At 50.4% G+C, this 70,818-nt stretch overlaps 2 protein-coding genes across 2 annotated transcripts in view; one reads left to right on the forward strand and one right to left on the reverse strand.

Annotated features, from left to right (window-relative positions):
* The first annotated feature begins 5,303 nt into the window (after window positions 1-5,303).
* On the forward strand, window positions 5,304-48,498 carry WSCD2 (WSC domain containing 2). The gene is made up of 8 exons (XM_057746426.1): window positions 5,304-5,682; window positions 15,544-15,658; window positions 18,853-19,037; window positions 31,913-32,034; window positions 35,198-35,372; window positions 39,906-40,070; window positions 41,679-41,879; window positions 47,769-48,498. The coding sequence occupies exons 1-8, from the start codon at window positions 5,304-5,306 to the stop codon at window positions 48,119-48,121; spliced, it is 1,695 nt and encodes a 564-aa protein (XP_057602409.1). The 3' UTR covers window positions 48,122-48,498.
* A 21,897-nt stretch (window positions 48,499-70,395) lies between these two features.
* CMKLR1 (chemerin chemokine-like receptor 1) overlaps window positions 70,396-70,818 on the reverse strand; it is a 1,703-nt gene continuing 1,280 nt past the window's right edge. The window contains exon 1 of the mRNA XM_057745836.1: window positions 70,396-70,818. This exon is cut by the window's right edge and continues 1,280 nt beyond it. The gene's annotated coding sequence lies outside the window, so the exon portion shown is untranslated.

The following is a 70,818-nucleotide window of genomic DNA, read 5'->3' on the forward strand; positions in this document are numbered from 1 at the left end:
CGAACCGTCACAAACCTGGTTTCTCAGCAGCTATTTCTTGGCACGTTTGGTTGGTCAGGATGTCATCTGGTGCCTGGGCTTGTGCCCTCAAGTCAAGTTCCGGGAGTTGTGAAAGGAGAGCCGGCCCCTGCCCAGCTCCGTGGGCTTCTAGCCAGACCTACCTGCTCCCCCAGAATCTACGGCCTCTCCCAGGGTGGGGGCTGCGGGGCAGGCTGCACCTCCTGTTTTCCCCTCCCGCGGGGCAGCTCTGCCCTGAGCATCGTTTTCTTGGCAGCTCAGCAGCCAAGGTTCATTCTGGTGCTAAAAATAGGCTGTGTTTAGACACTCTGGGGCTCCGGCTGGAAACACGAACTGCAGTAACCAAATACTGTCACGCCCTCCGAGGGGACCTCTCAGCCTCACCCTTGTGACAGCTCATGCCAGCCCTGGGAGGGAGGGAGGGGCGGGGGCGTCCTCCGCTTTCAACAGATGAGGAAACTGAAGCTCAGAGGGGGTCTCGTGAAACACAGAGAGAGTGAGTGATGATAGCCAGCTCTCAGCGACCGCCAACTCCACCCCATGGGTTCTGTCATCAAGTCCTCCCCGAGACCACGGGAGGGAGATTCTCTGGGCCACCCACTTGGCAGAGAGAAAACGGCAGCTCAGAGAGGTGACGACACCTGCCCAACGTGCACACCCACGAGTGATGGGAGAGGATGTTAATGTGATTCTGGCCCCCGGCACGTAATGAACAAACAGGAACTGAGAGCTGAAGGGGCCGGCTGCAGGCCAAGCCATCCCCCTGCCCCGGGGTTGGACACACGCAAGCTGTGGAGGATGGGGAACCGTCACACTTACCTTGCCGCTTGCCAGGAGGGAGGAGCTTGTGAGAGGATGTTTGTAAAACCTTTAGACACAGTGTTCCGCCTGTGGTAGGTGTTCAACCTATGGCAATTAGCTTCATTCTCCAGTTCTGTCTGGAGAGACAGAGGCAGAGAGATCAAGAGAGACTTGGAGGTGGGGTGCGGGGGGTGAAAGGAGAAACAGAGAAGTTTCCCTGGGGGAAGCGGGACTGTGGCTCAGTGGGGGCCCCTGTACCCCAGGTCCACCCAGAGTTTTCTCCACAGATCCCTGAATTTATGGCTCCCTTAGGCTGGCATGTGGAGCGTTTGGCACGTGGCACGGACCCCTGGGGAGGTTTAAGCCCCAAGGGCACGTCAGTCCTCTGATTCTTCTCACTCATATTCTGCACCAGTGTTTCTTGGGGACCTACTGTGCGCCCAGAGGCTGGGGCTATGCTGTGAGAGCACAGATAGGGTCCCACTTACATGGGGCTCCGGTTCCAGGGTGTTCTCCGTCCAGGTGACCCCCCCCCACCTCCCAGCACTGGCAGGATGGTGTGGGTGACTCAAGTCAGCACCCCCCTTCCCCAGGAGGCACCCCCTTCCTCACAGCCCCTTCACCCCTCTCGCTCCCCCACCACTGCTGCCTCAGTCTCTTTCTGCTCCCTGCCAGCTTCTAACGAGCTCATTATCCTTTTAAAACCCATTTGGCACCCACTTAGAGGAAAGACGTGTTGGAATATAAAAGAACGAGAAGGGAACAACAAAAAAGAACGAGACCCAGAAATATCCTCAGAGAGACAGAAAGCCACGGGGAACACAACAGCTGAAATCTTTGCTGTGTTCGTTGGCGCAGCACATGTGCTGCTATGGCAAGTGGCTTTGAAGGCAGCTCACATGAGCACCTACTATGTGCCAGGCACTCTTCCAATAGTTTTTAATGCGACCCTGCCAGCAATATTTGGTGGGGTGGGGTATCAAGCTTCTTACGTCCACTCGGCAGGTAAGGAGCCTCAGTCAGTGGGAAGAGGTGTCTTGCCTAGTCACACAGGTGGAGGATAGAAGAGGCAGGATTTGAACCCAGGTCGGTCTGCCTCCGGAGTCCCTGCTCTTTGCTTGCATGTCTCTGGAAGGGTTGGTGTCCTGCCCATTCCCATGAGGGCTGCTGGCCTTTTTTCATCCTGGCCCAACTGCAGAAATCTCTGCCTTGTGGGATCTACATGGAATACTATGGGGCACCACCCCCTGCCCGGAGGTTTTCAAGCTGATAAGAGAGTGGTCTTTCCAAAGTGTCGGTGTGACCATGAAACTTCAGTTAGAGCACAGTCCAGACTTCTGAGCTTGGCATTCAAGGCTCCCCATGGTCTGACCCCACCCACCACCTCACTGCATTCGCACCATGCCCTAAGCTCCTCGGCTGCCACCACCCCAGTGCCCTGCCCTTGGTGTCTGCTGTTCCTTCTCCCTAAGATGTCCTTCTGCTGTCCCTTCACCCAGAAAACTGACTCCTCTTGCAAGACCTGCCAGGGTAAAGACCCCTCCTGCGGGAAGCCCTCTCTGACTCCCCTCAGGGCAGCTACAGACCCTCACTTCTTTGGGCTCTCACATTCCAGGGCTTCTTACCCCAGTGTCCAGAAACGCCTTGACAGTGTAAGCCAAAATCTAGGAAGTTACGTGCAAGGTTCTGCCTTGAACCACAGTTAAACTCCCGTGCTGCTGTCTGGATTGGTAGGGGAAGTTTCTGGGCGTATGTTTGTAGTTTTTGCCACATTTTCAGAGGGATGCAAGACCAGAATAGATGCGTGGTTAGGAATACAAACTGTGAAGCCAGATGGGCCTGGGTTCAGAATCCAGCTGCCACTTATCATCTGTGTGGCCCTGGACAAGGTACTGCATCACTCTGAGCCTCATTTCTCTCCTCTGTCAAACAGATAACAGGTCTCCCTCACTGAATTGTTATGAGGATTAAATCAGAGTATGTGTTTAGAGCAGTATCTGGCATGTAATAAGTCCTCGATAAACATTAGCTATTAATGTCAATTGCTGTTCTATATCTTACATATACCTCTACGACGGGATTTATCACTGTCTATCTAGTATAGTGATTTCGTATCGTGATGGTTTGAATTTCTGTCTCCCTCAGTAAACTCTGAATTCTCTGAAAGCAGCAACTCTGAATTATTTATTTCTGCATTCCAAGCACACACACAGTAGGCAAACAACACATGTTCATTGCAAGGAAGAATGGGTGGATGAATGGATGGGTGGGGACTTGGATGGATGAATGGGCTGCTGCAGTTCAGATGGATGGACGGATGGATGGATGGATGGATGATGGATGGAGGGGTGGATGGATTAATGAGTAGATTAATGATGAATGGATGGAGGTATAGGTGAATTGATAGATTAAAGAATGGATGATGGATGGGTGAATAGATTGTGACTTAATAGATGGGTGCGTAGGTGGACTGCTGGATGGATTAAAGGATGACGGATGGATGGATGGATGAATATGGTTAGTTTGACCCCACAAGAGCATGGGTTTGGGGCTGTTTTGTTCGTTTAATTATTCCAAGCGCCTACAGCAATAGCTGGTGCATGTAGGTGCTCAGTACTTAGTTCCTGAATGAATAGGATGGCATATGGAGAGACACTGGACTCTACCTTGAACCACAGTTAAACTTCCATGCTGCTTTCTGGATTGGTAGGGGCTGTTACCATTCAAATCGCCCATTGGCTGGCAATTGAATTCTTTGCATTGGCCAAGATTGTCATGAGGCCCCCTGCTGGTGATAATATGAAACAACATAGGCCAAGCGGAGTCTTCTGTTTTCTAATTTACATCCTATTTTCCTCCCGGCTGATGATCCTGAATCTTTACTCATAAAGCCGTGGTTCTCAAACCATCACCTGAGGGCACCTTGTTACACTTGTAGGTTTCCTCCTTAACCGGAGATTCTGGTTGGAGGGGTCAGGGATCTTCATGTTTAACCAGGCTCCCAAGTGATTCTGAATCAGATGCTCTTCAGACCACATTCTGAGGGACCCCCAAAGGATGAGCCACTGCTGGTCACTGGGAGGCAGTGGAGATGGGCTGCTGCTCCAGGGCCTGTCTCTGAATTCCCAAGTGATGCCCAGACCAAGTGGGAGAAAGACAGAGTCAAAAAGGCCGGGGTTCAAGGCTGTGGTTTTGTGTTTGGACCATCCTGAGTTCAAATCCCACCTCCACCACTCACCAGCTGTGTGTCCTCAGTTTCCTCACCTGTAAATGGGAAGTAGTCACTTCCCATAGGAACATGGGCAAGAGTAATTAATACACCTAGAAGGCTTGGCACAAAGCAGGGCATACCATAGACACTCAGTAAATACTGAGTGAATGCGTATGTTGCTGAAAAATTCTCCCTTTCCTTCCTTCCTTCTCCTTTTCTTCCTTGGACAGAAGAGAGGGGCTATGGATTTGATCTCTCCCATTACAATGTGAGCCCTCTGAGGGACCGGACTGTGTCTCTCTGGTTTACAGCTTTATTTGCAGCACCTAGGACAGTGCTTGCTACACAGTAGGCGCTCACTAAACATTCGTTGGGAAAAAAAAATGAATGAATTTGATCTGGTTCAGTACCAGCCAGGTCCAGCAGACAGGTCAGCGAGGACCCAGGAAGTACTTTTTGGACTTAAGTAACCCACGAATCAGTGTGTATTTGTTAAATACACAGATGCATGGGGCATAAGAAGCTGTGCTTGTCCAAGATAAAGCTTGTCCTCAAACCAGGACCCAGTAGAATCGCTTCTACCCAGCACTGCTGGGTGCTTTGGGCCTTTGTCTTCCTCCCCTCCTTGAGAATGTTCAAGAATGCTTCGAGTTCTGGCCTCTGTGAAGAGGTTTCTTATGCCTGAACCTGTGCTGTTTTGCAGGTGGCAGCCCTGAGCCCGAATGCTTAACCGGATGAAAGCCCACGCCAGCTTCTGTTTCTGCCAGGTGGACAAGCCGAGCTTGGTCCCCAGCTGGGGAAGAGGCCAGAAAAGGCCCTCAGTGAAGTAATCCAGCCCCTATAGGCCTGAGCAACTGAGAAAAGGCAAGAAGCGAACTCCAGCTGCTGGGGAACCCTCACAAAATCCTCCTCCGACTGCTATTTTCAAAGTTCTTTGGGAACTCTGAGGCAAAGAACAAGATGTAGGAAAATGGAACCATCTCCTGGGTGTCCCGAGCCTCAAAACCCCTTTCCTGGCCCAAAGAAGCTCACCTTGACCTCAGGAGGGCTGGTGAACTCTGTCCTCTATTCTCTTGGCTTTAGCCAAGCATCAGACTTGCCCTCCTGCTCTGATCTTGGCAGTTACCTTCGCAGAGGGATTAAGACCAAAGACCCCCAGGGGCTCCATCGCTAAGGGAAACTTGAAAAACAGAGGCTCCCTCCATTCCCTCCCTGGACCACACCCCCCAACCCCCAGCTGAGCCCCAGTGATCCAGTCCGGAATGATCCCGCTATGGCCAAGCTCTGGTTCAAATTCCAGCGGTACTTCCGCAGGAAACCTGTACGTTTCTTTACCTTCCTGGTGCTCTACCTGACGGCTGGGAGCCTCGTCTTCCTTCACTCTGGTTTTGTGGGTCAGCCTGCTGTCTCCCAGAACCAGGCCAACCCCGCTGTGGGGGCCCCAGCAGAGGGTGCCGAGCTGCCCTTTTGGGGTGACTTAAATCTGGGCAGAGGCTTCCGGGACACGGGTGAGGCCTCGAGCATCGCCCGCAGGTACGGACCCTGGTTCAAGAGCAAGGACGGAAATGAGAGAGCCAAGCCGGGGGACTACGGGGGAGCCTGGAGCCGGGCCCTCAAGGGGCGGGTCGTCCGGGAGAAGGAGGAGGAACGAGGTAAGAGGGGTGGGCGTCTGGGCTTGGAAGATGGCTGAGGAGAAGGGAAGGGGGGTGATGATGATAGTATAATAACAGCTGCCAGTGTTCAGTGTTTAACAGGAACCCGCCATCACACATGCAAGAGGTGTCACAGAGGAGAAAGTTGAAGCTCAGAGACATTAAGTAGCTCGCCCAAGGTCACACAGCTTGTAAACAGCCAAGCTTAGATTTGAACCCTGAATCTGTCAGAGTTCAAGGTCTGACCCTCCCCTGCTGCCTTTTTTAACCCTTGTTACATACACCCCAAACTCAAAACACCTAGCAGCTATTGAGCGCTTACCAAGGGCCTGGTAGTTTTCTAAGCACTTGACATGCATTGAATTATCACCACAACTCTGTGTGGAAGGTGCTATTATTCCCATTTTAAAGATGAGGAAACTGAGGCACCGAGAGCCCAAGTTTCCACAGCTAGCTAGTGGCAGGGCTTCTGCTCCACTGCACTGCCTCTCAGTTCACTTTGCTGGATCTCGTAGTGATGGCGCTTGGGGGACCTCATTGCCCTGGGCATATTGTGTCGTATTTTCTTAGCCTGTCACAGTCAAAAAGGGCTTTTCTTCACAAGTGCATTACCTCATTTGATTTTCACTACACTCCATGGATTTAAACAAGGAACGTGGTCCTATGCCCCGTTAACAGATGTGGAAACAGGCTTGAAAAAGTAAAGACACTTCCCTAAGGCCACATAGCTGGTGAGTGGTAAGTTCAGATCAGACCCATCTGGCCTGGATGCTGGCTCTATGACAACCTCCCAGAGTCAGCTGGTGACCGCCCATTTGATGAGCATTCTGAGGAGGAGCCCACAACCCTTGCAATTCATGAGATTAACATAAATGGATGTTTCCAAAATCTGGGACAGATGGTTTGGGAGGATCTACCACCAATCAGGACAGAAGGAAAACCTCCCTCGCCCTGTGTTCCCTGCCACGTGTCACACTTCTGCTGTGATCCAACTTGTGAAAAACCCCTTCTCCCACCGTGGAAGAAAGCAGGACTAATGGAGGGAACTCCTCCTGGGGAGCACGTTTCCCTGTTTCAGTCCCACCCTGCACCTCACTCAGGAGCATCCAGAAGACCCTGCCATCTCACCCTCAGGAATTTCCTAGAATTCTGCCTCTTCAAAAGCTTCACAGGGAGGTGAAGGGGAATGTGGGAGGTGGCAGAATGGATTGGAGGACTTGGATTCATAGTCCTGCTCCATTTCAACCAGCCATGTGGTCCAGGCAAGTGGCTTTACCTTCTCATGCCTCAGTTTTGTCATCTATAAAATGGGAATAATGACCCCCTCCCCACCAGGCTTCTCTTGAGAGTTCAATGAGGCATGGTTATGGAAACACCTAGCACAATGCCTGCACACAGTAGGTTCTTAGGGGGTGATCAGGAAATTCTCATGAATCTACCTGGGTAAGGGACCCCATCTTGTAGGCACAGCTGCGGTGTGAGGTGCTACACTGATGGAAAAATCATGACGTGGCATCCCTCTCCACCTTCTCCAATCACCAAGCTTCATCTCAACCCAGGCACTCCAAAATCCTTCTGCTACTTTGCAAGCCCCAAAGTTTGTCACAAGCCTGCACCTTAGGATACACACGCATTACACTTAGGATAAATTCCAGAATCCCCACCATGGCCCACCAATCCAGCCTCATGTTGTAACACGCCCCGCCCCGCCATTATATACCCCTCCCCATTGTCCTTCTTGCTCTCCGTTGAACACACCAAGTCTTATCCTACCTCGGGATCTTTGCATAGATAGTCCCTTCCATCTGGGATGCTCTTCCCCGTATCTTTGCATGGCCCTCTTCCTCCCTTCCTTCAGGACCCCAGTCAAACTTTGCCGTGGTCTTCACGGACCATCCTCAAGTAGCCCCACTTTGTGCCTGATCAGGACTAGATTACCCAGTTCTATTTTTGTCATAGCACTTATCACCATCTGAAAGTGTCTCTTTTTATTTGCTTTCTTGTTTATTGTCTGTCTCTACTACTAGACTGTCAGCTCCAGGAAGGCAGGGATCGTGCCCGTCCCGGTTGCCTCATTCTCTCAGCACCTGGGATAGCACCAGGAACAAAGAGAGCGCTCAGTACCTGCTGGTTGAATGAACAAGTGATTGAATGAACGAGTGATTGGATGGACAAATGAATGAATGACCAGCCCTCTGCCTGGAGTGTCTCTACAGGGTTAGCTCTACTCTTGCTCCAGGTCTCAGCTCAGCTCCTCTCCAGGAAATTATCCCTGAACCCCGCTCTCCCTCCAGGCTTGATCAAATGTTCCTCCTCTGTACTCCCTGTCCTGGCCCTTATGGGAATGGTAATTGTCTGTGTTTGTCAAGGTCCTTTGGTGGAATACGATTCCCTAGTGGCACAGTTGACTCATCCAACAACAATAACAACACCCCCCCCCATTTGTTATGAGAATGAAATACCACGGCCACTATTATGAGTAATTATTACCATTTCTTGAGGATCTACTTCATGCCAGCTGCTGTCCCATTTGCTTTTCATATGTTATTTGAGTGGAATGATATATGTAAAATGCTTGTCACATCTCCTGGTTTGTAATAATAGGTCACTTAATAGTTGCTGCTGTTAGTAGTGGTAGAGATAATAGCTAAGTATCTATTGAATGGTCATTATTGGCTAGACCATGGTATAAGTGCTTCATTGCCTTATGTTAATTACCACAACAACTCAAAAAGTTAGAGACTATTATCCTGTTTTACAAATGGGAAAATTTGAAACTCAGAGAGAAGTCCCGTATCCCAGGTTACACAGGTAGTGAGTGGAGGAACTGAGGTTTGAAACAAGGTCCATTTAATTCCAAAGCTTGTGAACCTTCTTCTCTACCACGCTATCCACCCTGCCTCTGAACATTTTACATATTTTATAAAATATATAGAGAGAGAAGGAAGAGAAAAATAAGAAAAAAGCCTGGAGCCCAGAGCTCTCAGCAAGCAGCTTTGGAGTCAGGTGTTCTTATTAAGAAAACACAAATTCAGACTGTCCTTGATTAACTTATTCAGAGTTCAGCAAGGAAAGACAACATATTAGATTAACGCTAATAAAAATGAGATGCTTCTTTGACCTGATGCTAAGCACATTTGGTTTTTCTCTGAAGCTGGCAAGGGCTCTGTCTGATGCAGTGATGCAAGACTTAAGCTGTAAAGGATTCGGAGCCCATCACGGGGCAGGAGGTGAGGGTGGAGCTGCCCCCAGCCTGGGCAGGAAGTCTGACTTCCTAGGTGGAGCTGGCACCTGCTATGTGCCAGTCGCCATGCTAGGCTTGTGAGATCCTGTGCTCTGAGCAGCCGCATGAGGGTTCAAATCCCAGTTCTGCAGCTTGCTGGCTGTGCAGCTTTGGGCAGGTCACTTTACCTCTCTGAGCCTCGGTTTCCTGGGAGATAAAAAGTACTTAACATCAGATGGCTAGTGGCATGATTATATAAGATAAATCGCTAGCATGCTCTCTAAATGCCAGGCACTGTTCCAAACACTTTGCAGCTATTACATCGCATAATCTTCTTAGCAACCCCATTAAGACGCTGTTATCAATTCCCCATTACAGGGAGGAAGCTGAGGCACAGAGAGGTTAGGTAATCTGCCCAAGGTTATCCAGTTGGAGGAGGCAGTAAACCAATATTCACCCAGGTGGTTTGAATCTTACACCTGCACCTTAACCACTACACCGTCTCACTTCTCAATGCACAGAGTGCTCAGCAGAGTCTGGCACAGAGTAAGCGCTTGGTACGTGCCAGCTATTATTATTAATATTATAATTCTGTAGGAGAAAACAGAGGTGATGTGACTTGCCTTAGGTGACCCAGTTGTTGGGAGCAGAGCCAGGAGCCAAATCCAGTTTGATTTCAAAGTCTGTGCTGTTTTTGTTTCCCCCAGATTACAGAGGGTGTGGGCTGGGAGTGAAGAAGGACACGGGGAGATGTAGTCAGCATTTTTGGAAGGGACAGCAGGGCCCCCACTCCCCATCTCCTCCAGCTGAAGGTGCAATCTCTGCAGGTAACGGAGGGTCTGCTCTGTGTCAGAGGCCGTGTGCTCGTACTCAGCCTCACATCAGGTAGGAAGTAGTAAGTTCTTTTCATAGATTAAGAAACAGAGGCTCAGAGAGGGTAAGTCACTTGCCTCATGCCACACAGCTTCTAAGAGGCAGAGCAGACGCCAACCCAATTCTGTCTGAATCCAAAGCTCTTATTCTTAACCACGGAGCTATAGAATCCCCAACTCCATTCATTCATTCATTCATTCATTCATTTCACGTTTATTGCATGTCTGTACGTCTCACTCTGTGCTGGGAGGTGGAGACACACGAATGATTCAAGCATAGTTTTTTTTTCCTCTGAGGGATAGTCCCACCCCCCTGGGGAAAGACAGGCAAGTAAAAAGATGAATTATATTTTTTTTAAATAACTTTTTTTCTTGATTATCAAAGTCACACATGCTTATTGTAGAAAAATTAGAATACTTAGCAAAAAAGAGATAAAAATAAAAATAGCCCACAGTCCCACCATCCAGCAACAGTCCCAGTTAACACTGTTGGCGTATCACCTTTACCTTCCTGTCTTTTTCCTTTATGTGTATATTTCTAAAGAACAAAACACTGTATACATAGCATCGTATCCTGCTTTGCCCCACTATAGGACTTCTTCATTTTGGTAAAAAAATTCTTCCACAACAGGCCTAAATTTTTTCTAATTTGAAAAATTAATGGACAGTACTTGGAAAATGGTTCAGAGAAGTGTTAAGGTGGGATATGCCAGGGGACTCTGGGATCCCAAAGGAAGGATCCTGTTTGGTCATGGGGCTGTATCATGGCTGCCTTCCTGGGGGAGGTGATAGTTGAGCTGAGCCTATAGCATCCACGGGCCTTGACCAAAGTGGAAGATGCATCCCTCTACCCCAGGGAAGCCTGGATATGAGCAGGAAATTCCATTCCCTGCACAGAGAAACCCAGACAGCACTGGAGTGATCCTCTTGAAGGACAACTTTCCAAGATGGCAGAGAATCCCCAGCAGGGAAATAACAGTTTCTCTTCTCCATGAAGAGATCACTCTTACAGTCAATCTTAAAATTACCCCTGCATTAGTGTCCAAGGGCTGCTATAGCAAAGTACTATGAACTGGGTGTCTTGAAACAACAGAAATGTATTATCTTGCAGTTCTGGAGGCCAGAAGTTCAAACTCAAGATAGGCTCTCAAAGGCTGTAAGAGGGAATCTACTCCAAGCCTTTCTCCCAGCTTCTGGCATCAGCAGGAACCCCTGGCCTTCCTTGCACCTGTTGCCTCTGTTTTCACATGGCCTTCTCCTTGTGTCTGTGGGTCTTCAGAGAGCCACTTCCTTATAGGGACACCAGTCACGTTGGATTGGGGCCCCCCCTACTCCAGTGTCACCTTGTAACTAATCACATCAACAAACAATGACCTTACTTCCAAATAAGGCCACATTCTGAGGCACTGGGCTTAGGGCTTCAACCTATCCTTTTTTTAACAAGGGGCACAGTTCAACTCCTAAGTATTCCCACTTTTCAGGCAGGAGCTGGAGTAATACTGCAAGGCTACTTCAGGGTCAGGATTAGAACCCAGACTGGGTAGCCTCCAAAACTGTTCTTGTAGGAACTGTAACGCCTCCCATCTGCGGATCTACTCACAGACAATAAATAAGAGGAATACAAGTTAGCGTATGCTTAGCTATTCTTTTAACAAATTACTTTCATTGAAGACAGCAAAATTTTTTGAAAAGGAATATTAATTGAAGCAAAAAAAAAAAAAAAGGAAAAGAAAAGAAAGGGGAAAAACACAGTCGGGAAAGCTCTTTTCCATATGCCTGTGCTCTCTTGGGCTCACCCCTCGCTGGTTTTTGTGCTTGAGATAAATAGCCAGGCAGGGACAGGACTTTGCCATTTCAGCAATATTTAGATGGCTGCAGAGACAAGCTGATAGATTATGTGAACTCAGCCATTAATTCTCCCTCGAATGGCCCGTGATTTTCATCCCTGTTTTATATACCCAAATGCCCCCTCCTCTCGGGGAGACTCTGCCACCACAGCAGGACTGGAGGCGGGGCCTTTGGGAAACAGCGGAAGTGGGTTGGACAGTGGCCCCACTGATGAGCTGATTGCTAGCGGGGTGCTAGAACTCCAGGGACAGGGTCACGGGTTGTGTTGGCCACAGCCTGCAGTGAAGGGTCAGTGGGCAGAGTCACCAGCCCTTGCCCAGAACAAGGAGGAAACAGACTCAACATCCTCTTCCTGACCCAAAAACCTCAGCCCTTCCATCAAGTCACAGTATGTAACATGCCCATGTTTCTCCAGAGCATCAGTGAAGGGACCACGTGTCTTTTTTCCCCTCCTGTTGACAGGTAACGAAACGGAAGGTCATCTGTTCACCCAACAAGTCTTTGTGCGTCTGTTGCCTGGCCTGTGGGAGAGTTAGGGAAAGGGTGGTACAGCATTTAAAAGCCCAGGCTTTGGGGCAGATCGACCTATGGTCAAACCTCAACTCTTCTTCCAAAAGACCCTCCCTCTCCCATCATCCCTCCAGGAAGGCCTCTCTGGGAGGATGGAGAATCCCTTCTCCCGGGCCAAGACTGAGTGTGATACATGGGAAAGAGCAGCCTAGATATGGATGTAATCTAGACTCTCCCAGCTGGGTGGACTCAAGCTTAGCTTGACAATCAGCATATTAGTCAGTGCTCCTTTGGCGGCAAGGGACAAAAACCCGTCTTGAATCAGCTTAGGCTGACGAAGAAAACATATTTCATCTTGTCACCAAACTACCAAAGGGGCTAGATTTTCAGTGAATGATTTGTGCCCTTCTCTTCCTAACTCATCTCTGCTTGCCTCTGACTCATCTTGGTTCTTCTCCTACACAGACTGACTTTGGTACCAGGGATTGTGGCTGTTGGTAGCTCTGGGCTGAGAGAATGCCAGTGTCATAACCCAAGGGAAACACATTCCTTTCTCCCAGCTGTAATCTGTAAGAATCCAAAGAATGGGTCCTGTGCTCTTCCCTGGAGCCGTCAGTCACCGGCGGGTGACAGGTGCAATATGACTGGCTCTTGCAAGGTCAGTGTCTCTTCATGGTCAGGGCAGGTAAGGTCTGTTAACAGAAAAATGGGAAGAGGGGGTGCTTTGAAGGCGTAGAGAGTACCATTACAGTCCACCCCTTCACCCCACAGTGCACATGTGTGTGTACAAATACTCCACTCCTATTAATTTGATTATAAAAATCTCACCTAACACAAGCCACCATCCCACATATAGCCAAATGCACCTACCCTCACCCTGAAGGGAGACCACTCACAGTCATAGTACATCCAGCTCCAAGCCCAGCATTTCTGGGTCACCAGCGAGCGTTCCTCTCCATCAGGACTCAGTCTGGCGCCTTGTGGTCCTGAAGTCTGTGGGGAAAATGGAAGTGAAGGCTCCCCAAATGTAAAATGGTTGGAGGATAGATCCGGGGTTAATTTTAAGTGAGATGCTTCCAAGCTGTAGGAACATAGGCAGATTACATAGTGTCAGATTCTACTCAAAGCAAGCAACGTGGAGTAATATGAATGGTTACTAGTCAGAACATACACCACATGCCAAAACAGAGATTCATGTCTAAGACAGAGAGATATCACAGTCACTAAGATCAGTCTCCTCGTTTGGAAAATGGGTTAATAAGAAGGGTGTGAGGATTGAATTTTTTTTGAGATGTGGCACATAGTAAAGTAGATCGCACACAGTAGGTACTCAACACATATTCCCTTCTGGCTCTCTCTCACACACAACACACACACACACATACAGCTTTTGATCTGATGACAGTGACCTCAAGCTACCAAAGTAAAACAACTGTTTCCTCCTTCCTCTCTCCCTCCCTCTCCTCCCTCCTTTTTTTTTCTCCTCCTGCCCATCCTTGGACACTCTGTCCTCTAGTGAACTACTGAGCTAAAGTTGGTCTGAAGCCCTCCCCACTATGGCACAAGGAAGTTCTCCCTCCCAGCCCAGATGTAAACAGCACCCATGCCCCAGGGCCGTGGTTCCTTCTTTGACACAGGAGGGACACACATTGTTGAACAAGCACAGTGACAAGATATAGGCTTTTCCAGAGCTGTCACCGTCTGATGTGCCCGCTCCAGGGAGGCAATGTTTCTTTTAAAGATGGACTGTTCTTAGTCGACCAAATCACCTCTGTCTTATGAAAGAAATTCAAGGTGATCAGGGTTGAGACACATCTCCAGCGAGGCTGACAAATTCTGCACTTACCAGGGCGGCGTCGAGAGACACAATTGCTCCATAATGAGCCTGCATCCTCTGCTAGACCCTGCTCTGCACCGCGAGTGAGGGGGGTGAGAAGCCCACAGTTTAAATAGACAGCAGCTCAGCCATGAACGAGATCAAGTGGCATGTAGTATTTTCCTCAGTCATTCCCTCTGAGGGCCGTTTAATTCCAAGAGCTGGCTGGGTCCTCAGTCTAACCTCCAGTTATTTCCAAGTGTAAGAGTGGAAAGAGCACGGGTTTGGGGGCCCAAAGACCTAGATTTACATCTTTGTTCTGCCATCAATTAGTTCCAGGTCTTAGTTCACTTCACCTTTCTGGGCCTCTGTTCAGTCATCTAAGAAAAGAGTTTAAACATGCCAAAGGTCATTGCACCTGGGCCATTGCAAAGATCCCTGGATTCAAAGAGAAATAAGCAGTAGTTAAGAACATGAGCTCTGCAGCCAGATTGCCTGGGTCCAAACCTAGCTCCACAGGTATAAGCTGTGTTTCCTTGGGCAGGTGACTTAGCCTCTCTGGGCCTCAGTTTCCTCTTCTACATTGAGTGGGAATATTAATACCTACCTCATAGGGTCATTCTAAGGATTCACTGAGACAGTATGTATGAAGCACTTAGCAAAGTGCATGTCCAAATTAATAATAATGATTGTAAGAACATATGGGAAAAGACTTTATAAACTGTAAAGTACCATCTTCGTGTACTATTTACCATTGAAGTAGAGGAACACGTGTACTACTTTAAGAAAACTGAGTGGTTTATAATTGGATAGTTGTTTTATGTAATTTAACATTTTCCTTTTGCTTGAAAGGATTCACCCTGGCCCACAAGGTGGGAAAACTGTAAAGTACTTATGCAACACTGCGAATGGCTGGTTTCTTATTCCACTCACCTTAACTTTGTGCCTATTATATGCAACACACTGTGGTAGAAACGTTTATACAGATAAGTCCATTTTAACCTCATCGGGCTGATATTTTCATCCCCACAATGAAGAAAACTGGGCCTCAGAGAGGTTAACTGGCCTAAATGCACTAGGTCAGCACTAGAATGTAACCAGAGTGAGATGAAGACCTAGATCTTGAGATATCCACGCCCAGTGTTCCTTCCAAGGAAAAATAACACCTTAAGGCATCTTGTTGAAATGATAACAGGCTGTCAACTTATCAAGCTCTTCAGAGCTGTCTTAATATAGGTCTCATCTGCTTGGTGCTTAGGGAATGATGTTGGCCTTGGGTTGCTGAGTGCCCAGTTGTCACCAGTAGAACCCAGGGGTGTGACCTTAACCCTGGCCATGGAAAGGTCCTTCCTCCTCTCTGTTGAGCTCCAGGGCCCACAGCCTTAGCCATGGGACTCCACTGCCCCTTGTAGATCGGATTCTGCTTATGTGTATGAGTTTCAGTCTCTCTTGTTTCTACTTTACTGCTCGGAGGAAGGAATTGGCACCAAAAGGTCAACAAGGCCACATAGCCAGAGGCAGACTGGTTACCCCTGAAACCTTTTGAGCTTTGTCCCCCGCTGCCAAATCTGACTTTTCTCATCTCCCCAAAGCTAAGTACATCGGCTGCTACCTGGATGACACCCAGAGCCGGGCCCTTCGAGGCGTGTCCTTTTTCGACTACAAAAAGATGACTGTCTTCCGTTGCCAGGACAACTGTGCAGAACGGTAGGGCCCCACTGTTCCAGGCTCCATGCATTCAGACCCCTTCCTTCTCAGAGTCCTGCCTGTGGTGATCTTTCTTTTTCCGTGGGAGGGCATGATGGAGGATAAACATGTGACTACAAGGAAAGGGTGGTGCAGGGGCGCACATGTGTGTGTGTGTGTGTGTGTGTGTGTGTGTGTGTAGGCATACGTGCTTGCAAATGAGCAGGGAGTTGGTCTGTAGGAATTTGTGATTGTGCAATTGTGTGAGAGTTTGCCTAGGAGTACGTTTGCAGTGTGCAGTCTGCAGGGTCATATGTTTGTGAGCTTAACGCCAATACCTAATTGTCTGTAAGTAATAGTGGCTGTGAGTGCAGGAGTCTCTGTGGTTATGTTTGGAAGGGTCCAGAATTGTGAGGAAAGCACAAGTGGGTGTTTACATGTAGGCAGGTGTGAGTCTGTGAGCTTGAGGCTTGTGAGATGCCCATGGGACGGGTGAGGTGGGCGCCTGGGATCAGGGATGTTTAATGGTCTCCCAGCCAAGAAGCTATTTGTTTTTCTCCCAGGGAGAAATACTCACCTGCCCAGACTGTGTTTTCCAGTCTAAGAAGAAAATGGTGTTCTTGATTAGAATATGCACTGGGGGGAGGGAGCTGACTTTCCAAGAGTGGACGAGGCCCCAGAGGACTGGCAAGTTGGGACCCTCTGTCCGTGCCTGAGAACCGGCATTGCACCGTGGAGTGAGCTGACCTTCTCCTCCCCCATGCCCTGGGTCCCTTGACCTTGGTGGCTTGTGAGAGGCCTGTAACCTGCTCATCTGCAGACCCTAGCCAGCCACCTCCGGAGGTCACAAGCTCTGAAGGAGCTCGGCTGCGTGGCTGGAATGGAAATGGGCAAGTGGGTGGCCAAGGGACTCTTCCCTCTGTCCCTGATTAGGAAACACTGACCCCTTTATAATCAGCTTCCAGAACAGTCCACCATTGAAGTCCTGAGCCCAGGACCATCTCCAGCTTGGGAAAGACTCCAAGCTTTTGAAGGTATTGATTCATCAATTTATTTATTGAACTGTGGGGAGACAGAGGGAATTTCAGAGTCCACGCCCTCAGAGGGGTCTTGTGGGAGTTGAAGAGTTAATATTTGCAAAGCAAATACTCGAGAACAGTGCCTGGCAGAGAGCACGCGTAAGCTATTGCTATTCTGTGGCCCAAGCCCCGTTCATGCGTCTGTCTCCCCAGCTAGCTGGGGCGCCCCTTGGGGGCAGGGCTGCAGCTGACTCAGCTCTGCACCTGTCTGGAACCACAGGTGGGCAGCCCCCAAATGTGTGCCCACCCGAACTGAGGTACACATGTTGATCTCACATCTTCGGAAGCTCAACCGTGGCTGTCACCTCCTCTGAGAAGCCTCTCCTGACACCCCAGGCAGGTTGGGGGCCTCCTCTGCATTTCCACAATCTGAGATTTATTCCATCTCAACCCTCATCTCACTCTGCCACCTCTTCTGGTTGCGTGCTTGTCTCTGCATCTAGGCCGTGAGCTCCAGGACCTGCACGTCAGCATCACCTGGAATCTTTCAAAACAGATGGCTGGGCCCCACCCCCAGTTTTCGATGTGGTGGGTATGCGGTGGGGCCTGAGAATTTGCATTTTTAACAAGTTCCCAGATGATACTGGATGCTGCTGGTCCTGGCACTATGGTTAGAACATCACTGCTCTGATCTTCACACCCAGCTGGGAAACTTTGAAAACTCCTGCTGTCCAGGGTTCCTTCTATCAGTGGGTCCTATTAAATGAGATGGGCCCCAGGGGAGCCTGAGAACCAAAGCTTGAGAGAGATGGAGACAGACAGGTGGAAGAAAGAATCTGGCCCAGCTCCAAGATGCCTAGATAGTTCAAGCTGCTCTTACTGCATCTGCCCAGGTGACCATGTGATCACACGCCACCCCAAGCAGTAGGGGTGTTTGGAGACATGAGTCTGGGTGGATGTGTCTCTCCAGCCAGCCCCCAGAAGTCCCGAGGGACGGCGTGAGCGGACACCTCCCGTAGGTCCAGCCTTGCATGACCAGTGTTTTACAGGCTGCTCCCCCCAGGAGCCTTCAGGATTCTGGAAAATGCCTCAGAGGACACAGTGGGCAAGAGGGCTGAGCAGGGGTTGTCCTACTCCCCTCCCCCACCCCCTCACTGCTTCGTACCCTCCCCTCGAGCCAGACCAAGCAATTCCCCTTTCATCTGTTTACAGAGCAGGTCCTCACTAAGAGTCCTTTTTAGGAGAGGATTCCGTAGCTATGAAAAAAATTGAAAATCTTGCAGTGCCTGGATACTTTTTTTATTTTAAGGAAAGGAATTCTTTACTTGGCTGGATATGTGACTGTGGTTTTGCCGTCTTCCAGAGATGTACAAGAGTCCTGCCCCTCCCCTGGGCCTAGCTCCTCTCAGGGGACACAGAGGCATCATTCCTGGGGGATGTTTCCTGGAATAAAGGGGCTGGACTCTGCAGATGTAATTGGCTTGTGGCTCTAGACAGGGAAGAGCAAGAGAGTGGGTGGAGCAGAGGGACCACAGGACCAGAGGGGTGTGTGTGTTGTGTGCTGTGTGTGGAGGGTGTATGTAGGTGGGTGTGAATATGATGTGGTGTGTCTGTGTGGGTAGGTGTGTGGGGATGTGAGACATCAGGCAGAGATGGAAGCAGGTGGTCCCTGGGGTCTTGTCCCCTCCCTGAGTCTCCCTGTCCCCCAGAGACCTCCCTGTAATCCTCCTTGGCTTCCTGCCCATCCCACCTTCAAGACTTTCTAACCCCTCAGCCTCCCTGGGCCTCTTAGGGTCTCCTTATTCTCAGCCCAGATCCCCCTGTCCCTTGGAACATCCCTGTCCCTCAGATCTGCTTGGGTCTCCCTGACCTCCAAGGTCTTCCCTGTTTCCCCTCTTCCAGGGAAATAGGAAGACCTCCACCCCAGTCTCTTCATCTCCCTGAGTTCTCCCTGTCTTCTGGAAGCCTCTGTCTACCAGCTCTCCACTCTGGATGTGTCACCTGCCCCTGAGGTCTCCTCTGTCCCCTGGGGTCTCTCTGTTACCCCCACCTTCCATCATCTTTCTCTCCATTTCCCTTGGAACCTCCTGGTCCCGAGAGCCCTCCCATCCCCCAAGCCTCCTCCCTGGGTGAGTCTCCCTATCCCGGGGATCTCTGTGGTGGCAGCCGCCCTGGCCTGACAGCAGCCTCCCCCAGGGGCTACCTGTACGCTGGGCTGGAGTTCGGCGCCGAGTGCTACTGCGGCCACAAGATCCAGGCGACAAACGTGAGCGAGGCGGAGTGTGACATGGACTGCAAGGGAGAGCGGGGCAGCGTGTGCGGTGGCGCCAACCGCCTCTCCGTCTACCGGCTGCAGCTGGCCCAGGAGTCAGCCCGCAGGTGTACGTGAGTCGTCCCCTCCCCTCTCTGCCCCTCGCCCACCTGCACCTCCTAAGCCCTTGGGGCCCCTCCAAGGCTGCCACCATCCTGCCACAGCCTCACCTCCAGCCGCACCTCTCTTCCCCCTTACAAACAGCTGGAGCCTGAGCTGGCCTATCCTCCGTCATTTTCTGGAAGCAGATTGTCTCTCATGATGGTGGCAGTGACCGTGACAGCAGCAAACACGTCATGGTTTTCTCAGTGCCTTCTGTGGAAGGGCACATCTAATCCTCACGATGACCCTTGAAATCGCACTGTTATTCACCCACTCCCATTTTACAGACGAAGAGACTGAGGCTCAGTGTCACACAAGCAGCAAAGGATTTACACCAACTCCAGAGCGTATGTCTTTAATGCTCCCATAGAGAGAATTTATCCCTTGCCTGCCAGTGCTTCAGTCTCGTTGGAAAAACTCTCCAGTGTCCAAACTGAGGGAGGGAAGGGGCTGAATATGCAAGGACAGGAGCCACCCCCTCTTCTGTGGGTATTGTCCCGTTGTCCCCTCTCTGGGTGTTTCCTAGCATTTAATGTCTATTTATCAAGCACCCGCCGCGTGCCAGACACCGTGCTGAGCCCACTGCAAGCCTGATTTTGTTTCCCTTCCCTACAGACTTTTCAGGCATTACCATGGTTAATTACCTCCATTTTTCAGTGAAGAAACTGAGGCTTGATGAATTTAAGTAAGCCTGCCCAAGGTCACACAGTCTTGTGACCTCAAAGGTGACCTTCAGACCTCTAAGAAGAGCTAATGGCCTTGACGAAAGACAGAGGGCTGGGGTTTGTCCTGGTTACTCTTCTGATGCGGTCCCGAGGTAGGAACAGGAATCCAGAACTCTAAGTCCCACATTTGAATGCGCCAATGAATCCTAGGGAGCTCTTGTTAAAATGTAGATTCTGATTCAGCAGGTGAGATTCTGCATTCCTGAGGAGTTCCTAGGTGACATCAGGGTGCTGGTCCGTGGGCCACACTTGAAATAATAAGGCCCCAGGCCTCAGTGGAGCTGACAAGGTCCCCACAGAACGTAGACCTGCCCACCCAGGTGGATTTGGCAGAACCTTAACGCCTGTGGGCTTGCAGAGAAAGGCCTCTTCCGTGTGAATGTCATTGTTTATAAAAATTAATTGCTGGTTTGCACAGTAGTGTGTTCCGTTTTCCAAACCCCATGATTTTGAAGCCCTGTTCAAGCTGTGCTCTGCAGCAGGGTCAAGCGTGCTGCCAATTTGCAAAGCGGCCGATTTCTAGAAAGAGGGGCACCATCTACCTACCTCCCCACTGTGGCCTCAGTTCCTCCAGGTCTGAAGGTCCGGCTGGCAGAGGGTGGGGAAGGTGTGTGAAATCCAGGCTGGATAATGTCCATACAGCGATTTTCTGATTTGGCCATTAGTGTAATGAGGTTCTAATTTAATACCCGATTTATCATCCCCAATACTGATTTCTTTACGCCAACGTTTACATTATTTCGATGGTGACTTTGACCATATGAAAAGATGGCCTTAAAGTCGTGTGTATTTAGAGGGGAAGCTGCTGCCATTAGAACATTCTAGTGGACGATCTGAGCTAGATAAACAAGAACTGGGCTGTGTGTGTCATCAGCGGCTATTAGCCAGACATCCTTTTGGTTACTGTTCAGATTGGCTGGGTAATATGAACATTCTGTTGTCTGTCTGTCTCTGTCTCTCTCTCACACACACACACACTATTGAGATCACCTGGTATAATAACCCTCTCATGGACCATCAAAGATTTTTCAATCAGCTGAAACATATACGCCTCGATACACAGAGACCACTAGATTGTGTTACAGTCGGGTATGTTCTCCCCTGGTAGCAGTGGGAGGGCTGGCTGGGTGGTTGCTGGTGAGAAACCCCTGCGGCTGGTGGGAATGCTGCCATACCCTCCAGCTTGCCCACCTCTGCAGTGGTATTTTGTCCCATCTGAGAAAGGAATCTTTGTGTTTATGTCCAAGACAGAGAACCCATTCGTTTCTACTGAGAGGGGAGTCCTGGATTCTCTAAGTCCACCCCAGTTGTTCTGAATCGTCACTGTATGAGGTTGGAAGCTTGGGCATCTTCAGCTGGAGACTCCAGAAGGAAATCTGGGCCCTACTAACCTTGAGGCTACTGTGGCTGAGATGAGAATGGAGGTGACTTGGATAAGGAGAGAGATGGTTGGTCAAATTGGGACCCTGGTGGGCTCCCACTTGGAGACATGGTATTTGGAGAGAGCACTGGGACTGTTCATTGAACGGAAACATTTGATGAGCTCCCTTGTGGATTAGGCATGGGGAGGACAATGGGGAGTAACGCACAGTCCCTGCCCTCAGGGAGATCACTGTCTAGTGGAGAGACAGACCCAAGACCAGTGGAATCTGCTTAAGCATGGAGGTGTATATAGGAGCCAAAGGAGCAACATTTGAGCTGCATCTCATTCTGAGGAGACTTCCAGGTGAAAGGCAAAGTCATGTATTCAGCCGTGAGCAAAAGAGTCAGCAAAGGTTATGTTTTGAATGACCCGTTGGAAGCACTTTCCTTGCCGATGCTTCATTTTACAGCGTTAGAAACTGAGGCTCAGAGAGCACAAGCGAACAGCCCTGGGGGAGGCTCCACAGAAGAGGGCTGACTGATCAGAGCCTTGAAAGATGCATAGGATTCTGCCTGGTGTGAAAGAGGAGGATATCCAGACTCAAGAAATTGCCAAAGGGTGGGGGAGATGTCTAGGCAGAGGGGATAGAGTGTGCAAGAGCCGAGAGGTAATTTCTAGAGATGATGGGTGAGCATGATTTTTCCAAGGCCCCAGTGCTTCTTAGGGACTGAACATAGGCTGCAACCAAGGTCTCTGACTCCGAGTTTGGGTGCTGACTCAATGCAGTGCTATAGACACCTTGACCTCTTGTATTGGATTCTGGATCTCATTGCCTCTCTTTTGGGAGCGTTCCTTGGATTTAACTTACCTCCTTTTCTTCCCTGACCCCTGATCTCTCCTTCTGCCCTGCGTCCTGACTCTACGCAATACAGAATATCCAGTGCCTTTGCTCTGACTCAGTGGCGCCCTTGGCCTCCCATTCCCAAGATCTGATTTATACACAAATAAATCAGAAAGGGAGGCTTTCCACCGGCACACGGCACTAGCATGTACTACATGAGGGAGAGCAATGAGAAAACACTCCAGGAAACAGGTTAAGGTGGAAACCAGATTCCATCTGTAGAGCCACTAGTTTGTATTAACACTGTGTCCTAATTGTGTTTCCCTGAGCGGTGGCACGGAAGTCTTAATGATTGTGAGGACCCAAGGGAGGTTTATTATTACCCAAACACCACTCCGGTGGGGCGTTCGCTTTGTGTAGGGAGCCAGCCTACGTGTTTCTGAGGTGATGGAATGCTCCTGCAGTAGCGAGAGCATTAAAAGGTTGGCAGCGCAAATGTCTGCAAGGCACCCTGCTATTCTTTCTTGACACAGACTCCCGGGCACATGGACTCTTTGCCCTTGTTACAGAAGAACCGAGCAATGGACGTCCTTCTTGGTTGGATTGCATTTTTCACAGCAGTTTGCTAAATGTGTCAGCAAGTGTAGCTTCTCCTCCCAGGGGCAGAGACCTGCTGGTGAGTTGAGAATCTTATGGCTTTATAGGAGGCTGCAAGAAATTTCCCTTACCTGAAAGATTCTTGCAAGATTTGTGTTGCAGGGTTGGTCAGAATCACACACAATATGTGGGTCCCGTGGGTGGCTGTCCATGGTGCTGACCATCCTTTCACGCTGCCTAAAAACCCCATGCCTGCAGACCAGCCTCTCCCAGGACTCAGCACTTTTCCCTCTTGTTTTTTTTTTTCTTTTCTTTTCTATCTTGGTGAAAGTATTATGAAGCTTACGTTATCACTAAAAAAAAAAAAAAAAATAGACCTTGACTTACGATTCACAAGTTACATAGTGAATCTTGTGTACTGTTGTTAGTTCTGGCAATTTTTTGTCTTTGAAGTTTCGAAGGGGAATTTTGTGCAGCGCTTGTACCTTATGCTCACGGACACTCCATTTTAACCAGTTCTATTGAGGGGAGCCTCAGATGATCATGGAAAGTCATACTGGATAGATGGACTATGTCTACTTCCTTCTTTGCCAGGCCTAGAGGCCTCTCCTTTCCCTTGATATATGCCTGGGATGCCTGAATTTTATAATTCATATGGGTCTTCTGCTGTGTGGAGCCAAGGAGAGGATAGCTAGAAAATTTTTCTCCTTCTGCATCATAGTGGGGAAGAAGTAGTTTGCTTTTCTCCCTGAACCAAAATCCAGGAAGGCTGTGGGAGCAATGGATGTAGGTTTTGAAATCAGGCAGACATTGTTTCCATCCCAGTTTTTTTACTTACTTGCTGTGTTGATTTTGGTCTGAGCCTCAAGTGCCTCATCTGTAAAATGGGGACAATCCCTCCATTGAAAGATTGCTACCACCACCAAGTGAGATAAAACTGAGAAAGCACAGTGCCTGTTATGGAGTAGTGGTGATGCACCCTCCTTCCTGAAATGAAAAATTCCTCAGCTCACTCAGAGCAGCACCCAACTCAAGCTATTTGAATTTCCAACAGCTCACAAGAGCCTTTGGTGATGCCTAAAAATAGCTGGTTTGAATTCTCCTCGGACAGTTAGGCTCTTTGTGTAATTCAATCTTTCTCTGATTATAGGTAGCCATTAACAGCTCCCAGCTCACTGCCTTTCCTCCTCACCAGCATCTTTAATGCAGTAGAGCTTGGCCTAATTACCCAGGGGGTGATGGCCTCTTTCAAACCAAGGAGAACTCTTTCACACCTGCCTTTACGCTGATGCCTGGTGGCATTTATCTCATTTTTGTGAAGCCCCAGAACAAAGAGATGATGGACTTCAGAGATACTTGCAGCTGGTTCCGGGCTGTTCTTCATCTGCCCCCAGTAAAGAGAGTTGATGAACAGTTGCTCTGCTTGTCTCTTGCTAGTAAAAACCCCAAACTGCCGAGGTCATGCACCATCCCCGCTGGCCTGGCAATGGAGAGCTGACATTTTCAGAATGTGGGGCACGGGCTTTTGTGATCCTTGGACCCCTACTGTGGGGCCTGAGAGGGTTTCTGGGAAATTCAGGTGGCTGGCATGGGGGTCTCTGGAACCCAACCATTGGAATTAGGCAGGCCTCCTGCAGAATAGCAAAGAGGCGGGAACCTAGGATGTGATGTCAGATAAGATTGCGGTCAAATCCCAACTCTGCTCCCCACTAGCTGTGTGAACTGGGAAAGTGATCAAATCTTGTCACGCCTCAGGGTGGCCACCTGCAAAACAGGAGAATAACATGGTCTACCTCTTAAGTTGCTGTGAGGGTTAACTGAGGTGCGGTATGTGAAACACACTTAGCACTAACAACATACAGTAAACAGCTGTTATTACCTTTGCTTCTATTCTTCAGCAAGGGTTGGTCATTAGGAAGACACTGCTCAGGGTTGCTGCTATTATCCACCAACTGCATATTGCACAACTCCAGGGGGCGCCATTCTCATAGGCTACCTGTGAAGAGCAGAGGCTCTGAACTCCATGCAGGATTTCCCTTGTGAATTAAGAATGCTCAAGGATCCAAGATATTGTCAGTTGGGTTCCCCCAGAGACAAGGATGTGAGCTTTGGTTTACTTGAATGATGACCCCAGGATGTACCTCCAAGGGAGTGGAGACGTGGGGAAGGGAAAGGAAGGGAAGGAGCCAGTACAAGCCCTTTACAAAGCAGGTCACTACTGAGGACAGCTGAGGCTTAATCCCACTGGGGAACTGTGGGAAGTGGTGGAGAGTGTGCTTCAGAGATGTCCCATCGAGGAGGCAGGAAGCTACAGTATTTCTCCCCCAGCGTTCACCCATTATTGGCTGAGTGTGGCTCCCCAGGAGATAAACTCCCTAGCGAGTGCCGTCTGTCCCTCACACGCCCTAGGTGTTTACAGTAGGTCACTGGCAGCCTGTACTGGGATGGTGAGTGCTGGGAGTGTATTAATGGGGCACTGATAGTGTCTCCTACCTAGGATCTAGCCTCCCTTCACCTCTCATGAAACAAGCAATGGAGAAGGAGCAGGAAAAAACACTGACTGAATCCTGGTAGGTCTCAGGCACTGTAAATGCCACTGCATCAACTTCCATCGCAACCGTGCACGGTAGAGATAATGATCCCCATGTACAGATGAGGAAACCAAGGCTCAGGAAGTGAAGACACCCGCCCAAGGACACACAGCTAAGTAAGTTGCTGACCCAGGCCTGTCTGAATTTAAACCGGTGCCCTTTCTGCTGGGCGTGAGAGCTTTTTGCAAACTGGAAGGCATCTACCTACTGCTGTGGAAGTCCGAAATTCTTTGTATCACAGGAGATTGTTAGGAAGGTCAGGGGACCCAGGCTGGCCATTTCTCTTTTGTTTTCAGACATAAGAGACAGGAGAGCCTCTCGCCACTGGTGGGGAGAACCAGTGACCCATTTTACAGGCGGAGGAAATGAGGGTAGCGGGAGGATTCAATGTCTTCGCCACCGTGTATATTCTGTGTTCCAATCACCAAGCCATTGTGGAGAGCAACCTGCAGAGAGAGGTGGCCTCCAACGTGTTCCCCAGATCCCTGGGAGTCCAGCCTTCCCTCTGGACATCAAAAAGCTCTCTGAATCCAAGTGGTTTCCTTCCAAAAGCAGAATGGGCAAGACTGTAGGAAGACCCCACATCCAGCAGCTTAACTGCTCCTAGAACCTAGAACTAACTAATTTCCCAAATCTCATCCCCCTCCCCCCGCCAGCCCCGTGACCAAAGAGAGCCTCAGAGCAGCAGCTTCTGATCCCTCTCTGGCCCTTTAAGGCCTCTGAAAACCTCACCTTACTTAATATTCCAGGCATTCAGCTCAGCTCTGCTTTCTAAGCTGGGAGGGTCAGGGACTCATTAGCAGATGCTTAAATGTCAAAGGGATACCTGTCTCAGCAGAGCTGGACTTACAGAGTCTTCCTTCCCCTTCCCACCCTGCAGTCTGGCTTCCTGGCATCCAGGAAGGCAGGAGAAAATCACCTGGGAAGATGCCAGGGTAGGGATGCCACTTCCTCTAAGGAGACAGATTCACAGACCTTTGCCTGCCCCTGCCACTGCTCACGAGTCTCGCTCGTGTCCATCTCTGAATGATCCACCCAGTGTTTGTGACTCCACTTTAGACACGAGAATACTGAGCCTCCAAAAGGAGAGGAAAGGTGCCAGGGTCAGCGAGGAAGGGTGAAGCTGCCCGTGTGCACTGTGTGGAGGAGAGCTGCCCACTTGGCAGGTGAAGACACCGCCTTTCAGGGAGGAGAAGCGAAGTCAGGATTAGAACTCGTGTCTCTGAGCCACTGGTCTTCTGCTCCTTGACCAGGGCAGCACGTCCAGAGCCTGTTGGTCCCGGGAAGTGCCATGACCTTCTGGTGTGGTGCCAGGCTGAGTGGCCTCTTCTGGAGCCCCTGGCTCAGAGTTGGGTCCCTTGAGGCCATCTGGAGATGCTTGTGATGTGCCCCAAGAGACAGGCATCCAGCTAGGGGTGATAGGAGAGCAGAGCCTTTGGCCAGAGGCCTAGATGAAGAGCCTATGGGCTCACAGGACCCCGAGTGATGTCCCAGTGCCCTCAGTTACTCAAGGTCATGTCTGCAAGAGGATCCAAGGGTGACCCCCTAATAGGAGGTGACTCTAAAGACCACCATGGGTGCACTCCAGACACACACACTCCTGTACAGAGACCCATACGCAAGGTTTTCTGTGATACGCAGGACCTAGACCAATACCAGCAGTGCACCTGGCTGTGAGCTCCAGGTGTGAGGGTCTCCATGCTCTAGGCATCCTGGGGAGAAACGCAATCTGGGCTGGACTCCAGCAGAGGGGCCTGTCCCTCCTGTTCTGCAGTCCCGTATGGCTCAAGCATGAACTGGCCTTGCACTGGGAAAACGTTTTTTTTTTTTTTTTTTAATCTGGATGCTGGCTGTTCAGGAGATTGTTGGGAAATGCCCAACCCCTGGTAGCATTAGGCCAGTCCAGCAGGAGGTTGGCTGAGACTCAGCCTGGCCTTCTGATAGAAGAAGGGGAGCCCTTCTCTCTGGTACACGGTTGCCAGGCAACCCAGAGAGAGCACCCAAGATTATATCTCCTCTTGGTAAGACTCATCCCATACAGGTCCGATGCACCAGCGTACAGTCACATACAGATGCCCCCTGTCAGGAGACCAGACAGGCAGGTGGACACACCTGCTCACGCAGGGTCCTAGATTCCCACATGGACAGACCCAAATGCGCTTGGACGAACCAGGTCCACAGGGCCAGATTTGTAGTCTCAGAACTCATCATCCACACACCGGAACAGGTAGATCTGTGCTCATGCCTTCCCAAACCCAGTCACACCCACACCAGATGCACACGCTGCCTCTGTCATACATATTACGTATGCACACGTGTCCCACCTCCCAAACACCCTCGCTACAACCGGGCCCAAGCTACCCTCACGGTCTGCCCCTCCTGCCCCATTGGCGCACTCACACCCACACGTGTCCCCAAACCCCCAACCCCTTCTGATACAACTCTGTCTTCCCCTGCACAGACCAGGGTTGGGAAGGGTCTCAGGCCCCCCAGGGTGGTGGGTGGGGCTCCAGGAAGGAACCGCCGTAGGAGATGAAAGGTGGTTGGCTTCGCACCCCTGCAGTGTACCCAGGACCACCCCAGTCCTGACGAGGGCTCCCTTGGCCTCAACCCCAAAACCACTGCCCATGGTGACGCTCCGGGCCCAGCTGGAACCCAGGAGGATTATAGGATTGTCCCTTGAATAGGCTCCTGGTGGGGAAGGGGCAGGTTAACAACTTGAATATGGTTCTGGAGACTCAGGGTCAAGGTCTAGGCATTTTTAGATGCTTAAAGGGAATCCGACTCCAGTGTCGAGAGACCTCAGAGTGACAGCCTTGACTTTGTGAATAATTAGTGGTCAAAGAGGAGTGAATATATGTCACAGTGTTTTGCAAATGCTCAAACAGGGCCTGAGGGTGTTTTCTTAAAGAGGGACAGCCCAGAGTGTGAGCACTCAGAGCTCAGATGTTCCCAGATTGGAATCCAGATGCTGCTACTAGTCAGCTGTGTGGCCTTAGGCAAGTCACTTACCCTCTCTGAGCTTGTGTTTCCCTTCTGTATAATGGGGAGAGTGAGACCTTCCTTGTAGGAACTGGGAGGATCAAGTATATCAAGTGTTTACACAGCGGCTGGCACACTGAGAGCATTCAATAAGAACATCAAGACTGGAAAGATCTCAGACTTAGATTCCAGTCTCAGCTCTGTCCCTTAGAAGCTGGGTGACTTGTGACAAGCAACTTTAGCCCTCTGAGCATTGAGTTTCCCCGTCTATAAAAATGGGGATCCTTAGGGTTTCCCTAGCAGTCCAGTGGTTAAGACTCTGCACTTCCACTGCAGGGGGCATGGCTTTGATCCCTGGTCGGGGAAGTTCCACATGCCATGGGGTGCAGCCAGAAAAAACGGGGATCCTTATACCACCAGGGTTCAACCAGGCCGCATGTGTGACCCGTTCAACCTAGTTGCCCGCTGATAGATAGCACGTGACCCATATCCCAGCTGTAATGACAACAATATTATGATATGACTATAAGCATCTAATCATCAGAGTAGCATTGTTACTATTGGAAGAAGCATAGACCTGGGAGACAGAGCAACTTGGCTTTGACCTCACTCTGTCCTTAGACAGCTTTGTGACCCTGGAAGCCAGAGTGCCTGCTTGAGCCAGCCGTGACAGCTACTGTTTGTGGCTGCTGCGAAGATTCAACGTATCCAACGCACCCACCTTGGAGCCTGGCATCCACAGGTGCTCAGTAAACACTGGCAGAGTCTAAAGAGAGAAGGGGAGTCCCCTTATTTCTGAGAGCAAGGCCAGCGTCTCTTTGCCCTGGGACCTGAGTTGGCATCCAGCTAACTGAATTTTCTGATTAAGTGAGGGTTCACCCACACTGCTTCTGGCTTCTCATGCCATTGCTGTAAATCTTTAGCTGGAAAGCCTGACTCCCCTCCCCGTCCTCACCTTGTACAGCATCATTACATCTTCCTCAGGATGACTGATGAAATGGGGCTTCCTTTCGTGCACTCCGGGCTATGGGATGGACAAATGTCCTGTGTTCCCCCACGGGACACTAGTGCCATTGGGGGTGTGATGATTCCTCATTTGGGGGATGGACGGCTGTCCTGTACAGAAGAGACTCTGCATAGTCTAACCTCCTCCCTATCATTTACATGTGGGGAAACTGAGGCCTGGACCACGGCATCCACCACTATCCCCTCTCACCAGCCTGTCCCACCAGCCTGCAGTGAGAGGTGGGGAAGTGGAGGAGGTGGTGCTGGATGGCAGGAGCCTGCAGCACGCTCCGGGTATCAGTCATTTAACCCAATTGCAGACGTCTTCTCAGCTTGCTCGATCTGCCTCCACGATGAACAACTTCAGGCTACAGGGTGCCAGGTGGCAGAGATAATCACTAGGGTGCCTTTGACAGCTAAGATTTAAAATGTTCATTCCTAGGCTCCCCCCACCCATCCTTCTGCCCAGAGAGTAATTTCATATCCTTTTCTCTGCACTGAAATACAGATATATATGTATATGCTAAAAAAGGGGGGCGTGCTGTTTACGCAATAGGTAGACCCAGATACAGACACAGATGGAGATACGTGACTTTTGCAACTTGCTTCACTTTTCCCCAAGGGTTAACTGTGTTTCTGAGATGAGTCTTAGTAAGTTTTCGCTCACCGTGGGTCCTCTCGTATTGTCATATAACCTCCCCTCTCTAAGCCCTGTCTCTCTCATCCATAAAATGAGAGTTTACTATGGACCCTGCGGAGTTCTCAGGAAGGTAAGATGAGATGGCATTTGTAAAGTTCCCAGAGGAGTGGGTCACACATAGTAGGTATTCGATAAAAGGCGCCCACTTTTGTGCTCCCAATTTTGATGCACTGCGTCAACGACATCCTTCGTTTTATGTGAAAGCTGTGCTTCTAGAAAAGTGTATACAACTCAAATTTGAGAACAGTTGGACCCAATTTAAAACGGGCATCATGAGACCATTTGGCAGAAGCCATTTTTAATTTTTTTCATTCGTGTGTTACATTAAAAAATACATATGCACTGTCAAAAACGTTAGAAAAGATTTTTACAAAAAGATGGAAATAAAAATTGCCTATAATCCTGTCAGAGCTCTTCAGAGAAACAGAACCAGTAGGATATATGGAAACATATAAATTAAGAGATTTATTTAAGGAATTGGCTCATGCAATTGTGGAGGCTGGCAAGCCTGACATCCAGAGGCTGAATTCCTTCTTTTCTGGAAAATCCTTTTTTTTTTTTTCCTCATCCCTTCAACTGATTGTCTGCAGCCCACCCACATTTCAGAGGGAAATCTCTTTTAAGCCTCCTTAAAGTCAGCTAACTGTAGATGTTAATCCCATCTACAAAAAACCTTCACAGCAACATCTAGACCAATGTCTGACCAAACAACTGGTCACCATAGCCTCACCAGGTTGATACAAAACTTAACCATCACACTTGCTATTCAGAGATAACCATGGTTGTTAGCATATTAATATATGTCCCTCTAGAGATTTATATTGAGAGAGAATTTGTGCTCACAATTGGTATTTTATATGTGGAGTTTCATCTTCTCAATTTTTATTTACCATTCTATCTTGAACACATCTTCATCTCTCTAAAGTAACCTTTACCAGCATTATTTTTTGATGGGGCATAGAATTCCACTGTGTTGTCGTTCTGTGCTTTATTTGTCCAACACTTCATTGTTGGACACTGAGGTTATTTTTAGTCTTTCACGTGTTAACTTAAATAAATTCTGCAGTGAGCATCCTTACTGATAAATCTTAGTATACATCTGTAGTGGGTGCAAAGGGTACCCACCCAAATCCTCTTTACCACCAGTGGCTCACATCTGCCCCCTTGTCTGAAAAATGACCCTTGGCCCAACAGCCTCCCCTCTGACAGACATTGGACAGGGGAGAACACAGGGCCAAGGTTGGCCCCTTTCCTTAAAATGGGACCAACTCTGTGGTGCAGTTTACCCTCCAGGCTGAAGGTGGGACCCAGCCAAGGTCACATGCTTACTTAGCTCCTCTCCTGCCCTGTCCTGCTTCTCCTGAGAGCACACCCTCAATAAAACATTGTCTCAGGTTCGGCTTCAAGTAAACCCAGCTGAAGACAACATCTCTAAGTATTGTTTTGAGGATGATTTCTATTGAAGAGATAGCAGCGTCCTCCAAATTTTCTATTGTGTAGCTGGGATGTTTCCAGATTAGGTTATCTTAAAGGGAACCTCTCCAACAAATCAGTCCCTTGTGGTGCTGGGTGGAGCAGAGACTCCTGAGGCCCCGGGTTTTCTCCCTAAAGCCCAGGACGATGGGAGGGAGGGGGGCATCCCAGTGCTGGAAGGAGGGGAAGGAGAGCCCAGGACCCTTTGTTTCCCTCCATCCTCAAATGCCCAACCCTCTCCTGATGAGATCACAAAAATCCTCCATAGTGTCTATCATTTCCCTAAATGAAACGTTGCCACCACCAAGGATGAGAAAGCAAGATGCAGGAATGGTGACCAAAAGGGATTATAGGGCCCAGCGAGAACATCTCAGTGACCCGGGTTGTTGACAGATATACCATGGTTGAGGACATTCTTTGAATTTTTGTAGCTCAGGAGTATCTGCTATGGCTGTGTGACCTTGGGCAAGACTCGCCTTCTCTGGGCTTCAATTTATAAGTGCTCCTTTCAGAAGGTGGTTCTCCCAGCCTACGTCTGACTGTTTCTTTTCCCTCTGGCTCTCTAGATGGAAGTGCAGTCTTCCGAGGCTGCTTCCGCAGACCTGACAACCTCTCCCTGGCCTTGCCTGTGTCGGCCGCCATGCCCAACATGTCCGTGGACAAGTGTGTGGACCTTTGCACAGAGAAGGTGAGCCTGGTTCTGTGCACAGAACTCTGGGGAGGGTGGTGTGGAACAGCTGGAGGAACAGGATGCTTGGCTAGAGAAGCAGCAGCCCAGCCGGGAAGAGGGAGGTCGTTACTGTGGTCAGTGTCGTGGAGGGAAATGTGACCGTTTCATGTGGATCTAAAGGGTAGGAGTTATGCGGGGTCCATTTCCTTCCCTCGGAGGAAGTGTGTTTGTTCTAATAGTGAGGACTGCTCAGGAATGAGGGTGACATGTGAGCTGGGCCTAGAAGCATGAGTCGTAGATTGCCAGCTAAAGGCAAGGACAATCCCACCCTGAGACAGAGTGAGTCCCCCATCACTGGAGGTGTGTAAGCAGAGGTAGGACAGGTGTGACTTATGGAAGTGGGGACATTGGATAGCAGTTGGACTGGATGATCCAACTGGCTGGTCCTTTCTCAGCCTGAGATCCTTGATAGCTGACTGTCTATCCTTCCTACCAAGTCAGACAGGGAACTCCACAAGAGTAGAGACTGTGCCTGGAACATTGTGTGACCACCCCCAAGACCCAGCACAGAGCTAGGCGCATCACTGGCATTCAGTGATGTCCGAGGAGCTCCCTCCTTCACTCAAGATGTGCTAGTTACACGAGGGTCCAAAGGAGAACCATCCCTCCCCACCCCAGGAAGGTGGTTGCCCATCTCATTCATTCACTCAGCTTGTATTTGAGGAGAACTTCCTTTGTGCTCAGGCCCTTGTGCTCAGTCCTTGGGGGGCAAAGTCAACAAGATATGGTATTTTTTTAATTAATTAATTAGCTGGCTGCATTGGGTCTTCGTTCCTGTGCGCAGGCTTTCTCTAGTTGCGGCAAGCAGGGGCTACTCTTCATTGCGGTGCACTGGCTCCTCATTGCGGTGGCTTCTCTTGTCTTCGAGCACAGGCTCTAGGCACACGGGCTTCAGTAGTTGTGGCACACGGGCTTCAGTAGTTGCTCCACAGCATGTGGGATCTTCCCGGACCAGGGATTGAACCTGGGCCCCCCGCATTGGCAGGTGGATTCTTAACCACTGTGGCACTAGGGAGGTCCCAAGACATGGTCTTTATCTATCCTCAATCACACTGGCATTTGCTGGGGGCCAGCCTTGTAGCTCTTCCTGGGTGCTCAGCCCACACCCCAATTCCTGAGTGTCGCCACCTGCTCTGAGTCATCCTGCTTGGCTGTTTCTTTCATCAAGGCTCCTAATTCATGAAGCACCTCTCAGGAAGACCGAAAGGATCATCACAGAGACTGCCATTTACGGAGCACCCCCTCCACGCAGCCCTCCTCCCCACGGGTCACACAGTTTACCTCTCACAACAAGGCTAGGTAGTGGGAATTTTCATCCCCATTTTACAGATGACAAAACCAAGGCTCAGACAGATGAAGTTACTTGCCCAAGCTCACAGCACAAGCAAGTGGCAGAACTAGGACTGACACCAAATCTATGCTCTTGATTTCTGAGCTCCCTAGAGACCCCACAGAGAGGCTTCCAGGGACCATTCAAGGGCAGTCAGGCAACTTCAAGTCACCAAGCATTTCTTGTGTTTGCTCCGCTCCCAAGAGGCATCCTGGAAGGTCAGGGGGGGTGTTCCTAAGATTAAAGAAGGTTTGACCATCTTTTGGTCCAGCTTTCTCTCTTGGGAAGGAATCCCCTTCCCATGGCATCCCCTCCAGGTGGACATCCCTCTGTCCCGAGGGTCCTGGTGGAACCTACAGATCAGCTGGAGGTGGGGGACAAACACGAGACAGTGAGGTCACAGGGCAAACCAGTGTGGAAAAGGGTCCAACTGTACACAGGACTGGAGGGAAGCAAACGTGTGGGCAGGTTGCGGCGGGGAGACAGGAAGGCCGCACTGCAAACTTCCCTCTTCTAGTTTCTCATCTCCTTGGGGGCCACAGGAGGAACATTGAGGGGATTGAGGGGACAGGGGTCCACAGCTGCTTGTGCCAAGTGATGGAGGAGCTGAGACAGAGGGTGTCAGAGGAGGCTTCAGTATAGGTCACCAGCTAGAAAACACCATCAGTTACGGCCCAGGCTCACCCAGCTGCCTATCAGCTCTCTCTGATCTTTGGCTACGTGCTGTAGCTCATACTTAATATCTGTGAGAAAGAAACCAAACCTACCGTGGCGAAGCTCACCGGATCCAGCCACGGAGGTGTGACCTTGGTTGGTTACCAGATCATTCCTGGACCAGCTACCAGGGAGAAGTCAGCTCCACGGGTCTGAGCAGAAGCAAATCGGACCAAGGACAATCGGTTGCCCTCCACATCTCAGGTCCAGCCTGCTCCCACTTAGCTCTTCCATAGGACAATTAAAGCAATTAGGAGCAGCTCTCCCAGCAAAGACTGTGGTACACGTGGTTATCAACATCCTCTTTGGCTTAAAAGAACGGATTCAGACAGCTCTTCCAAAGCATGGGCTTCACATCCCTGTCAGACCCGGAGGATTTACTCTGGTATAATACACGGCCATGAGAAAAACTTTTTTTTTTCAGTTTTCTTTCAAGTCCTCCAGGAGAAAGCTGCTTCTCGGTGCTAGCATCTCTCTCCCCTCAACTGATCTCCCTTTTGCAAGAAAAATGGAGTGGACCCCTGGCTCAAGTTCTTGGCAGGCGGAGTGTCTAGTTAGAATTTAATCACATGGTTTTGTTTCCACAGAATTAGGGTTTACAGTATGGAAATGTATGGAAATGCTACTTTTCTACCAGTACTACTTTCAGGAGTGATACAAAGTTGCCTTTGAAATTTGAGTTTCCAAAGGTGACTTGACACATAAAGGAAACAAGTAAATAACAGTACAGGAAAACAAAAAGGAAAATGGTGACTGTGTGAGGTGATGGGTGTGCTGATGAGCTTGAGTGTGATAATTATTTCACAATGAATACATCTATCGAACCATCAAGTCGTACACCTTAAACAGATGCAATTTTTCACTTGTCAATTATACCTCAAAAGAGCTGAAAAATATAATAGTACAGCGGGTACGCAGATAGGGCAGAAACTTGCTAATGAAGCCTGGGGACCCTGGAACTGGGGAGAGCGATGGAGAAGGCGGTGGTCGGGACACAAATCTTGTTCTGCATCCAGAGTCTGGGCTGCCCAGGGATTTGGTGACTTTCTCCCCCGTCCTCTCCCACTTCATCCCCAGGAGTACCCGCTGGCGGCCCTTGCGGGCACCGCCTGTCACTGTGGCTTCCCCACCACGCGATTTCCCCTCCACGAGAGAGAGGACGAACAGCTCTGTGCCCACAAGTGCAGCGCAGAGGAGTTTGAGAGCTGCGGAACCCCCAGTTACTTCATCGTGTACCAGACGCAGGTCCAAGGTGAGCCGGCCCCGGCCCCATCCAGCAGACCCCCAGAAGCTCTCCCAGTGGCCTCCCTCCCAGAGATGCTCCAGCCAGTCCATTCCAGCCAGCCTGTGAGCAAGGGAACTGTGCAGGCCAGAGGGCAGAGGGCAGAGGGCAGAGGCAGGGCTGGTGAGCGTGGTCAGGCATAAGGTTCCTGAATGGGCACCGGAGAGAGGGCCCCAGGCAAGGGGAACGGTTCTGAAGACCTTCAACTCTCTCCCTCTTACTGAGGACCCCCTTGGTAGCTCTTCCTGTAATGGGGGCAGTGAGATTGAATGGGAAGACATCTGAGCTGGGAGTGGGAGACCCGGGTCTCCAACACAGACCCACGGCATGACCCTGGGTGAGTCATTTCCCCTTTCTGGGCCTCAGTTTCTCTGTCTGTAAAACGAAGCTATAGATTGTTAGCCTTCCAATTCTAGGATTCTGTACATTTACCTGTAACTTTTTCTTTTCTTTCTCCATCTCACTCATCCTTTCCACTTTCACCCTCCTTCCTTTGCTAGTGGAACCCACACTTAAAGTTTATCTTCTCTTCCATCTCTTGAGGTACCAGACTGTGATGTTGGTGGTGGTTGTGGTGGTGGTGGCGGCACTTAGGGACTTTCTTTGTGCAAGACTCAGTGTTGAGTCCTTCATTTGCATTTTCTCACTGATTCCCCTCAGCTTTCCTACGAGGCAGGAACAGTCATTATGCCTACTTTTTACAGGTAGGGAAATTGAGACTCAAAACAGGTAAAGGACTTGCCTGAGGTCACAGTGTTTATAGTATTTGTAGATGAAAGTCCTTTCTCCTGATGGAGGGCATCATGAAGGGTGACTAGCACTTGGAAAGATGCCTTGCTGGGATGCTCGGCCCAAAGGACACCCGTGGAGGATTAACCCCATATCTGAAAAAACTGTCCACCTACGAGGTGCCAGTCCTAGGCCAAGCCTCATTTCATTCAATGATGGAAAGCCCACAGCAAGCCTATGATCAGGGCAATATCATCCCCATTTTACAGATGGGAGAGCCAAGACTCAGAGGGGTTGAGAACTGGCCATAATCACACATCTACAAGAGTGATTTGCTTTCAGGTCTCTGACTCCAAAGCCCTTGCTAGAAACCTCTGCCCACGGTGCCAAGGACACTCCCCGCACCCTCTGAAGCCTGAAGAGCTAACGAAACACCACTGGGCTAGACCTCCTCTTCATCTCCCAGGAACCAGGCTGCCATGTATAGTCAGGCAGGTTGAGCACAGCACAGGCAGGACCTAGAGGAAAAGTGATGCCTGAAAGCCAGTCCGTGCTCTGCCTGTCATGCCGTGCACTGTGGAGGGCAGCACCTCTGCCCAGAGGAAGGGGCGGGTACCTTTACCTGATTTGCACCAATAACCTGTCCCCTGTTTGGCCTGGTGGGGGTACCAGGTGTGGCCAACGGCGGCTGCTTCTGTGACACCTGAATCCTGCCAAGAGCCCAATGAGCAGGAATGTCTTTAGCCAGTGTGGCCCTTGGCTTTATTTACACTCCAGTGAGGAAGGATGAGTGCTCGTTAGTTTCCAGGAAGTGCTGATTAGTATGTGCAGAACTGTGTCACTCCAGCTTGGGGGAAGAGTCAAGCACAGCTTAGTTATCCCGTGACCATGAACAGCTTTGATGTGGACAGAACAGACACTGGAGCCTCTCCACTAGCCCCTGATTGACGGGTTTGCACATTCCCAGTGCCTGGCCCCAGGCCATTACTGCTCCTCAGTTTCCCATGTCACACTTGCACACCCTACTCTCTAGGATGGTTTGAGAGTCCTGTGGTTTATGAGGCCACCAAGAGTCTGGTCCACGGTGGCTGCCATTTGTTGAGTGCCTTCTGTGTGCCAGGTACTGTCTGAGCTCTTTAGACCCAATTAACTCATCTAATCCTCACAATAGTCCAATGACATAGGTGCTATTATTATTACCATTTTACAAATATGGCAATTTGGCACAGAGAGGTTGAGTAGCTCGGCCAGAGTCACACAGCTAGGACAGAGCAGAGTTGGGATTCAGACGAAGGCAATCTGGGTCCTGAACCTGCACTCTTTATCTCAGCTTCTCCACATATACTGCAAATGCTTCACATGCATTATCCATCTAATCCTGTAAGGTTTATTAGCCCCACTTTACAGGTGAGGAAACTGAGGCTCAGAGAGGTGAAGAGCCTTGTTCAGTGTCACACAACTAGGCTGTGACATCCTGGATCGAAACCCAGGTCTGTCTGATTCCAAAACTATATACAGTACTGCCTCCAGCATCTGTTTTGATTTGTGGAGCTTAAGAACCAAATAGACTTCCTTTTTAGTGCTGGAAATAACCACCTTTACCTCGCCTCCCAGGCAGTATTTGAATGCAGAATTCTGTTTTCAGGGGAAACTGAGGGGCCAGGTTCTTCTCTCTCCCAAGATTTTATTATAAAAAAAGAAGTCAAACCTGCAGGAAAAAAATGGAAAGAATTACACAGTGAAGACGCTAGACTTACCCTACAGATTTTACATTTGTCAACATTTTGTTCTATTTACTTCATCACACAGCTCTCCATTTCTCCATCCCTCAATTTTTAGTTTTGGATGCATTTTGAAGTAAGTTGCAAACATCATTACGCTTCAGTCTGCATATCTCTAATTATATTCAGTATCTACTTATGATTTTTTGAAGTAACATTTACAGAAAGTGAAATGCACAAATTTTAAGTGTACTATTTAATGCCAACTGGGTCCTATGAAATTCACACCCCTGTCAAAATATGAAAAATAACCACATTCCAAAAAGTTTTGCATCTAGGCTCCTTTTTGCAGTGTGTTCCCATGAATACCACTCCCAGACACCTACTTGGCTTGATAAAGATGCTTTTTGGTTTGTTTTTTCCAAAGTCTGCTCTCCTCTGAACAAACAGATTAAAAGTGCAGGGCAGGGGGAAGAGAGCTGGTCTCTGGCTAGCAGCATCAATACTAAGAGCTCACAGCATGTGAGCCCTGTGTTAACAGCACCCATTCTCTCTTCTAACCCCCCTGACAACTCCCAAGATGTTATCGTTATCAGCAGTCCCATTTTACAGGTGAGGACACAGGTTTATTCAGATCCGTCATTTCCCCAAGGTTACCCAGCAAGGAAGTGGCAGGATTGGAATGTAAATTTAGGGCTTCAGACTTTTCCCTTGAAGGGCTATTGTGAGAAAGCAAGTAAGGATAATGAATGTTTCCTGGATGGATGGATGGGTGGATGGATGCGTGGGTGGATGCGTGGGTGGGTGGGTGGATGGATAGAGGGGTGGATGGATGGATGGAGGGGTGGATGGATGGATGGATGGATAGGTAGATGGGTGGTTGGGTGGACGCCAGATAGTATGGAAAGTGCCAGGGAATCAGAAAAGGACAATATGGGCAGGATTTCTGACTAAACAAATAATTGCTTGAATTACAGTGGCAGAAAGTAATATGAAGGAGGTGGACATAGTACACTAATGATAGCCCAGGGAGTCAGAGAAAGAAGGGAGGGAGGGAGGAGAGAAGGAAGGAAGGAAGGAAGGTCGGTCGGTCCAGTTCAGCAGAGAGCAGGATAAGAAGCAGTCAGAGGCAGGTAGGAGGCAGTGAAGGCTGAGGGACCAGCACATCTGAAGCTGCTGAGTCAGGAAGGAGCAGAGCACAGATGAGGCAGTGAAAGGACCATGTGGCTGGCAAGTTGGAGGAGGTGGGTTGGTTGGAGGGGAGAGCGAGTGGATGGCATGAGCCTGAGAGGATGCAAGGGCCAGGTCACACAGGACTTGAAGGTCAAGATAAAAACCTTGGACTGGGTCCCATGCAGATGGACGGCATTTGTGAGTTTTAATCTGGAGGAAAGTGTGGGGGTGATGAGACGCACTGTGCCGGCGGGGTAGGGAACTGAGGCTGGAGGGAAGGCTCATCCTCCTGGCTGACTTTTTTTTTTTTAATAAATTTATTTATTTATTTGTTTTATTGGCTGTGTTGGGTCTTTTTTGCTGTGCGCGGGCTTTCTTTAGTTGTGGTGAGTGAGGGCTGCTCTTCGTTGTGGTGCGCGGGCTCCTCATTGCCGTGGCTTCTCTTGTTGTGGAGCACAGGCTCTGGACGCATGGGCTTCAGTAGTTGCAGCACATGGGCTCCATAATTGTGGCTCATGGGCTCTAAAGCGCAGGCTCAATAGCTATGGCGCATGGGCTTAGTTGCTCCGCGGCATGTGGGATCTTCCTGGAGCAGGGATCGAACCCGTGTCCCCTGCATTGGCAGGTGGATTCTTAACCACTGCGCCACCTAGGAAGCCCCTGGCTGACTTTTATCTAGTCCATACCATGTACTCATCCTTTTTCATACATTATCTCATATAACCATTTTCCCATTTCCAGATGAGGAAACAGGCCCAGAAAGCACTGGATCGCACAGCTGGGAAGTGGCAGGGATGGGACCCACACCCTGGTCCCCTCTGGACAGGCTCCTCTGGTCTGCCTCTGCCACTGAGCCCTGTCTGTGCCCTGCCCTTTGCAGACAACCGCTGCATGGACAGAAGGTTCCTCCCAGCCAAGTCCAAGCAGCTCATCGCTCTGGCCAGCTTCCCGGGTGCCGGCAACACGTGGGCACGCCACCTCATCGAGCTGGCCACAGGCTTCTACACTGGCAGCTATTACTTCGATGGTTCTCTCTACAACAAAGGTGAGGAGGCAGAGGGGAATGGAGAACAGGGGCAGGAGTTTGGGAAAGATCCCCTGGGAGGGGATGGGAATACCCCTTCCTGAGCACCTACTATGTGCTGCTCAGCTCACCCGGCCATGTTTATCGAGACCTACTATATGCTTAGTACCTTTCCTTCACTTACATCCCACAAACATTTTCTGAGTACCATGTCCTGGGTACCTCACCTGCTTCCATCCAACAGCAGACATTATCAAGCACCTACTATGTGCCTGGAACCTTTCCTCCATTTAAGTCATTCCTTGAGCACGTACTGTATACTGGGCACCTCATGCAGGCAACTGAAGCCCAAAGAGATGACACGATGTCCCAGATCACTTATTGAGTTGGAAACACAGCCAGTATCTTGAAGGCCTAGTACATTAGCATTCTAACTGACATTGAAGAGATCATCCAAATGCCTTAACTCCCATGGGCATGGGAGGCCGAGAAGGTGAAGACCACAGTCCAAAGCAGTAGGATGGCTTGTGTTTGAACCTTAGCTCTGCCTCTTGCTAGCTTTGTAACTTGAGCAAGTTATTTGATCTCTCTGGGACTCAGTTTTCTCATCTATCAAATCCTGCAGAGGATTATTGAAAGGATCTAGTTGTCGACTACATGGAAAGGGCTCAGAGCAGTGTCCGGCATGGAGTTGGTGCTATAGAAGCATCCTCCAGCTACCCAGAACCTCCTTTATTTGGCTTAAATCCTTTTAAGGTCTGTGTTGTCTTTCTGGTCCACAATTAAACTTTTCATCACAACCCTCTCTGGCCTCATGCTCCCCTCTTACCCTCTGCTCTCCTGTACCAGTCAGTCATGTGCAACACATTTCTTCCCATCCACCACAGGACCTTTGCACCTGCTGTTCCCACTACCTTTCCTTCCTCAATTGGGATGGTACATTCTTCCTTATCCTTCAGTTCTCAGCCTAAGCACCTCTTCCCCCAGGAAGCCTTTCTGGATGCTGCCTGACTAGGTCAGTGATCTTGGCTGGGCTGGCTGGGCTACTCACCTCCAGACTGCAGGTTGGACCCATGTCTGTTCCATGGGTCTCTCACCATCTGGGACCAACAGGCTTCCAGGGCATGCCCCTCTCACAGCGACAGCAGGAACAGGAGAGAACAGAAATGTGAGGCACCTTGAGACTTTGGCAGAGACCCAGGTCCACCCTCAATCCATTGGCCGAAGCAAGTCATACGGCCGTGCCCAGCATCTGTGGGGTGCAGATGGAGACTCCACCCAAAGAGGAATCCCCCAACACATCACTCTCAGGCCCCTCTCATGGCACCTAGGCATGAATACTCCTATTCTGTGGCTCTAACCACGTCAGTGACTTTGCACTCATTTGTGTCGCTATTTGAATAATCTGGCTCTCAAAACCTGAGACCCATGGATGTTTTTGCAAATCATTTTCTCCCCAGCTCCTGGCACAGTGCCTGGCACATAGTAGGTGATCGATAAACATGTAAGTAAATGAGTGAGTGGGCAAATGAATGTCTGAGGATTACTGAAGTGGTCCAGGAGGGGGTGGGGGAACCTTTTGTCTCCCCCAGCTCACTGCCATGTTCCCTGCCCCCTGGTTGTGGGAAGGGTTTAAAGGTGAGCGGGACCACTGGCGCAGCGGGAGGACCATCTGCATCAAGACACACGAGAGCGGCCAGAAGGAGATCGAGGCCTTCGACGCAGCCATCCTGCTCATCCGCAACCCCTACAAGGCCCTCATGGCAGAGTTCAACCGCAAGTATGGCGGACACATCGGCTTCGCTGCCCACGCCCACTGGAAGGGCAAAGGTACTGCTCGGGAGTGGGGGCCGGGGCCCTGGGGTGCAGAGGGCAGTGCGGGAGGTCAGTGCTGTCTCCGGCCAGGAATCCAGGAGGGTGTCCTTGAGGGCGTGTGTGTGAGGCTCCAGGTCCTGCTTACCGATGAGAAGGTATGCTTCACACATCCCGCCATCCCCACCAGCATCACCCTCTGTGAGCCAGGCTGTTCTCATGGCACAGTGGTTCAGGGCATGGGCTCTGGAGCAAGACGTCCTGGGTTCAAATCCCAACTCTACCACTTCCAGGAAAAGCTCCTTCACCTCCATGAACTTAGATTGTCCTGTTTATAAAGTGGAGGTGATAAAATCTAAGAATTTAACCCTTTAAAAACACTCAGTAGACCCTCATGTTCAAGAGCCCTCTCCTGGGTTCTGGATCTAGCCCATGGCTGAGTGGCAGTGAGGTCATCTGTGAGCTCCTAGGAACATCATTTCGGTGAACTCTCTCAGCTGCTCTGGATTGGGAGACTCAGAGAGGTTACATGACTTGCCCCAGGTCATATCTGGGAAGTGACAGTGTCAGTCTCTGAGCACTAAACGTCGTTATGATGATCTGAGTTTGACGTTCATCTCTGGTGCTAAGCAGATTCCAGAATGGAAGAATGTCTCAGTACAGAGCGGTGGCCCACAGCAGTGGGGAGAGCTCTGAAGTCAGACCCAACCTCCTCAAAATCCCATATCAGTTATCACCGATATCTCCATTACTGTCATGAAAGGCACCTCCATGAGTGTTTTTAAACCCCCGCAGCTAACCCTGTGTTATGGATGGGGCAAGCTAAGTTCCGGGAGGTGAAGGCACTTTTCCAGGAAGTGGTGGGGCAGGGGTTTGAACCCAGGGAGGCTAGCTCCTGAGCCCATTCCCTTAACCACTGAGCTAGGATAATTACGCAGAATGTCAATGGCTACAGATCCCCGCCGCTCAGAGCCCCTGGTGCCCAGTAGGTGCTCTATAAACGTGAGCCTTCCTGACCTCATCCAGCCTCGAGGAACCAGGCTGCTGCAGCCACTAGCCTCAGGGGTACTTCCCCCTCCTCCACACCCTCCCCCTGGCTCCCAGCTGCTCCACACTCCAGGCCCTCCCCAGAGAGAACCAGAGCAGGCAGGACAGCGTTAAATAAGCCAATCACACTCTCAGCACTGGTGTCATTGATGAAAACCCTTGGGCCTGCCTGACCAGCTGTGCCTTGGGTTCCCCAGTTTGCTCAAGGGGCCTGTCTGTCCCTCCCCCTGCCTCACCCCCTCTCTCAATGAGGGGGTGGAAGCTTAGACAGTTGGTGACATTTGTTCCCTTGTTCCCCGGGTAAAGAGACCTCTGAATTATTTATTCCTAGAACAATCAAAAAGGAATGCTATTCGGGGCCAGGCTGAGAAGTCTGCAGGTGCGGATGGCAGGGTCCTGTCCCGGGAGCAGATGCTCTGCTTGTCAAGCTGGAAAGGACCTGGGAGATCGCTGAACCCAAGGGTCCTCAGCCCCGGCAGCACATCCGAATCCCAGGACGAATGCAGGGAAATCCCTTTACCCAGGCTGCACCCCAGACCATTACTGGAGTGGAGCCTGGACATTGGTATTCTCTCAGGCAGCCTGAGAACCACTGATTCATCCTCTATTAATGGGGAAAAGGAGGCCCAAGAGACATAAGGACCTGCCAGGGTCACTCGGGCATGTAATGGCAGGACTAGAACCCAGCTCTCCACCTCCCAGTTATCCTGCTGCCCCAAGTAAAAAGGGAGGGAACTCACTTGGGAAGCTCATATGGGGCCAGGCACTTAACAATAATTACCTATCTCACCCAAATCTTCTAATTACCCGAAGAGGTTAAGAAGGGCTGTCACAATCACTGGTACAGAAAACCATCCCAGGAAGGGAGCAAGTCATGTGGCAGAGGCCCCCAGGAGTTGACTGCGCTGAGATCCAAACCCAAGGCTCTCTCTTACCTTGGGGTGTCTCTGACCTTCTGGTACATTCAGAGATTCCCCTCTCCTGGCATAAGCCCTTGTCTCAGTTTCAGGCAATTTCCTAATTCCCAGGAGCCACCTTGCCTCTTCTTCCTTATTCAAAATGAGGCCAAAGATAAGGGGAGTGTCAGGACAGGCTGAGCCCAGAGGCTGCAGGGGATGGGAAAGAGGAGGTTTCAGGACATGCATCTCGTGTTGGGGGTCTAAGGGCCCCTCATTAGTCTGGGAGGGGAGGGGCCTTCTCCCAGTGCTTCCTCCCAGGCCTGACCCAAGTCTTGAAGTGCGCTGCCTGAGAGCCTTCCCCAAAGAACCCCGTCCCCACAGTCCCCACCCCGCCCAGTCCTCTCATTTGCATTAACATCTGACCCCTGTAGGCACTTGAGTTTGAGAGCCTGGCTTCAGGGTCCCTGCTCCAGCAGCCTCAGCACCACTTGGGAGTGAGAAGTGCCAGGCTCAGGCCCCGCCCCCAGGCTTACTGGTTCAGAATTCTCTTTTTAACAAGATTCCTTCCAGAAGCTTCCTGTGAGCTTTAAACTCTGAGAATTGCTGCTTTAGGACACCCTCGGCCTAGAATGTGAGGGTCACTCCCACCTAGGAGCAGAGGTCACCCGCCTGCTGAGCATGTCCACGGCACCCTGCCCGTGTCCGCCTCCCAGGTATCGCTGGGTCAGGACTCCTGTAAACCGCCCCCCACCCCCAGCTTTTGGTTCCATAACGTTAATTTTACGATCTCCCTGGAGTGGGTCCAAAGCAAAGTTTTATGTGATATGATTACACAAGGTGAATTGTCCTGGATCTGTTTAATGAAACAGAGACCGTATTTAATGATTCTGTGGGGAATTAAATACAGTTAGGCTATTAATCAGGCCCCGGTCCCTCCCGCTGACAAGAAGATGAAGCAGAGAGTGGCCAGCCCATGTCCTGCGGGGCCCACATGGGGGACAGTCCTGGCGGAACGAGCACTCATTACCAGTGGTCCGTGGCGTAGCGTGCCTTTATTACCCCGTTTGAAGGCAGCCATCAATTCCAGGGAATCCTGAGCTAATTGAGGGCTTTTGTTTTTCATTTTTGTTCTTCATTCCAGTGAAGTCATTTGGGAGCTTCAAGTGTGGCGTCTTTGCTCTAGGAGGGGACAGGGAGGGGGCCAGCATCTGGTAGGCCGCGTGGGGCATCTCAGCGGTGCTCCCACCGTGAAGAATCATCGTAGCCGACATTTGTCAGGTGCCTCCTGTGTCCCAGGCCCGGTGCCTGGGTCTGCACATTGTATTCCATTGCGTCTGTGCGGTGCGTCTAGGGTGGCGGTCTTAGCATGGTTGCCATTGTGCAGATGGGTAAACTGAGGCTCAAGGAGACCTCTTGACGTCCCCAAGGTCACACAGCCAATGTGGAGAGGAGCTGGGTTTTGAACCCTGGCAGTCTGGCTCCGAAGTCATCTGTGAGCAGACTCCATGTCTTAGACGACATCTGAAGGTGAGGTGAGCAGTTGTAGACTAGGATCTGGGGTGAGAAGAGTGCTGGAGGTGGTCACATCAGGTGCTCTTAAAGGGTTTGCCAAGAGGGCGGGAACCAGGCTCAGTCTAGGATAGACGCCGGTTCAAATCCTGCCCCGGACACCGACTGTGTGGCCTTAGGCAGGTGGCTTCACGTCTCTGAGCCTCCATTGTTCCCTGTGTAAAATAGGGCTTGTAATTCCTACTCTCCAGGCTGCTGTGGGCACTGCGTGAGACAGTGCATGCGAAGTGCCCGGCACAGCCCCGGCGCACAGTAGGTGCTCAGGCAACACGCATTCCCACCCCAGGGAGGTTTGCAGTCAACAAGGATGCCATGTCATCTCTCTCCCACCTGCATCCAAGGCCGGGGGCACCATCTGGGGGACCCAGGTCATCATGCTTACAAGCTCTTCCTTTTTCTTGAGGACCACCCTTCAGGAACCTCTTGAGATGGTCACAAGTGGCCAAGCCCGGAAGTCCCTCTGGATCTGTGTGTTACTGGGTGAGCGGGTGCCTTCTCCATCCGTCTGGGCTTCCGCCATGGGAGCGGCAGTTGTCCCGAATCACCAGGGGTGTTGTGAGGTGACTCAGGGGTGGGGAAGTTCTTTTTAAAAAAAAGTGAAGGAAAAAAAAAAAAAAAGTAAAGCAGGCTATACACAGGCTAGGTTTTTTTCTAATCACACAGATACATCTGGTCTTAACCCATTATAACAGTACGGTCCCAATTAGCTAGATACATTGTAAATAATCTATTTGAAGGGTAAAAAATATCTTTGTCACCAGCATAAATATTTCCTGAGCAGCCGGGGTGTTCCAGGGAGGCACTGGGGGAGCAGGGGCCTCACCACGGATTCTGATATGCTCTGCAAAGAAAGAGGAGCCCTTTATCACTTCACAACTTGGCGGTTGGGAATTTCAATTTAGTTCAACAACCATGTATTAAGCCCCTGCTGGGTGTAAGGCAGTGGGAGGGAGTGGGGGTGAGGCTGCTGGTGTCTGGGAATGATGGGGGCCTGGGATCCGGCAGGCCTGGTCTGGACGATGCTTCCCAGCTGTGTGACCTTGGGCAAAGTACTTCACCTCTCTGAGTCTCAGTTTCCTCACTGGTGACAAATGAACAGTAGTCTCTCCCTTTCAGGGTAGTCATTACGATTAAATGAGTTAAGGGGTATCCAGCATCCAACAAAAGGATGAGGATTTTGTTATTAAGAACCAGCTGGGCTCCCCAACCCAGCTTGGGAGGGTGCGGGGTGGTGCTGGCCCCATGAGAAGCAGTCGGTATGGCTTCAGGGTTCCGGAGTACCAGCCCTGTGATTCTCCAGCTGCGGCTCAGAATTAAGGCTGCAAGTCCCTTTCTCTGTTCCCAACATTCTCCATGACCCCGTCCTGGGTTCCCCTTTATCAGAGTTTCAACAGCTCCAGGGGCTGGCTGGCTGGCTGTCTCTCTGAGGTCTTCTCCAGGGCTCTCCAGTGAATTTCCCACATTCTGTTGTAGCCTGACTTTCGAGTCAGGGGATCCCAGACACACACCCCTAATCTTGGTGACAGTCCACCCTGTCCTTTCACCATGGCAAGGGAATAGACAGCACACAGAAATGGTGTGTGATACGTCAATAAAAAGCAAAGAGAGAAAGAATAGAAAGGTGTTAAAATGACAATGTCGATAATCCAACTTAAACTGTGCCCTCAGCCCAGAGGAGGTACCTGCCTGAGCCTGGGGAGTCGGGGAAGATGACATCTCACCTGAGAACAGAGTAATCACACCAATAATAACAGCCAACGTTTACTGAGCACCTACGGGATACAGGACACCGTGTGAAAAATTTTGTATGCTTTTTCTGCTTTTCTGTACAAAGGCCCTGTTACTATCCTGTGAGAAGATACTGTTACTTCACAGGATAACTATTTCGTCACAGGATAACTTGGTATTTAAAAGCCTAGACTTTGACGCCAGACTGTTGGGTTTCAAATCATGGCTCTGCCAGTGATTAGCTGTGTGACCTTGGGCAAGTTATTTAACCTCTCTGTTCCTCAGTTCCCCCTTCTGTTAAATGAGGAAAACGATGATGTCTGTGCCACCGGGTTGTTGTGGGGAATAAGTAAAATAATAGCTATATTAATATATTTATTACATCTTATATTAAGACCAATATTTTAAAATATAAAAATAGAGTAACAAAGATGTATATATGAGGCTGTGCCTGGCGTGGAGTAAGCACTAGACAAATGTCATTATTCTCCCCAAAGAGAAGGAAGGCTGGGAGGTTTCCAGGCAGAAGCAGCAGCCCTGGCGTTGGAGCAGGGAGGCGCGTTTGGCGATCTCAGGGGTTAACGGTGGTGGTGTCGCTGTGACTTGCCAGCGCCATCTGACCTGCGGCCTCCCTCTGACTCGGGCCTCCCTGCTCTGTCCACAGAGTGGCCAGAGTTCGTGAGGAACTACGCCCCGTGGTGGGCCACTCACACGCTGGACTGGCTCAAGTTCGGCAAGAAGGTGCTGGTGGTGCACTTTGAGGACCTGAAGCAGGACCTCTTCGTCCAGCTGGGCCGGATGGTCGGCCTGCTGGGCGTGGCCGTCAGGGAAGACCGGCTGCTGTGCGTGGAGAGCCAGAAGGACGGCAACTTCAAGCGCTCGGGGCTGCGGAAGCTGGAGTACGACCCCTACACGGCGGACATGCAGAGGAGCATCTCTGCCTACATCAAGACGGTGGACGCGGCCCTCAAAGGGAGGAACCTCACGGGCGTTCCTGATGACTACTACCCCAGATGATGGGTCAGAGGCGGGCGGGGGCACTGGGAGTCCAGACCAAGCAGGCCCTGGGGACCCCCACCCTTCAGTCCTCTCTTCGGTCTGGGGACAGCCTCCTTGGTTGCTCTTGGCCTTCAGTGAGTTTCCTGCATGACGAAGGAGGCTCCAGGGAAGAGAACGTGTGGGCACCCCCACCTACTCACACCCCTCCCCAGAGATAGAGGGGGCGACTGGTTTGGGGAGTTCCAGCCACGCGGACCCTTCTCTGCCCCCCACGTCCCTGCCCCCACCGCTCTGGGCTCCGCCTGTGGGAAGGAGGGCTCCTGCGTGTCCCGGAGACACAGGTGCCCCCCTGCAGGTGCTGAGGACCCTGGTGCAAGAGCTGAAGAGAATGACGTGGAAAAAAAGTGGCCCCAGACTCACCTCTGTGCCGGGCTGAGCACTCAACGTCCTCCCCGTCTCTTCCCCACCCAGGAAGCACTGGCGCCAGGGTTTATCTGGGCCACTTCTGTTTGGAGAAAAATTGCTGGGGAGTTTCTCTGTGGCCTTAGGTTTCCGACACTCTGGGTGGGTCAGGGAAGCAGTGGTGCTCAGAGTAGGTTCACTGGGGCCACCGTGTGGGGTCACCGGCATCCCGAGCCCACCCCCAGGTCACAGTTCTCCCGAGAAACAGTCCAGTTGCCTGTGCAACCCAAGGGCTGGAATTCTGCCCTCTCCTCCCCTGCTGCATCCAGGAGGGGACCCGCTGCCAGGGTCCTCAGGCACTAACCATTATCTCACCAGGACAGCCACACGCCACGGGCAGAATCTGCCTGAGAATGAGAGCCTCAGTGACACATCTCTCCACTGTGGGGTCCAGCACATGGATCTGACACTGCCCTCCTGACCCCTACTAATGGGTCCTTTGCTATCCAGGGGAGAGAACAGGAGTGCTCCCAATCAGGTGGGACCGTGACCGAAAGAGACCCCCAGCACCTTCCCAGACCATCAACCTCCCTTTGGTCATAGTCCAATGGGGCCAGCTTCCCTTGGGGGCCCTCTGAGGAAGGGGGTGAATGGGATGGTTCTTCACGTCCATACAAACGCTGCTCTTTTGATGCTGAGGCATCAAACCAAAGGATTCTCAAGGACCCGAGTCACTGATCATCTATGTTAGAAAGCATTGAGATCCAGGATCCCATCTCTCCCCCCATCTTGGGTACCAGTGATTTTTGCATCCAGCCCACACCTGCGCACCTGCACCTTCGCCCCTCCCCCCACCATGTAGTTGTAAAAGCCATAGGTCACAGCTCTTTGCTATTCTGTCTGGAGCAGCCCACTCGGAAGCCTTGGGTGCAGGTCAATGCTCATTCCCAAATGGCCGAGAGACCGTGGAGAAGGCGAGTATAAAAAGATATATTTTTCTAAGAGGAATAGGACTAATACATTCCACCCCTTGGAACCTGGCCATGCAAAGAGAAGGGCGGGGGATCGGACCTGTGGTTCTCTTCCCCGAGCCCCTCATCTGTAGGACTCGGGCCACCCCAGGGCCCAGCCAGGGGGCTCTGAATGTATTTTGTACCGTGTTTCTTTCCCCCGGGCAAATTTCTAGTCTTCTTTCACGAAGCAGTTAGGGGGCTTGGCCTCCCCTCTTAGAGGTCAGCTCTCTCTGGGAGACTTTGGGTCCAAGACCTGGGCCAGTTCTTTGCTGGTCACCAGCCTCTGTCTGAAGATTCCTCAGGTCAACACCATCATTAAAAGCAAGTTTTGTTGATAATTCTGCCACCTGATAGAGAGTCGTGTAAGGTGAGGTCACAAATGGGATATTTTTCTGGTGTGTGTGTGTGTGAGAGAGAGAGAGAGAATGTTCTGGGTGCATCATTGCTTTTGTGTCTGTGCACCTCTAACTGCCTGTGAAGAACTGTGTGTCTTGGTGTGTGAAATTGTCTCTGCCTCTGTGTTCAGCTGCCCCTCTGTATGGTGAGACTGCATCCCCCAGGCTGGCGTGATGACCGCCCCATGTCTGATGTGTCTGTGTCCCCTCGCCGTAGAGTCCCACCCAAACCTGGGCACCTGAGGAGGAAGGAGAGCTTTGCATTCCCGTGGTCCCCAGGGCAGGGGACATGCCTGGCCTGCCAGCTGGGTCACCCGGGCTCTCATCCTGCTGTCACCTCCAGTGCATGGTGACTCCAGGACTCAAGGAGGACGCGCAGGGTCCAGCATCTGCTGACAGCTGGGATTTCCTCCTCATTTCTCCAGGAACCCCGGAGGCTGCTGCAAACATATTCCTGGTAGACCATGTGGGCAGGAGCAAAGGATGGGGAGGCAAAAGGGATGGCGGGGGCAAGATCCTTCAGGGACCCAGCTCCTCCTAGAGGCTTTCTTCCCTTCCCCGTCTCTTACATTGTCTTGTTTTCTCCCCATCCCCACCCCCCTCACTGTTTTTCTTGACACTTCCTCCTGCTCTTCATTTCCCTCTTTGTGGTCTCGTTTATTTCCTCCAGCTGCTCATTAAACCTCTTTTCTTTCTTGTCTTTCTCCTCTCTCTCTCTCCCTCCCCCCATCCCCGAATCTCTCTCTCTCTCATCGTTGTCTTTTTCTTGATTTCTGCTTCTCTTTGTGCAAGCATCTCTCTCTCTCTCCATCTCTGTCTCTCTGTCTCTTGCTCCCTCTCTCCCTTCTTCTCCGCCCCTGTTGTCCTCTCCCGCCTCCTCCCCCTCATCTTCCTGGAGAGTGGGGGCGACTCAGTGGGATCCAGACACAGTGAGACAAATGCTACCCAGGCCGGTAACCAAGGAAGTGGTTTCCTTAGCAACAGAATCTGCAGGCACGCGCTCCACTGCCCTGTCCCTTAGCTATTACAGTAAGTACTGAGAGGGTGGGGGGCAAGCCTGGAGACAGGGAATTCGGTATAGACGCTGCTGTATTGGTCCGCCTGGGAAGGGACAGTGATCAGAGACCAGCTCAGTGCCTGACACCTTGGGGACGTTCAAAAATATGAGAGGTGGAGGGGCTATGGGGTCAGAGAGAGGCAGAGAGAGTGGAGACAGCTGCGGAAGGAGTCCACAGGACTTGGTGACAGACTGGATTCGGGGAGAGGGAGGTGGCCAAGAAGGCACAGGGGCACTGAGATTCTGTCTGTGCATCTCCAGAAGGAGGTCCTTTGACTTAGATGGAGAACCTGGGGCAGAGGAGCAGGTTGGGGGTGGGGGGGAGTACGCTGACATAGCTCCCTGTCCCTAAGAGTTCACCATCTAGTTGGGTGGAGGGAAGGTGGAAACAGACACAGAAATATCTCACTCGACTCCCCCTATAAATTGGCAACAATAATCTTGGGAGTAGACGCACAGCCCCAAGGGTGGTGAGAGGCTCAGGGATGCTATTTGATGGTGTGGCACAAAAGTTGGTGGTGACACTTGGATTCAAACCTGGGGAGGATCCAGAGCCTGTCCTGAAGATGGAAGAGAGAGGAGGGTAGAATATAAAGAGACAGAGAGGCAGAGGAGGAGACAGGGAGAGAGAGAAAACAGAGGAAGAGAGAAATTTAAATCACTGATTTGGCACTTTTTCCTACTGGGAAAACAAAAATATGTTCAATTTTGGAGAAATGAGAAAGGGGGAGGAAGGAAACAAAAGCACCCTACAGGATGATAGCTTTGCAGCTATAAATAACTGTCCCCAAAGAAAACACCTGTCAAGACGCATTCACTCCCAGGGAGAAAGATTGTGTCCCCGGTCGAGGTTGATATTTAAATGACTCAGAGGGGGTGACAGGGGTGAAGGGCAGAAGGTTGATCAATGTAACACGAAAGCCTCGCTCCGCTTTTCCCCAAATGCAATACAGCGTGCAGCCGAGGAGAGCTGTAAATCTGGATGATAATAATATCCGTCCCCGCAAAAGCAACATGTTTATTTATCATGTTTGCACGTTTACTATTTCCCCTCAAATTTACAGTCTGCAATCTGCCGGCATGCAGAGGGAGACGCATGGAAATGAGAACAAACTGGCAGAACACCAAGGAGGGAAGAAATGATGAAATATTTATCCCCTCCGTCCACCCCGCCCCCGCCCCCGCCCCCCCCACACACACACCCCAGCTGCTTTAAATCCACTTTCAAACCAAGGTGGTGATTTATCCGAACAGGACCGTGCATCTCTATTTCAGGCCCCTGACAGCTAATTGAAATGAACAGTCATTATAGAATGGAATGTGTCGCAACAAAGTGATTTTTGTGTATTCTGGAGTCATTTGCTAAACAATTACGGGGAATGAACAGTCCGCCAGAAGTGAGAGAGAGGGTCCATCTTAGAGGGGACAAGACGTGTGTGTGTCCTAATGTTGGGAATGGGAGGACGGGGGCGGGCAACGTAGAGGACAGATTCTCTTTCAAGACCTGAGTTAGGCACCCAAACCATAGTCAGAGTTCCCGGGGCTTCCAAAACGTGGAATGCCCATGCCTCATCCCAGACCTTCTGGACCACGTTTCCCAGAAGATGGAGTCCAGGTGTGGATGGGAAGGATCTGGTGGGCTTGCTGGGAGGCAAAGTTGTACTTATAATTGCCTCGTTGATAATTACTGGCACCGATCTAGGCGCCGCTACGGTAGAAGTGTTCAAAGGATTGTTGCTTTCCTCCCTGCATCCGTGGCTTTTCACGCATCCCGATCTACATATGTATGCCTAGAACAGCACAGCGACTGGCACACAGCAGGTGCTACGGAAATGCTTGTTGATTTTTTGAATGAGTGAATCAGGGACTATTAAGGGATATTCGGAGAAAAACCACAAGTCGTCAGCCAAAGCAGGCCCTCAGCTGCCCTGAATGTTCTCTCCAGTAATACTGAGTTGATTGTTTTTCTATTCTCTCACCCCCAGCCTGAGCCCCTAAAGCCGACGGTGTGGTGCAGCCCACTTATACTAGCTCTCAAAAGCCCATTCTGCACATCTCTTCTCAAATTTACATTCAGTGATGTGACTTCAGTAGCTTGAAATCGGCCATGGTGAGAATATTTACACCATGGAAACCGGCAACTGCTACAAATCAGGTGAGTGGTTTGGGTTTTGTTTTGAGAGCCAGTTGTTACGTATTTACCAGCACACCACTACCCAAGCACACAGGCACACACGTACTATTTCTAGTGTCTTCCATGTCTTTATTCGTGCTGCCTGGAAAGCCTTCCTCCTCCAGGCAGCCTCCCCTGATCACAGAGACCAAGTTCAGCTCTTCCTCTCACCTGGTGGATCAAAAGTCTGGACGTGGCCATTGTTGTCAGCTCTTCAGTAATCCGGTGCATGTGTCTCTCTCAGCGCTCAGGGCGTGAGCTCTGTTAGGGTAGGAACCTTGTCCTCGCCTTTGGATTTCCACGTGCTTCCTGGCCCAGATTAGGTGATGAGCAATTGTTGACCCACTGAAAGAATAAATATAGCAATTACATTTAACACCATCCACCAGCCTCTCAGCCATCAAAGACTTTGGGGTGAGTAGATGGTAGAATCCACCTGCTCAGACAATGGCCAAGAAGACAGGGGCGTGAGACACTCTTCACCGTGATGAGAGTAGCTAATATTTATTGAGTACTGATTGTACGCTGGACACTGTGCTAGGAGCTTCGTGTGTATAACGTCACCGACTCATCACCAGAACTCTGGGAGACGGGGACGCTTAGTCTCCCCACTTTACAGTGAGGGAAATCCAGGTTCAGAGAGGTTATCTAATTTGCCCAGTGTCACACAGCTGGAAAATGATGGATCTGGGCTTTGATGTCAGGCAGTCTAGCTTCAAACTCCATATGTTTCACCATGATGCCGTGTCCTTGGGGGAGAAATGAGCCCAGAGCCAAGAAGGAAGGGGTGGCCCTGGCAAGTCCACACAGAGAAGATTGGTGCAGCAGGAAATGAGGGAAGAAAACAAAGTCGTGGAAAGGATTAGCCTTTCTGGGGCTGAGGGCCCACGGGGCGAAGAGGAGGTAGAGACAAGGCCAGGAGCTAGTGCTCCAGAAAACTGGGTTCTTAGCGGCAGGGTTGGTGTATAGGTTCCCATGGCAACTGCCAAGCAATAATCTCTTACTCCACAGCTCAGTGATTTTCTGGAAAGTCCTTCCTATTCTCTGTCACTACCACCCCTCCCAGCCGATAGAGGCAAAGGGACAGCTTCTTCCCCAGGACAGACTGTGCTGGAGGAGAAATGGCCTGAGACCCTTTCATGATGGCGATGGAGGAAGAAGATTTGGGGGTAGGGCAGAAGAAAGAACAAAGAGGGGCTCAAAACCTCACAGGGCCAAGCATCAGACTGCGAAGGGGGGCGTGTCACATCAGCCTATAAATCTCAGGGAAACCATGAACTGTCTCTCCAAGAAAAATGGAAGCACGCACATATACCCATGCACGCAGAACTTTGCATAGAGTTTCAAGGAGTATTTAGGCTCTTTGGGACCGAAAGTAGAAAATTAAAAATCTTCTAATCTAGTGGTTTCCAAATTAGGGCAGCGGAACCCTATCTTCAATCAAAACCAAATGTGAAATCCTAATCTCTAATACAGTGGTTCGCAATCGGGGGGGATTTAAACCTGGGGATATCCAGCAATATCTGGAGATATTTTTGGTTTCCACAACTTGGGAAGGGAGAGGTGCTCCTGGCATCTAGTGGGTGGAGGCCAAGGACGTAGCTCAATATCCTACAAAGCACAGAACAGCCACCATAGCCAAGAACGATCTAACCTGGAATAGCCACAGCATCGGTGCTGGAAAACCCTGGTGTAGTACAGTAAAAGGGAGACTTCTCATTCATTTATTTACTTAGGCAGTGAAATGGGCGGGGAGTGGGGTATGCAGCTCCTCCAGCATCAGACGAAACTGACGTACATTTGGACTCAGCTGTGTGACTTGGGACCAGCTGCCAAACGTCTCTGAGCTTTAGTTTCCTCGTCTCTAAAATGGAGATTATAACGGAATATAACTACTGGAGTTCTTGTCATGGGCACAGTACTCTATACACAGTGCGGGGAAAAGAGCAAAGGTATTCCCTCTATTATCATCACTATGATTATTCATGGTGATGTGGAAGATTACGCAAATGAGGAATTCAGTTTGTCATAACTCAGAAAAGTGTCTGACATTGGCTAACTTGAAGGATCGAGAACAGCTATAAACTATCTGTTCGTGTCCTCCTGAAGTTCATATTTTGAAGCCCTAATCCCCAATGTGATGGTATGGGGAGGTGAGGCCTTTGGGAGGTGATTAGGATTAGGTGAGGTCATGAGGGTGGGGCCCGTGTGATGGGATTAGTGCCCTTATAAAAAGAAGATGAGACACTAGATCTCTTTCTCTGTGCCATGCAAAGACACAGCAGAAGGGCAGCCATCTGCAGACCAGGAACTGGGTTCTCAGTGGACACCAAATCTGCTGACACCTTGATCTTAGACTTCCCTGTAAAACCAGGGTGCTGAGCTGGGCAATCCCCTAAGGATCCAATCACCCCTGGGATGGAACAACTAGGGGCCTGTGTACAACTTAGAATCATACAAGCCAACCCACTGGGGAACAAGGCCTGGAGGGGAAAGAGCCTTTTGCCCCAAACTGTATCTCACACCTACGTCCCCTGTTGTCAAAACTGTGGTTCAGAGAACAGTCACCCACCACATGCCCTTTCTCTGTGTGTTGACGGGCTAACTGGCCTAAGGCCACTGGGTCCTGATGGGAGGCTGGCAGGAGCCCGACCTGGGGAAAAATCACACCCCCTTCCCTCCTGTCGGTTCCAGAAAGGCCCTGGAAAGGCAGCCACGCACCCTCCTCTTGCCTCCCAGGGCTGTGGAAAGTGCTTTAATTAATAAACACGCCTTCAAAGCAAGTTAACGTTAAAGAGCAATGTTTCAGTGCTAATTATTGTTATCAGAGGCAACTTTCCACCTCATTAGAGGCATGGATTCAGTAATTGTTAGCTAATCCCCAAGAAGAAACCAGGGGCCCTTCGGGTGTTAGGATTGCATCTTTCCCCAGCAAATGACCCAATTCTCAAGCCACAGGGTGGCCAGCTCTTTGGTCTCAGAGCCTGGATGAGGTGCCTTTGCCTTTCCAGGTTCAAGTCCCAGCTCTGCCACTTCCCAGGTGTGTGACCTTAGAAATGATCTTGAGCATCAGTTTTCTGGTCTAGAAAATGAGACAGATGTATGTGGAGAGCCTGACCCACTGAAGGGATTCAGTTATTGTTGTCAGTATCAGTGTTTCCTCCAGTGGGGGCTCGATGTTTTGTTTTCTGATCTGCTTTATTGAAGTATATTTCACATATAACAAAATTTGCCAATTTCAGCTCTACACTATGATGAATTTTAACCATCACCTGATACAATCACACCACCACTATCACCATTATGCTATGGGACATTACCATCTCCCCCCAATTCTTTAGTGCCCTTTGCAGCCAATTCCTACCCTCCACCCCCACCCCCATAGCCTCTAGCAATCACTAGTCTGCTTTCTATCATTATAATTTTCCAGAATTTCATGTAAATGGAGTCATAGGAGTCTTGCTTCTTTTAGCTAACAGAAGGCTTTTGAGATTTATCCTCATTGCCACATATACAGATAGTTCATTCCTTTTCACTCCTGAGTAGTACTCCATTGTATGGACATACCACATCCTTTTTTTTAACCCATTCATCAATTGATAGCAATTTGACTTCTTTCCAATTTTTGTTTATTATCAGTACAGCTACTGCAAATGTTCACATGTGGGTCTTTGTGTGAACATAATGTTTTCGATCTCTTGAGTAGATACCTGGGAATGGAATTGCTGGCAGGTCACAAAGTAAATAGATGGTTAACTTTAATAAAAGAAACTGCCAAACTTTTCCAAAGAGGCTGCACCATTTTGTATTCCCTCCAGGAGTGTATGAGATTTTAGTTGTTCACATATTTAAGTTTCGTGCAGGGATTCACATGACAAAACAATCCCCTGCCCTATCAGTTGGGGATGCTTTGGATAGTAAGTATTAGAATATCTGACTCACAGATATATGATCCCTTCCCCTGCTCTTAGTGGCTGCCATTTTGCTGGACCTATTCAGAAGCAGGCAACTTCTTAGCATGTTATTCTCACACTAACCCTACAGTTTAGAGACCACCACTATCCCCTTTCACAGCTGAGCAAACTGAGGCTTAGAGAATGAAATGCATTGCTCAAGAGAAGCATGAAAGAATCAGGGCCAGGACTTGAACTTCGGTGGGTCTGAGATCAAAGGCAGAGGGTTGAACCACTTGTCATATGGCACACAGCAGCAGGTAGGGAAGGGTGGCAGGGCAATGATGCTGCCATCTCACGTAGGAAGTAAGACACGGACACAGATACACCAGAACACAGTTTATTAGCAGGAAACCAGTGCCTTAGGCAGAGTGCTTTGGAGATCCAAGGAAGCAGAAAATCTGAACTCTCCAAGAGCCTTTTCTTCTCTGGCTCCTCTGTGGTTTGTAATCCCCAAGCCAAGCCTCCCCTTAATCCAATTAAAATGGACTTGTTTATGCTTATCAGCTCTTTATTTGGTTTGTTAAAAATGTGCAAATTACCCAGAGGCCTCTTCTTCCCCTGAACCAAAAGGCATCAATAAAACTATTAAGTTAAATCCAATTAAGCACAGCTGCTGGAACTTGAGTGTGGTAGAGCAGAACAGAAGGGAAGGAGGGAGAGAAAGAGTTTTGCTGGGGAGAGGAGAGATCTTCCAACCTCCTCACTTAGCCTGCTCCTCCAAACATTCCCTGAGTGGGGTATGAAAAGAACAAAAAGATCTACTACTGTCTACCAAGTGCCGAATGGTAGACTTGTATGTACTGTATCATTTAATTATCTAACTCCAAAAGGTGGAGATGATGGACCGACCCATTTTGCAGATGAAGGAACTGAGGCTCAGAGAGTTGAAAGAAGTTATCCACAATGTCCCATGACTGGGAAGTGACAAGGCAGGATTTGAGTCCTGATCTGTCTAAACCCTCTGCCTGGAATCTTGGAATGTCAGAGCTTAAAGGGTCCTTAGAGGTTGTCTGGCCAAGAGCAAGGCTCTGGAAACACACAAACCTGAGTTTCCACATCCCTGAAAGATATATAGCCATACTAGCCTCTCCGGGTTTGGGGAGAAGTCAATGAAATGATGTGTGTCTTGAGTACCTTGTACATAGTAGGTACCTGTTAAATGCTAACTTCTGATAATTGCACTCTTGTCAAAACCCATCTCCTTCCCCTTCCCTATTTTTTCAGAAAGGAAGGCTGAGACCCAGAAAGGGAACATGACCACCTCAAAGTTACACAGAGACCCCGTGTCAGAGGTAGGACTCAAACACAAGTCTCTTGCCTTCTGATTTAGCACCTCATTTCACCTGCACTGCTTCTCAATTTTGCAGGTGGGAAAAAAAAAAAAAAAAAACCAGAGAGAAAAAGAAAAACTGAGGCATGAAGTGTAAAAGGCATTTGGTGGCCGGGGCTGTCAAGTTCAATGCTGAGCACAAGAGCTTGGCAACTGCCGTGTCCTAAACTCTGGTCTCGGAACCACTGTTCCTTAGCTGTGTTGCCTGGGCACATGTCTTGACCTCTCTGAGCACCTGGTTCCTCTTCATTAAAAGTGGGGCTCATCGCCTTTGTCCTAGTGAACATTTACAGTGCAGTGAGGTCGGGCAGGTGAAAGCCTCTTGTAAGCCAGAACGGCTGCAAACAGCACTGCACATGGAATATTTGAGGAATGGCTTGAGCATCTGTTGTAGTTTCCAAAGATCCAGGATGGGTTTCTAATTCCTGGCAACCCTCTGACCCAGGGGATGCAGAGAGCTCAGGAAGGGAGAGCAGACACCCAGGATTCCAGGCAATGTTAATCCTATTACAGCTGCATTAGGAGATCCCTCAGGGGATCTCACCATCCTCTCCATGGAGCTCTTCCAACCCTGTTACTGGCTGATTCCCAGGTCTCGGTAATCTGGGAAGCAACTCCACCTAAGTGGGCAGAAAAATCACATGCGACTCTGCACGGGAGCCTTGATTACGGCAGCGCCAAACCCTCCTGGGCTGCGGGATGCACTCTTCCTGGTGCAAAGGAGAAGCAGCTTGAGGTCAGACAAAGGTGGGTTCCGCTCCCCTTGCCGTATTATCTGCCCAGCCCTGTCACCTGGGGCAAGAGACTTTACCTCTCTGAGCCTCCACTCCGCCTCCAGATGTGAAATGTAGAATGACTGTCAATAATTGTTGAAGGTCATTAATAATAATCTTAATAGTGATCGTCATGCCTTTTTCATTCCACTCTTTAAGACCCAACCCTGTTGGGAGCAGCAGAAAGAGTCAAGGAGTGGGAATTCCCTGGCAGTCCAGTGGTTAGAACTCTGCTTCCACTGCAGGACTGCAGGGGGCATGGGTTTGATCCCTGGTCAGGGAACTAAGATCCCACATGCGGCAGAAAAAAAAAAAAAAAAAAAGAGTCACGAACTAATGGTAACAGGCGGCTCTTCTGGAAATGATGAGGGAGCTTTTATTATTAGTGTTCCAAATGTAAGATCATTGTCTTTTCGGCCCCAAGCGTCTGTGTGCATGGGAGGAGAGTTGGACCTGTTTTATAAGAGGAAGAATGATGCGATATTCTGCTCTGACACACGCCATGGGATTTGCAACAAGGCTGTGGACTAAAGGCGGGCTGTTGTCTTGAGGGAGGATTGTCCAACTTCCTTTATTCTCTCCTTTTAACACACAAAAGAAAGCCCAGCTCCTGGATTCTGCCAGGGTGAGGAGCAGATCCCCCTTCCTGCTACAACTCTGAGGCTTACCCGTAGATGACAGGAGAATACAACATAGGGGGAGGAAAAGAAAAGCTGCATCTTTTCCAGAACCAGGAGTCGGAGCAGGAGAAGGAGAGAGGACTGCCCAGGTGTTTGCTTGGTCTTTCTTCTTGCAGCTTTGCCCCAGGTACACGGAGAACAGTGGGGCTCTCTAGATCACAGGCTTATCTCACTGGCCTTCTCGGCCAGCTCAGTTCTCATGTGGTGTGGATATGGGGAGGGACCAGGTGACCTTCCCACGAGCTGCGATGCCTCATCTCAGTGCAAGCTGGGAGGAGGGCAGAGGAGGGGTGCCGGGGACCCAAGGGGAAGCTCATCAGCCAAGCCCAGGGTAAGATCCTCTTTCCACGGTCTTACCCTCACATACGCCGGACCAGGGAGAAGGGAGACATTTCTCCAAATGCACTGGGGCAGAGAGCCCTCAGGAGCTCCGTTCTCCTCCACGCCCCACCCTCCGCGTGCCCTCTGCAGACCAAGCCCCGCCCTCCGCATGCCCAAAACCACCCCAGGAGAAAAGCAGGAGGAAGCTTACGTCAGGAACCTGTATGACTATCATTGGACTAAAATGTCAAAACAGGGTTAGATTAGTTTGCTAGAGCTGCTATAACGAAGTACCACAGGTTTGGCGGCGTAAACAACAGAAACTCGTCTCACAATTCTGGGGGCTGAAAGTCCTGGCTCAAGGTGTCAGCGTAGGTTGGTTCCTACCATGTGCATGCCAAGGAGAGCGGTGTGGGGGAGAACTTCCCCTCCAGGCTCTCAGATGGTTGTTTCCCCGTGCGTTTCTTCGTGTCGTCTTTTCTCTGTATGTGTCTGTGTTCAGATTTCCCCTTTTGATAAGGACGCCAGTCATATGGGATGAGGGCCCACCCTAATGACCGGATTTTAACTTTATTACATCTGTGAAAACTCTGTCTCCGAAGCAGGTCACTTTTTGAGGTACTGGGGGTCAAGCATTCCACACATGAACTTGGGGGACACACTTCAACCCACACCATGGGTAAAGCTTAATTGTTTGTTTTTTGTTTTGTTTTCTGCCAATGCAGGGGGTGGGAGAAGCTGGGATGGATGTCATCAGGAAGACCAGATCAGCTGCAGACAAAGAAATTACATTTTCTTTACACACCCAAATTGCAGTAAGCATTCAACGTGCAACCCCAATACATAATTTAAGCAGATTTGTGCAGCCTCCTGAAACAATGGCCTGGATTAGGCATGGTCCCCAGAGATAACAAAGCAAGTGCAGTCTTGTAGCTCCAGTAAAAGGGAAAAAAAGGAATAAAACATGACAACAGTGAGAGCTGGCAACTTTGGGGGACGTGTAATATTTTCCAGATGCTGTGATGAGCTCTTGACATAGATTATTTTACTGCATCCTCCTGAAATCCAACAAGGCATTTTTCCTACACTGCCAATCTTATGGATGAGGAAACCGGGTTTCAGAGAGGAAACGTGATTTGCCCAGTCAGCCTGGCCTGATTCCAGAGTCTGTGCGTGTGATCTCTGCCTACTGCACCCACCTCTCTTTCCCAAGCTGGCTGACCTCTTCTCAAAGCCTCCAAAGAGCACTTCCTTCTCCTCCAAGGGAGGGGATGCAGCAGGGACCCGAGGTGGGGCTGGTGTGCAGAAAGTTCAGATTCGTCAGATCTGCAGGCTTCCCTGGGCTTGAGAGTCAGGCTTCAGAAGCTTGGCTGCACCTAGCTTCTCTGGGGACAAGGCATCAGGGAGCTACAAAAACAGCAACAGCAACCACACTTCTAAGAAGGAAACAATCTACACGTTCCTCAATAGGGTGTTGCCTAAATGAGCTGTGGTTCTTCTATTAGGTTAGCTAGGCAATCAGCTGAGCAGCTAACGCCCTGTAGAGGAATATGTGGTTGACACGGGTTGATGTGTCCGAACCAAAATGTGAGAGAAAGATGGAGCTGTTAAAGGGGATGGACAGCCACGTCGAAGAGGAGAGAACCGTGGAGCTGGACGTGGGGACATCTGGGTTCTTGCCCTGGCTCACCTCCGACGGACTGTGGGACTAATTTCCCCATCAGGGATCCCAGGGAGGAGCTGGAGCAGGCTACGCGTAAGACACTCATGTTAAGCTTGAGCAAGCCGTTTCCACAGAACTGTCTGCACCCTCGTAGAGGCTGCGGCCAGGGGACCAGGGTGAGGTTTATAAGCAGGTGACACACCTGGGACGTCCAGGAACCAGAAAGGGGTGACAGTTAAGATTCCAACAAGCTGAGAACCCATTGTCTCGATGGTGAGCTTGCTGGGGGAGGGGGAAGCCCCCCTCTGCATTCCCAGTTTCTTGTCCCTTCACTCTTCTGCGTTCCGGCCGTTCTGCCTTTAGCATGCCATTCGTTTGGGCTACGCAGTGCCATCTCCCTGCTGCTCTTTCAAAGGAGGGAAGGAATAGTGGATCAGACCACTCTCCTATTTTGAGGCGTCAGAGATGGGGGGTGGGGCATCGCTGTTAGCGGCATCCTGGCCCCCAGATTCAATCCCAGTTCAGCAACTCCCAGCTGAGATGTGCGTCTTCTCTAACTCCTGAGAGGTTCAAGGCTTTAGAACAGAGAGCCCTCCTCTCCCTCCTATAGTAATGTCTTTGTACCTCATTTGCTGAACACAAGAAGCAGCAAGTCCAGTGAAAGAGCGTGGGCCACCGAGCTATACAGACGTGGGTTCGAATCCCAGCTCTTCTCCGTGCTAATACGATGTAAGATTCAGGAAAGTGAGGTTAGTGGATTGCTGTCATATCCCCAGAGCCTAGCACAGTGTACGTGTGCAAGAAAAATCAGTGAAATATCCCGTCTCATCAATATAGAAAAAAGGTGAAAATAATTTGGAAACAGTGAATTGTAATGGTCGTTCTCAAAACTCGATGTAAATATGACATCAGCTTATGCGTGTTTCTTCAGTCATTCCACAAAATATTGTGAGCACTTTTTCTGGGCTCAGCGCTGCTCTGGGTGCTGGGGATACAGAGGTGGGCAAGAGAGACACATCCCTGCCTTCATGGAGCTCGCCGCCCAGTAGGGGAGCAGTCTTAAGACAGGTAAACACAGAAATAAATAAAATTATTCCAGATGGCTGTACATACCCTAATTGATATCTGTGTGGTTCTGGGAAACTGGACCTCGTTGAGTTTCAACTTCTTCATCTCCAAAGTTAAGATGCTTTTACCCTGAAGGGTAAAAATGAGGATGAAATGGGATGATGGATGTGGAACTGCCTAAACTCCCATCGTGAGTCAGTTTTTCCCAGTAAAGTGCTGGGGCTTGGTCCCCGTAAACTGCCTGCCATGAACCAGGGGCTCATAAGCTATTACCAACCACCAGCCAAGGCTGAGAGCCCCCTTTCCCACTTCCTCTGTGTGTGTCCCTGCTCTGTGGCACCAGCATCTGGGAGCCAACCAGAAACTCATTCGAGCATCCAGATGCTTGCTTTATAGGTGTCCAACATCTGTATGATGGAAGCCAGGGAAAAGGTAACCTGGGACCCACCTCTCCCAAAGCCAGGCATCTGGGCTCCAGGGACACTTGGGCATCAGGGAGTAATTATCTGGCTGTGCTTCCTGCTGTAGCATCACCCAGTGCCCAACACAGACCTGGGGCCCAGTTGCTTGCGCCATCCATGATTTCTAAGCAGAAGGATAAACACAGGAAGTTTGTGGTCATGGTCGTACCAGCTAAATCCTTAACAGGGTCCTGGTCCGGAAAAGAACTACGAAACAATAGGAGGAGGGGAAGGAGGAGGAGGGAGGCATCTGGTTCCTTTATTTTCAGACTGCAGTTAATCAGACAAAGGGGAAGGGAAAAGGCCAAGGGAGGCAGAAGCACTTAGTGCAAGCCTCCTTCGTTTGTTTGTGACCGCTCCTAATGGTACGAGGGAAAGCACCGTGGCTTCTCCACTTCTGAACTAGGTGACCTGGGGCCTCAGTTTCCATGTCTGTGAAATGGGAGTGAGTCCCACCCTTTCCAAGTTCCATCAATATGGGAAAAATGTGAAAACACTTTGGAAACGATGTATTGTGATAATTATTGTCATGGAATTAGATGATGACGGTGTTGTTGGTGATAAAAATAACATCAGCTTATGGTTATTTCTTCACTCGTTCAGCAGAATACTGTGAGCGCTTTTCCTGTGCTGATCGCTGCTCTGGGTGCTGGGGAGACAGAGGTGGGCAGGATGGGCACGGTCCCTGCCCAGATGGAGCTCGCTACCCAGGAGGGGGACAGTCTTCAGACAGCTAAACAAAGAAATAAGTCAAAATATTCCAGGTGGCAGGAGGTACTATAATGAAAATGAAACAAGAGATCTGACGGACAGTGAATAGGGATGGAGGCTACTCTAAGTCGGGGAGGGGTTAGGAAGGGCCTCTCTCAGGAGGGGACAGTGGAGCTGAGACCTGGAGGAGGTGGAGGAACAGTCATGCAAACAGAGGTCCCAGAACAGCAAACGCGAAAGCCTGAGGTGGGAACAGTCTTGGGTGCGTTAGTGTCCTCGGCTGTTGTTGACCTGCTTGTTTTGTTTTGGGGAGGCAGAGAGGAGTGCCTGGCTGGGGAGCGTCACGCGCTAAAGATGGAAGAGGTGATGTCAGTCCTCTAGGGCTTTGTAAGCTACAGTAAAAGGTTTGGATTGTTGTTCTCTGTGACAGATGGACGCTCACTCTTGGCTGCTTCGTGGTGAGTGGATTCTCAGGGGCGGGGGGCAAGGCTGAAAGTGGGGAGACCAGCAATGGTGTGGATGCATGTCCAGATGAAAGAGGGCAGTGCATGTGAGCCCAACACCTGCTAAAGGCTGCATCTTCTGTAGTCCCCATAGCAACCCTGTGTGCTGCAAATTCTTAGCATACCCATTTTACAGATGAGAAAACTGAGGCTTTGGAGATGTTGAGTAGCTTGCCCAATGTCATGCAGCCTTAATCGCAGCCCTAACCCTAGCTGATGTAAATAATGGAGTTGAGATTCCAGCCCAGGCAGTCTGACTCCTGAGCCCCTGTGATCCTGGGTCTTAACCATCAGAAGCTCTTTGAGTCAGGGAGCAGAGCTGGGCAGGAGGGCTCAGTCCTTCCTGAGATGCTGCCTCTTTGGATGAACCCTGCAGGGACCACTCCCCTCTGAGCTGTTCCCTTGAATCAGAGGGAAGTCCCCAGACCTGGGTCTGTCCAGGATGCCAATGCAAGTGGGAAGTCATTCCTGCAGACACCATGAATTATTTTATTTTTTAAAGTACTTTTGAGGTATAACTTACTACTGTGAAGTGCATTAATCTTATGTGTACAGATAAATGGATTTTTACATATGAAGACAGCCATAGAACCTCCATCTATTGATATATCAAGATAGAGATCATCTCTCACCCATACCCAGGACAGTTTTGAAGGGTGAAGTTTATGCCCCAAACACAGCATGTCTCTGACCTGCACCAGATTTTTCCAGGATCTCCTGCCTCCCCTAGAAGGAAGACTCTGATGGAAACTCCCATTGACTCCCAGATCCTAGGCAGGGGTCCTTCAGGTCATACCAGCACCAAACCCCTTGTCAACAAACTAAGAAGTGAAGAGGGCAGCTTGGTGAATGCCCAGGTCTCTAGAATGATGGTGATTGAAAAATGACTCACGTGATCATTTCCACACATGTATCTCATCTCATAGCAGTCAGTGAGGTAGGAGGTCCCAATCTTATTACAAAGAAGCCTCAGTTTCACTATCTGCAAAATGGGGGGATGGGCAGGGATGAACTTGATGAAGCAGAGTTTCTCCCAAACTCAACAACCCTAATATTCCCAGGGTCAGGAGGAAGTGACAAGCCCACCCGGACACCGTTTCCTCCCTGCGAACAAAACAACAATCTCTCAGATTCCCCCACTCTCACCGCCTCAAAATCTGACACCGGAGAGAGAGCATTTGCTTGCCATCCTCCTCCAGGGAGGAGACTCTTCAGAGGCCAGGTTATGTTTGCAAGTTGCTTGAGGGTCAGAGAGACTGGGGTTTGAATTCTAGCTCTATCACTTACTAGCTGTGTGGCACTGGGCAAGTCGCTTCACCTCTCTGAACCTCAGTTTCCTCATCTGTACCTGGAGACAGGAACGGCCCTTACCACAAAGATCCCTAAAGGATTCAGTGAGAGGATGACAGGAAAGGGCTTGGAGGGTGCTTGGAGGATCCCCCAGGGCAGAACTCTGTGACCTCTGAGGTTAAACCCAAGTTCAAGTGCTTGTGGAGTCTTGTCTGCACAAATTTCCCGCAGCCACCACCCACAACGGCTGCATTAAGGCGCTTCTCTTCCTCTTAGGTTAATATATGTATTATTTATAGGGCTTTATTATGTGCTCAGAGAGCTCCCCGGAGAAATATAAATGTGCATTGGGAGGTAAATTTGAATAATATTTACAATTAATTGCCATCAATAAAGCAATGCACTGCGGCCTCTGTGCAGCTGAAACGAGCCCTGGGTTGGTTTCCTGCTAACCGTTCCCCAGAGAAAGCTTGGGTAGCCTTTAACTATCTCTGGATAGTCCACGTCTCTCAAGCTCCACCTTGGCTCTCAAAGTCCAAGCACCGGGGCACTCAGCTGGCTGCCGCAGCAGCCTCCCACTTCCCCTCTTGCCCGTCTCTGACTCATCCCCCAGAGCAGCCCTGGGCACCTGCCTTTTACTAGGCAGGTCTGAGCATGTTACTGCCTTAAACGTGGCTTCCCCTTCACCCCCATCCCACAGTCTGGCCCTGCCTCCTCTCCATTCTGTCTGGTCCCTACTCATTCTACTCACTCTGCCGCAGGCCCCACCCCCTTTCAGTCCCTCAGAGTCCCTCTTCTCCCTTCCACATCAATGCCATTGCTGTTTCCTCCACCTGAGGTACCCTCTCCAGCACCTCCCCACCAGATCAGTGCCTACCCATCTTTCACATCTCAGGTGTCTCTTCCACCAGGAAGTTTCCTTGGCTTTTGGACAGGGTCACATCCCTCTATAATGTGTGGGTAGCATTTACTATGGTTGTTTTCCATTTGGGGTATTTTTTTTTTTAATCGGCTCTCAGCACTGGCCAATGAATGAGCTCAGGAGGACAGAGACTGTGTATGTCCTGAACGTCCCCACATTCCCAGTGCCTGCAGGGCCTGGCAAAGAGGAGGTATTAAATAGATGCTTGTGTAATGGATGAGTGGGTGGATTGATAAATATTGTAGATATGGAAATGGATGGGTGCTGGAAAGGATGGCTGGAGGAATGTGTGGACAGGAGCATCTCTCCTTGGGTGGCCCTTAGGAGTAAGGAGTCCTGGGTTTCAGTCCCCTCTCTGCCACGGCTTGCTGTGGCATCTTGGGTAAGTCACGACCTGTCTCATATCCTTGGTTTCAAGGAAAATTACATGAGTGGAGGGAATTTTTTTCAAGATGCGATTTCTTGAAGTTCAAAATTTTGGGAATGGGAGGTTGAGAATTTCAGGATTTCTCCTGCTGTCTCACAACATAGCTGTGTGACTTTGGACAGGAGACTTCACCTCTCTGGAATCCCTCAGCTGGTATTCCATAAGTTGGGCGGGGAAGACGAGGGGCAGGACCCTCCAGCATGGATCCCCGTGCTTGCTTCAGTCTCTTTATTCAAGAGAAACATCGTCCTCAAAGAGAGGAAGCAAGCAAGCCCCCTACTGAATTATTTCACGGTCGGACAAACAGCTTCCTGATTGCCCCTGGTCCTGGATACCAGCCCCAGTAGCAATTTTCCAAAGCCAGAGCATCATAGCACGTTGGCAAGGAACGGGAGAGGGAGGCCAGCGGGAGGAGCTGGGGAATCACTGACAACTGCATCCAAGCCAACACCACATCCTTTTGCAGATTTCTCGAAGGGCAGCTCTTATGACCTCAGTTTCCTCATCTGTAAAATGGGAGAGGCCTGGGTGGGATGAGTTTGAAAGGCCCTCCCTTGTGGCTCTCATTATTAGCTTCTCTCTTCTCCTACCCATCCTGGCCCCTAAGCTCTCCAGGCTGACCCTGGGGTCCCTCAGCCAGCGCCTGGGTCTGTCTCCCCCTCTGAGCCCCTCCCTCTTGTCTTACTCCTCCTCCTCCTTCTCTCCCTTCTCCTCCTCCTCCCCCCTCCCTCTCCATCCTCCCAAGGGCTGAAGAAGCTGGGAACTCAGGCAGCAGACCCAGTTCCGTTTACTACTGTGTGGCCCTGAACGAGTAAGGTTCACAATCGGAACCTCCCTTTCTGCACCCCCAACGCGGGCCTGATGGTCCTCTTCTCACAGGACCGTTTTTGAGGGTTTATGTACCTGACACATGGTAGATGCCTGATAAATGCCAGATCCCTTTTCTTCATGGTGGTTCTGGTTTCCTTTGTGCTTCCCTCCTCCATCTCTCTCCTCCGCCCTCAAACAGCATCTTCTCTTCTTGTCCCTCTGCCCATGTCCCCATGCGCCCTCCACCCACCCACCCACCCCACCCAGGAGGCAGCACTGAGGCCCCATGGGCAGGTCCTGGCCCTGGAGGGAGGGCTCAGAGCGTGTTGGCTGCCTGCGGAGTCATTCAGGGGAACATGCTTTGTGAACTGCAGGGCCTTTGTACGTGTGATCTGTGAGGCTGTCAGAAGAAGCTGTATGGACAAGGTTGAAAAGGGTGTCACAGTTGCACTTGAGCATTTGATGGGGAACTACAATCGGACCAGCCGGAAAGAGCGAGAGCCCTGGCTCCAAGGAGGAAAACAGCTGGTTTTCATTTTGCTTCTGTTCATCAGCTTTTCCAATGACAAAAATGCCTTCCTGGCCTCCCCCCGCCTGGCCTGGCCTGCACGCAGCCCAGAAGGAACGAGAAACTGAGCCCCAGGGAATAACACGGTCCTCCCCAAGTGGCTGGTGACGGTCTCTGGGGCCTGGAACACGTGCCACTCCTCTTGTGCCCTGGAAGCTTCCCTGTGAAGTTGGGGAGTGGTGGTGACAGGGGGCGCTGGGCAATATTTAAAGCTCCCTTAGCTCAAGCTACGTTCAGCGTGCTCAAGCAATTGGAGGCCCCAGTGGGGTCAATCAGAGCTACCCCACACAAGCACAGTGTCCCAACAAGGGAAGGAACAGTTTGTCTCTTAATGAGGTGTGATTCCAAACAGCCTGTGGCCTCGGGAACTTGCCCGGCGCTGCGTAGACGTTACATCTGTTCGTTGCGTCTTGTTGGAGAAGCGGCTTCACAACAAAGACACTTGGAAGAGAGCAGAATATGCACAACTTGGAGGCCAAAGGGCCCTCCTGCCCGGCCTCTCTCCCCACCGCCCTCCCAGAGAGCTGGGGGCACGCGGGAGGTGGGAGCCAGGGTGGGAGGATGTGAATGGGTGCCAAGAGAGCTGGGAGCCAAGTACATTTTCTTTGCCACGTTGGATCGTTTTTGAAAGCTATTTGTAAAGCGGGCTTTAAAGCCCTTAAGATGTTTACATTAATCTGCTGAGGGATGCATGTGTATTTATGGTCAAAACCCCAAGCCTCTGTGACTTTGAGCCAGACAGACCTGGGTTCAAGTCCAGACTCTAACAGAGACCAGCTGGGCGCCCTTGGGCAAGTTATTGAAACTCTCTGAGCCCCAGATGCCTCATGCATAAAAGGGAAGTGATAATTGTACCCAACTACCTAACTCAGGGCTGCTGTGAGGGATACATGCGATACACATGTAAAGTGCTTAACAGACGTGCTAAATAAATGCAGGTTACCAGCATAGTCTAGACGATTCTCAGTAGATACATCCTCCATCATCGAACAGAGTTCCTGGGACCAGACAGAGCTGGGTTCCAACCTGTAACTCTGCCCCTGGCCAGCTGTGTGACGTTGGGTGAGGAACTTCCCTCCTCTGAGCCTCAGCTTTGTCGTTTGTAAGTGGAACAATGACACGGCAGCACAGGGAGGTGTGGGTCCCAGAAAAGACACTGTGACTGCACGGGAGGGGGCCCTGGGCCCGTGGCCCACCTCGGCCCTGCGTCTCAGGAGCTCAATCCAATAAGCCAGGCTCCAGATTCTGCTTAGAGCGCAGGGACTGGGTCCTCGGATGCAGTTTTGGCCCCGCGAGGTGCTCCCAGGTTGCTCCCTGCAGCTGATTTTGGAGTAGCCTCCCGCAAGGCTTTGAGGAAGTTGAGAAGGAGGAGATGCCCCGCCCCCCCCACCGCCATCCACCTCCTGCCCCTGAGGGTTTTCTTCTGAGCACCTCCAGCTAGAGCCAGTGGATCAGGGAAGAGGCAAGAATCCCTGTGATGGGGTGGGGGCTGCCGGCGACGCTGCCCCCCTCGAACCAGCCCCAGGGTGACACATGCAAAGTGAGGACGGGGCTTGGGGCCGGGGCCTGGCATCACCCCCACCCCCAAAACAGCTGCGGCCCAAAGCACCGTCGCCCTGGGAGGTTCTAGGGTGAGCGGATCCACGTCACACACCCTTTGAAAGGTCTTGCCTTTTCTTGATTCCTTCCCCCCAAACCCTGTTTCCTCATCGTAGCCCTCGTTCTCTTGCCCCCCACAAAGAGCCCCATGGCCCCTCAGGACCCGTTGTCTGTCTTTTCAGCTGATCGGAAAGTCAAAGGCATGGTCCCGGGAGTTCCTGTGCTCCTATGTCACCTTCTCTTCCCAGGTAACCTGGAGCATGTGTGTGTATTTCCACATGCCCTCACCCAGAGGAATGGCCTGAGAGGCAGGATTTGTTGATAGAGGGATACGAGCGAGGCGTGATCTACATCACGCTGGGTTTGCTCTGACCTCCTCGGCTCACACCAGGAACGGACCTTGAAAAGTGTTTGTGTCACTCCCGGGAAGCGCTCAGGTCGGTAACTGATCCCCCTGTCTTCTGCCCATCCCAGTTCACAGCAGTGATTTTGAGAATTCTCCCTGTTTCGCTTTGCATCAGTCAAGGCTGGTGTCCCGAGATGCATGGGACGCTGGTCCAGGGCTGAGCCCCATGGCATGCTCTGTCCACCAT

This window comes from Hippopotamus amphibius, chromosome 8 (genome assembly GCF_030028045.1).
Source record: "Hippopotamus amphibius kiboko isolate mHipAmp2 chromosome 8, mHipAmp2.hap2, whole genome shotgun sequence".
Lineage (NCBI taxonomy): Eukaryota > Metazoa > Chordata > Mammalia > Artiodactyla > Hippopotamidae > Hippopotamus > Hippopotamus amphibius.

What these genes read in the sequence shown, in the direction of transcription:
- WSCD2 (XM_057746426.1), top strand. Translation starts at nt 5,304, where the DNA reads ATGGCCAAGCTCTGGTTCAAATTCCAGCGGTACTTCCGCAGGAAACCT. An exon ending in GTACCAGACGCAGGTCCAAG is followed by an intron (nt 35,373 to 39,905) that starts GTGAGCCGGCCC and finishes TGCCCTTTGCAG; the next exon opens with ACAACCGCTGCATGGACAGA. An exon ending in TGGTTCTCTCTACAACAAAG is followed by an intron (nt 40,071 to 41,678) that starts GTGAGGAGGCAG and finishes GGTTGTGGGAAG; the next exon opens with GGTTTAAAGGTGAGCGGGAC.